Below are 72089 nucleotides of genomic sequence, written 5' to 3' on the forward strand. Positions count from 1 at the left end.
TTTCTTGGCGTTCGATTTCTCCACAGCCCGACGCTGCGTTGTTAGCATATCCACACCATTCATAATCGTACGGTGCTAGGAGAGAGAACACATCCAAAACTACGAAGCCACGCAGCAGCGCCTCCATACACATCATTCGCTATCTTCACCTTCACGGGCACGCTCGGTGATAGCGCGTCGAAGCTTTGTTTCTTCTCGTTGGCGTGAACTGTCAATCTGACGATCCTTCCGATTTTGCCTTCAACAAGCATCGAACGCGGTGTCGGCCGAATGGGGAAAGCCAGACACCCGGCAGTTTTATGTTCGAGCTTGTAGACGCTTTTCGGATGGACGATTAGAACGATATTTAGGCAAATGTCGAGCGCTTACGGTGATCGTGTGATCGTATTACCGCAAACGGGCACAGCGGGATGAGACCTCCATATTTGTTTGTGTGTTGCAAAATTTAATGAATTATCGCATTTCTGCTAATATAATGTGTGTTTACAAAACAAAGGTAAAAAATGGATTATCAAAGTTTAGCGAAAGGAATGAACGATAAGCATATAATGACAATAAACAACTGGTTAGTTTTTTTTTTATTCTGATTTAAAAGAACTTATCATCCAGCATCAGCTATAACTTAACCTTAATTTAACTAGCAAACAGTTTTGTATTTTATTTTATTTTATTAGGTAAGATTACGATTTAATTGGCTTTTAATATTAATATAATAGCAGATTTCGAAACTCTTTTTAAATTTGGAAAGAACTACGCTGGCACTAAACGTGTGATATGAAATTATTGTTTTCCTTTTTTTTTAATTTCGATAGTTCGAAACGAGGATTTTAAAACAGATAAGGACATCACATTATAACTCATACAAGAATAGTCTAGTCCGGCCGATAGGAGAATTTTGATTTTTTTTTATTTTGAAATTTTTAATTTTCAGGATCCTGTTTTGAATTGATGTTCAGTTTAGCTCATGAGCAGTTTTCTTGAAATAAATTTTAAAAGATGAGTGATTTTTTATTGAAAACATTAAACATTTTCCCATAGTTCTTCCATAGGATTTTACACACCTCGTTCCATTTTATGGCAGTAAGGAAAAAAACTCCTAGACAGCGAAAGGAATGGTGTGCCGGACGGTTCTTTTGGACCCCCGATCGTGCAGCTCGTTCAGCAAGCAGTTCCCAAACGTGTCTTCGCCCCAGCCGGACGGTGTCCATTCACCCGCTAAACGATTGCCAATAAAGCTCACGGCTTTTATGATTATTTTATTTAAATTATCCAAATATTTAATAACAAAAGAGCGTTGCGCGCATCAAATCACGGCTCGGTCCGATCGAGAAGTTCTGAGCCGCGGGTCTGCGCTCCACAATCGACCGAAACAGTGGATGGAGAAATTGTCGTGGCTGGTGGCTGCTGGGAAGAAAGTGTCTCATCGATAAACCTTACCACTACAGGGACCGGGGAATGTGTGAATGCGTTAGCATAACAAAATTCCAGGGCGCTTTTCGTTGGCCGCACGATCGAGGCGTCGATGAGGCAGAGAGGCGAACCGAACCACAAACGAGCTGACGAGGGCGACAAGGACGATGACAAGGCGGCACCGGTGTTTACAAATATTTACGGCACATTGCTGCCCCCGATCTTTCCCGTACTCCACGACCCGTGGGACGCTCAAGAGGGCCTGTGATGACTGTCGGTAACTGGCGGGCCAGCTTGCACGCAGTGGTTGTTCCAGGTGTCGCCCGGTGGGCTTTTCGTACACCTGGCCTGGAGATTAGCCGGCCTTGTGACGAACCGTAAGTTGGCAGCGCCCAGTCGAAGGAAACGTCAATTCGATAGGGTGACGAGATAACAATACGATCAAAATTAGAGCTGCAATGCATCCTGCCGTTGCATACCGCAGTGTACATCGGCATTCACCATTTTACGTCCCTTTATGTGCCTTATCTATCCTTCTGGTCTCGCTGTGGTCGCCGATTTGGTCACATGAAAGGCTCGGTAGCAATGAAGCGTACGGAACCTGCGGGACGTCTTTCCATCCCCGGTGCGAATGAATGAAATTTCATACTCCCAGAAGGGACCGGCGATCGCAGTGCTGCGGGTAACCGTTTACCAGGAATTAGGAAGTCATTGATGGGTCCCGCTTTTCCGAACTTTCACGCACATGAGATGGCGAGATGGATGCTGTGAGCTGCTGCTACCTAGCAGCGGAGTCAAGCACAACGGTAAATGGTTTAAACCACAGCCTACAATAGCAATACAACAGGCCAAAACACTCACATACGCACGGGCGATTGCCAATTGGTAGTTTCCATTTCCCGGAATCCATCACAAAGCCATCTCACGTCGCAGATGAGCTCATGTCAAGCAGCAGCAGCAGCAGCAGCTTGGCCGCACCGGAAAGCGATACAATTGCCTCCGTTCGCTGTGAGCTTGTTGTCAAACATGAGGGCCAGCTTTGGGCTGCCACATAATTTATGGGTTAAAAGCGTCATGAAAACAAGACAAAATTAATGACCTTTTTTTCCTCCGTATGTGTGTGTGTTGCGATGTTCGGCTTTTTAAAAGGGATTTTCCTTACGCCTGGATACCTGGATGTGAAGTGATCGATTAAAATGGGATTTGGATGGATTTTTTATTTACCATTCGGTCTTTTATTTATTACCTAGCTCGAGTTGGCACAAATGAAGCGCTACAAATTCGTTAGCATTACTTCAATTTGCAGGTTTAAGTAAATGTTTGTACTAATTCAACATAATCGGTTCGAAGAAGAACAGGCACACTCAGAAGGTTGAAAATTTCTTGACTTTAAAAGGATATTTATATGAAAAATTGGATTGGGATATGCAAACCTTTCCGTTTAGAGCCTAAGCTCCTTGAGTACTTAAACTGTCTCTGGATGCAATATAATCAAATGTAATGTAATAGAAGATATCGAATTTACTAATACTGATACAAAGTAAATTATGAGCCATTTGTTGGAAAAATCCTTTTATTGAACATTAAAGTTAAAAGAGGTTTCCTGTTTGATAATTTATCAATGTTTTGCCTAGATATCAAAGCTAATTGGTGAACATATTAGTTTACAGACGACCCTAAAAAAGGCAATAGGTTAAATGATTCACCCTAAGACATTTTTTGAAATAAACAAAGATGTTTGAACCTTGAAAATAATTTAGTGAAATGTTGGTACTTATGAGACCTTATGCTTCGAGAAAATGGAGAAACAGCGTTATTTTTGTGCAGGCTAACTGTTATGCTTATCATAAACAATTATGCTTTTCTTCTTCTATAACATCAAGAAATCATGCGCAGTATTTTCTGGCTCTTCTTAACTATTTTTTTATCTATCCAAGAGGCTGACTAAGCTAAGCTGGCGTCTAAAGCTTGGCTCCGTTGAAGCTAAGACCCTTGACCACTCCACGGTGATTATCTTAGATTATTTATTAAACAGCAATAACAAGCGGAATGGTATCTATTTTAAATTAAAAAAATCTTCTAAATTTAAATTTCTAAATTTAAAAATCTTTTAAATTAAACAAATAAAGAAAAATTAAAATAAATCTGGACTTCTTAAAGTATTGTTAAGTATTATCTTCAGATATTAGAAAGATTTTCAAAATAACGGTTCATGAAGCTGAATTAAAATCCCACAACACTACTCATAACCATTTTCACTCTAATACTTGCGTACTTATCTGATATGCAACGATGTAGTAATATCGTTCGTTTTACAAAATTAAAATCCCCGTTTTCTAAGCGGGTTTGTTTACAGCGCACAGCGTCAACAATCCATCATGAATCATCTGATTTGATCCCGTTTAGCTGCCAATACGCCTGGAAGTATTGTTTACAATCTGTTGCATCGCGATGACGATCGATCGCATTGATCTGCACTCGAGCAGACGGGCAGAGTAACCTCATCCGTCATCCGTGTCGAGTGGCTGATGCGACAATTGCCCATCGACTTTGGAGTAATGGGAACAATTAAAAAGCGATCCGGAATCGTGCCCATCGTCCGGTGCCCCGTTGCCGTATCGTTGACCCAAGTGCCAAGCTTTGAGAGGAAGAAGAAAACGTACTGAAAATGGTTTCAGTCATAGTAATAACAATAAAAGTAAAAAGCTCATACGCACAGCTCAGCCCTTCAGCATGGGACCCCGTGTGTCAATAAGCTTCGGGGCAATCGCGCAGTGAAGATAAGATGTTGTCATCGGGTGTCGAGTGGACAACAAAGAAACGCACCCTATTCCTACGCCGAGGCCAAGTGACAGTTTTGCCGCCCCGTACACACGCATACACGCACCCCCGACCGATGCCTGTCGCACTCCGGCGGGCCTGGCGGGCCACGGGGTGGGATAAGCGCGATAGGTAGCCATTCCGAATCGTCATTACCGCCATTACCGATGCCCACCGATCGGGCAGGTTTTGTTTAATGCGCTGTTTTATTTTCAAATTTTCTACCCCATAAAACCGAACGATCGCGCCCCGCACGTTGCGGACAGTTGCGCGGGTGTGAGCGTTCTTCTCGCGCGCTTTGGGGTAGCCGCGCTATCTTCCGGCACACCACAAACCGGGTGAGATGGTTGACCAAACGACCAAAAAAAAGGCACACATCCGAAATACACACAAACACACAAAATCCATACATCGACCGAGAGGCAGGACAGAAAGGCTAAAGGGAAAACAAAAACAACAAAAAAAAATACCTCACACATAGTTTTATAACGCCGCTCAGCCGTGGCTCTAGGAGCCGTCGAGGAGTCGTGTTTGTTTATCTTGGTTTACTTTTTAATGCCCCTCTTGGGTCGAGTATCACTTGCCTGCGGCTCCGGGGCCAAACTCTCAACGCCGCAGCATCGTCGCTGGTTTCGCTTCCTGCCCGGATCGATCGACCCATCCGTACGGTATCGGGCTTCATTCATCAGCTGAGTGTGATGCTGGGCATGGGACCAGCCCCGGGACCGAGCGCTCACTAAACGTTCGCCGCTACTTGCACAGCTCAGGGCAGGGCAGGCGTATTTGCTTCGATAGATGTTTTATTATTGCTGTTATTGACCGTATTTGCGGCTGTAAGTGTGTGTGTATGTGATTTTATTGTCCTTTTTCTGCCGATTCGGATGCTGGATGTCGTTTTCGTTTCGGCCCGCTTGGTGGCATTTGTTTGCAATGCGTTCGAGAGCAGAAACTACGAACGGTGGTTGATGGTGGTTGAGCTTACCTGGCCTGATGGTTCTAGCTTCTCATACCGGCAGACCCTTCGGATCCGGATCCTGATTGATGTTTTGCGGCATGTCCTGCTAGGCCCTTTTCACTAACCGGGACCCTCCCAACCGAAGGATGGTTAGTTTGTTGACTTTGCACCGACCGAACAAAGCGGTCGCAGGATTGTTGCTGGCTCTTTGATTGGATTACTTAAGGTAGGTAGCTTCTTCACTTGCAACTACATGTACAGCATTTTATCAGTAACATGCAACTGATATCTTGCTATCTTGTGACGGGTGAGACTAACAACTAGACATTAGTCCAGCCTTTTTGTTAGAACTTCAACTATCTTTATATTTCCCCAAATTATATTGAATTTCCATAACAATTCACTGTTGCCTTCAAATAGCTACAGTATTGTAGACTGGCAGCTGAGCAATCCATCCATTGATCGAGCCCCTTTGTGCAGTGCCCAGCATGCTTCGCCACGAAATGGAAAGTAAACGTGAAGAAATCTGCTCTGAAAACGAGCATCGTATGAACGAACGAAGTGGAACGAACGGTCCCAAAACAGCACATGAAAGGAACCATACCCGGCTCGGTGATCATGCTCGAAGTACCTTCAGCGGTGTTACAATATTCCACCAGCATCTGTGTCCACCTTACCGCATACCGATCATACCCGTACCCAGCACGGAACCAAACAAGATTCGTATCAATTTGTTGTTCTCTCTGTCCGGGTGAGCCGCTCCGTTTCGATGTCCGTACCCGTGGTGGAAACCACAATAGGATTACCACCGGAGAAGTTAACCCTCTTACGTGATCCTCCGTCAGGACCATAGCGATCTTCGCCTGTTGCGATTGCACAGTGACTTTGCGGCACCGTTTGTGAAGATACGAACACACGGGACGATTCCTGGACTTAGACGAACAAATGCCACTGTTGGTTCACACTTGGAGGATACCGCAAACAACTTATTAGGACGCACGATCAAAGCTTGGTGGCGGTTGTCCAATCCTCTGGAAGATGCGTAAACAAATGTAGTAGCCAGTGTGTTTGTAGGACGCATCCTTGTCCTAACTAGCAAATATGGGCAACGTAGTGAATGAAGGGTTTGGTTTCTATCTTCGGGAAAAACCCCGGACAGGCTTGATGATTATGGTCCTTAAAGAGCGCCTGGTTTCGATTGTACACACAAGCTTTCGGGTCAACGGAGGTGTTAACTGGAGGCTGCTTGTACTTTAGAGATGATAACTACCTATTTGGGTTTTATTTTTTTTAGATTTTACAGGACACTAGCTGAAAAAGGGATATAAAGGTCTTTTTCTTAATAGAAAAGACCTATGTAAAGTGTAATTTATATTAACTTTAACATTTCATTATAAACTTTTGTAAAAACAAACAAGACAGGACCTTCAAGGCGCAATACATCTCGCTGTATTTGCGTACAAGAAATAATTCACACAATATTGGTTCCATTGAACGTTCCGCCGTGGAAGAAAGATCTCCCGTTTTTCTACACTCTTTCGCTTAATTCGTTGCTCCAGTGGCGGTGTTGGAGCGTTTCGTTTTAGTGGTACGTTCTGCTAAGCCGGACTGTTCCGCCGCTCTTACGCCGAAGATCGTTACGCTAGACGATGCGATGGCGACCATGCGCATCGATTACCGGACAAATATTGACCGTGCGGCCTTCCTGGCCGGTTAGCGTTTGCGCGCGGTCTCCCTTTCTGGTTACGGTTGGTCAAGTGGAGACGCAATCGGTTTGGACATGCGTTATGGCGCATTTGTCTTCACGCCACCGTTGTTGGTTTTTTTTCTTCACTCGTGTGTGTGTGAGTGTGTGTGTGTGTGGCAAGGTGGTTGTACCTTGGCCACCATACTATGAGGAGCAAACAACAGTAGGCTGGCGGGACGAATTTGGAAATGGGTTTGAAAGTGTGATTCAAGAGAATAAATAATTTCGTTTCTTGGTTTTATGTCACATCGGAAAAAATGTAATGAAACAATGGGAAAACAAAATTTAAGCCGTGTATTATTGGACCTAGAATTGGAAAGTACTTAATTTAGGCTGTAATTGAAGGTAGGAAATAGTGTATCAAAAAGAAAACTCGAATAATTAAAATTTTTCCAAAAAAAAAATCATAATTAAAAAAATCTAACCGTTAAGTAATTATCTTGCATTATCTTAAACAATGTTAATAATGTTACATTTGTGATAGAAATAGTTGTATAAGAATGCATTGAGATCGATTATGATAAACTGTTAAAAAAAATCAGTATGTAAAAAAATGAATTTTTATATTAGAATGTTGAAGGAAAGCAGAAAAAAGGATTTTAATAAATTTTCAACATTCTGAAAATATAATAAATTTTAATGAGGCATATTGCTGGGAATTGAAAAGTAAAGCAAGTGTTTAAAAATTGTCAAAATAATAGACTTTTCTGGCACTGAATGTTTAATTTTTTAAATTTATTGAAACAAACAGCAAGAAACCCCATTCTGACTGTAATTGCTACGCATGGCGTCGTGCGTCAAGCTCGTAGTGTAAACAGTATAGATGCTTCACCACACTCACCACCATGGAGGACACACTCATCATTGTCGATGTGCGTTTGCGGGGCTGCAAATGGCCCGAATCATCACCAACCACCGGAATGTCCCCACTGGAAATGCCAGACATGCGCATCGATGTTCATGAGCGATGCGCACTCTTAAACGTGCAGTCGATCATAAAATTCCGCCAAGGCGTCGAAGCCCATCCACTCATCTCGTGCCGCTAAGGTTATCGACATGCGATTGGGTAGGAAATTATCACGTCATTGCCGACCGTTCCTAAGCGGTCCACGGTTTGCCATTCTCGGGGAAAGGCTGCGCAAGTTAGTATCGGTCCGGAATCGGACCGGCTAAGGCTAAAGCACCCATCCCAATAGGGGTAGGGTAATAAATATTTGTCGTAATGTGATGATGACTAATTTGTGTAAGCACCAGCGTCGTATAAGAAAAAAAAAGAAGCAAATCCTAAAAACCCCATGCTGCTAGAGTCACCTCGTGCAAGTTCGAGCTCGATGCCCACTTGTGCCGGATCGTTTCGTGCAACTCTTTTGGCAAACCGGGCGGATGGGTTGAACATCGCAACGTACAGCGGGCCGGTTAGGAAACGCTGTGGTACGGCCCACGTTTGCATCGCACTGACCGCGCTTCGGGGCCAAAACAGAACTCAAAATAAAAAAAAATAAATAAAACACCACACAACAACATTTGCGTAGGCATTACGTCCGAATGGTGAGGGCAAACGCCACAAACGGCGAGGCGACGCTTGCACACGCTATTCTTTATGTCTGGTTGCGCTTTTGTTCGAATCTGACAGTTGGCTGACTACCGAAAATTAAAAGCTGCTCTGGCTGCTGCTGCTGCTGCTGCTGCCAGCGGATTACCTGTCCCTGAGCCGAACTGAGCCAAACTGGACACTGGGCATGGTGTGGTTGCTGTTTGGAATAGACTTGACGTTGTATCGGAATGGCTCAAGTGGTTGTCTTCGAACACCGTGCTTGAACGAGGTTTTGGGTACGGCGATACGGCAACCGTACGACGATCGTAACGAAGATGCCTGCAGTGCGAGATGCGAGAAGATCAAGTCAAACAGACGAACGCTGGGAATTAATAATAAATCACCACCGTACGGAGGATTCCAACCGTCCGGCACCGATCGATGGCACCGATCCGGGACGGATGTGTAGATGAGTGATGGGTGAAAGCATAAGTGGGCAAATCCCTCTCTAGCATTCGTTCTCTAAACCCCCTGAAGGAGACTCCGAATTCCCGGAAAGCACTCGCACTCGCTAGCATAAAGCTCAAAGGGTAAAATGGAATTTTTATCGTGGAATAAAACAATAATCATTTATAAATCTTGAGAATGCTGCAGTGTGGCAGAAGTATCCAGCGTATATCGGACGAGCCTGATAATTGGCTCGCTATATTGTGCCAAAACGTGCCGGACACCTCGTGCTGCGTCTACATGTTACATCACACACATTGCGAAGTTGATGGTCGCAAGTAATCCTACGGGAGCCGTTTCAGGAGAACGTATCACCTTCGAAATGCACCCAAAGGTGGCCAGAGAAAAGAAGCAAATCTGAACATTCCTTGGTAAATGAATAAAAAAACACACACCTCCGTAGCTTCTCCCGAACGAGATGGAAGCCGTGGGTAGCATGGGCTGCAAGGGTGCTATAAAGCTCTCGACCTTTAGCAACGTTCGGATCATTGCATGGAAAGCGCCCCCCCGCTAATGCAGTTCCCCAGAACATCCCATCCAGCCAGCACGCCAACGCTGGTGAGAAGTGGAAAAAAGGCTATATAGCGAACACATTAAGATAAGATTGATTAACAAATCGTGTTTGTGTGTTTTGTACTGGGTTTTGACTGGTTTTGGGAGCTCTTTTTTCCTCGTCTCCTTTCCTTACCTTTTCCGCGCTCCTTTCCTTACCATTTCCTTGCCGTGGTAGCGCAACCGAACCCCGGAGGGAGCCCGTTTGAAAGATTGTCCAGCGATGTCGAGCTTTACACCGTTTCGGAACGGAGGTTGCGGTGCCGTTTGTACCGTCGCGTAGCGAGAGGCAAAGATAAAGTAATGCCTCCACGGCAAATGCCGACGTGTGAAGCCGGGATGCGAACCGGCGTTGCCGTGGGCGAGATGTGGGATCACCGCCACCGAAGGGGAAATAAAAATTGGTAGGCACTTGCGATCAGAAACAGTTGATATAATTCCAATTAATTTAATAGTGTAATAAATTAGATAGCTGCTTACATATTTCATCTCTCCGCAGTCGTACGCCGGTGTGGAAGGCGTGCGGGCGGTTCCCCGTTCCTGCAAGCGTCCTGTGTGGGATTTACGGGCGGGAACTTTCGAGGAGTTCGCCGTAAATGTAAAACAACTTGTCCACGGTTCGGTTGGTAGGCAAATAGAGGCGCCACTGCATAGATGAAGCGACCGTGTTCCTTTCTTACCCCCGCGGATGCGGATGCGACACACCAAAGGGAACCACTTGTCCGTGGTTCGGCATGCGGATGCGGCAGATGTTGTACAGGTGTACCAGGACGCCTGAGCCGCTCTTGGAACGAGGCCTCTACCAGGAGGTCTTCCCATGCAGCGCTACCATTTCGGGAACCGTACCGTGCTGGAAACAATGTAACCGTGCGGGGTTGATGTGCTTGCCGGAGCGAAACACTCCACCCATGAAGCCACTCGTAAAACGTTTCATTAATAAACAATACCCAGGGCTCGGAAGATCGCACAACTTCAGCCGGTGTACGATTCATCCGTTCGTTCCCTTCATTCGATTTCGTCCGATTGTTTTTCGGGGCAAGAGCGGGTCCGGTGTGGGCAGGACGAACGGTTACGAACGTGAGTGGAACATTAAAAACAACAATTACCACCGTGTAATGGTGGTACTATCAAAACGCAAACTTCTTCTGACACTCGCTAAGTGGCGCTTGTTTATTTATGGAAATTTTAAATAACACTGATCGTGTGCACATGGAAATGGGACGGAGATCGGGGCGAAACAAAACGCTCAAGAAGCTACCAGCGAACGGTCGATCGCACGCGGTCGGGAATGCACCGGGAAGGTGGCGGTGACTGCCAATACGAAAGCGTTCCGGTATTTCGTTCCGGTTGGGTGGAAGCGGCCAGAGTGTGTGTGTGATGCGGTGACACTATTCCCGCTGCGTGCATCGACCGGTAACCGATGCTGGATCTAGGCATGGTAGCGTGTATGGGCAAACATGCCAATATGCAAATCGCCGGCAATAAATTAATAGCCGATCGGATGGACCGGCGACGAAGATTAATGCGGCAATGTGGTTGAACATTTTATGTTTTATCATTTCATCTTGTCATGGGGTTTCCGTTCGGTTTCGGCTCTGGACATGGCAAGTAGGGGAGGTTTTGCTGTGGTGGTGGTCTGACCTCTTGGGCACTTTCGCTAGACGTGCCAACTGTACCGGCTGGTTCATGTTTTGCTTTGGAATGCGGTAATACCTCTAGGAACATCGGAACAATCGGAAAATATGGAAGCTGAGGTGGACAAAATGAAACTGCGTTAGTTAATATGTTGTTGCAGGTATTTTGGAAAATCATTTTTTTTGGCGAAAATCAAACTACAAGCGATCACCAGATATTCAATAACAATCTATTTTAGGACACTTTATTTCTTCGCGACTCAAGAGAATGTAAATAAAACATAATTTTGCCTCTTCTGCAAGTCGTTCTTCGAAGCACTCTAAACCCCCGAGCTGGTGGTAGAGATGGATCGTACGATCGTACGAGAGTAGCGGGATTGAGCTAAAAAGTAGGTTCTATAAGTTCCATAAAGCGACTCCAACCCATATGTCCAAGGTAGTTCAGAATCCAACCTTTCGAGCCTACTAGGATTCGATTCCGATTCGAGCTCGCTGCGCCCGCTGGGTTAGAATTGATTTCCAACGCCTACTGGAATTGTTGAACCTGCTTGATCTGCACCTTATTACTATGCGATAATAATGAACATTTTGTAATAAAATGAAAATATATTAAAATAAACTTAAAAACAAACGCTGACATCAACAAACTGTCTAAACAACATCTGATAATATTTAAAAAAAAATAAATAAAAATGAAAAGATTTTTGATAAATTCCTCATGTACTCATTTCCAACAGTACTCTAAAAAAAAACTTATTTAAACATTGAACATAGATATTGGAATATTGGAAATATGAATATACATTCAGTCCAATCTCTCTTTCACGCGGATTCGGAGATATGCGGAATTTTGAAATAACAAAGCTGAGTCAGTTTACAGCCCCCAAGTTTTAATTTAGACATAAAGTCATACAATTGCATGAAAAAGGTTTATATTTGATAAAAATATAGTCTTTAATTTTTTGTTCTTTCAAAAAGTGACCTTAAGTCTTGTATATATTAATCTCTCACCATCCGCTATCTGCCTTTATATCGTTATTCGGTAGCATTTTATTTTAAAATTTTGTACATTGCATTAGAGATTTAAAATCTTTTAAAAATGTTCCAGGGTAAGCTCCGAAGCCTCTAGTAGACCCAACTCATTGGCAGACGACGGTGCTCGACCGAAGGCGGCAGCAGGCCTCCGGCAGCAGGCAAGGACTCCGGCAGCAGGCAAAGTCAAGTCAATGCTGACTGTAAATGACCCAATAAATAATTATTCGTATAAACCCTGGTCATATAGTTATGTTGCGGACTGTAGTTGGTACTTTGAGAACAATAAATAAGGCAATAAAATGACAATGTTTAGATTTGCATACCTTTTCCCACAGCATATTCAATGAAGCATAAACACATCCTTCTGTCCGGTAAGGTTGCATCGTTTGCAACGTGCTAGGATATTGCCCAGTAGGTTCCGTCACTCGATTGTCACTCGCTGTGTTTAACTACCTGTTAAGCTACTAGTCAACTCATGCTCCGTTTGTACCACTCGCGGTGTCACATCGCAGCAGCATCCGCTCAGCCGGATGCACTTGTCAACGATTAACGCGCCCGACATCAAGAACCGAGACCAGCGCTAGGCTTTACATCACCGCCCCACGGCGTTGTTGTGAAGAGTTACGAGCAGCCAACGAGCAGCAGTCAGACAACCGGTGCTGACCTTTCGATGTTCTTGGGAACCACGGCGCAGAAAACAAACCATCAAACGAGCAAGGAAAACGAAGCGACAGGTTGAGAACAACGCTCCAAACATTGTCCGGCCGATGTTCATGCTGCCGGTGTGATTTTAAGCAGCTTTCGGTAGAATTAGCTCCCGGGTTTTCGGTCGCACTGTCCCGGGGTTAAGTGTAGCGTTCGGTGTCCAATCGCAGGATTGCGCTTCGCTCTCATCGCAGCCTTCGCACCAACCGGCTCGCCATTATCGGCATGGCAAACGGTTGGCCTGTTTAGGGGTTGGATTAGTGCGCGAACGAGTCCACCAGCCGACGACGACGACGACGACGCAGAAAGGAAACAATCGTTGACTGTTTAACGATGACAATGACCTTGCCCGGGCAGTTCGGGACAAACGTCGACGGGCCATAAACGGAAGGTCCCGCTCCCGTGGGCTGTTGCTCGACCACATGCGGGATGCGGCATCCTTGAGAGGTGCAATCGTGCCCGTAAAGCCATTATGCCATCCGCCTCGCAACGGTAGCCGGCTGTGTTAGCAAACGTTGGTCTGTTTCTGTAATGTGTTGCTGCCTCCGTTGAGTTGCTTGCGAGTTGTCTGTGCGTCATTGTTCGTGCTAATGGTACTGAAGGATAATGGGTTCCCAGAAGCGGTCGTAAGGATATCTTGGGAGTAGCTTTAGCATCTCGCCCTTTGCCATTGAAGCGACAAAAAAAAAAGAGCCAAATCACATTATGGAGAAGGTTGGACAAGATTTACAGGAGGTCATTGGAAGCAGTTCTCAGGGAGGCGTAGAGCTTCAGCAGAGATTACGGAATGGTGTGAAAAGTGAAATTATACATCTGTGCATGTATTATCATTATTAAAAATTATGCCTTACTCCTGGTTAAATGCCAAACCAAGCTCTTTTTATTCGCAATTCCCTAAAATACCACATTGATAATGCATTTTTTCATGCACAAGGCATTTATGTGTATGTTGCAATTTTTTACTCTAATCTCTTTACTCTATACTATGCTTTTACCTACTTATCTTTCGTTTTACTCCCTTCACTACCTTTCTGATGTAGGAAATGCAATCTCTTCAAGGACATGCTAAGCCTTAAGTAGTAATCAACACCAAAACTCTAGGGAGCTGGTAGCAGTGCGAAAGATGAACTCAGATCGATTAACGCCGTGATGCTCGTGAGTGCTAAATTATCTACCGGTTGCAAATCTGCACCGAACAAACCGAACACTCACTCACACACAACAAAATAACACCGTAAAACATTATTCCCTAAAGAGCCTAAAGAGAAGGTGAATTTTTATGGCTCCTCCGCAGGTTCTGGCATCGGCCGTCTTCGTCATCAACTACACTGCAAGTTGATGATCTCGCGAGATCGTCAGGATTTTGTGCCTGCAAATACGCACATCCTACAGCCCCAAACCCCTGCAGTTTGAGTCATTTCGAGCGATTTGTTTTGTGTTTTTCTTTAAGCTCTTCCTCGCACATGCACACCGTGTCGCAAGTCGAAAGGGAGACAGCGACAGTTGGGTGCTTGTTGTGCGTTTGAATCTTTCTATAATAATGTGCAAATTGGTCGATCATTCTACGTTTTGTGTGCTTCCAACCGCGTAAATGTTCGCTAGTCAGCGGAATAGATCTTCTCCCCCGTAAGGCGTAGAAAAAATTAATAAAATTTAAAATAAAAAAAACACTCCCAAAACGGCCCCAGTCAAGCGAACGTAGCGTGCCAAACGTGTCATAACGAGGCAGGAGAAGCGAAATCGCATTGGGTGTTTATTTTCGTGCCCGTACGCCAGCAAGCGCACGGAATGCACACCGTGTCTGGATCCCGATGCGACCAAGTCACGATGATAATGCCGTGCGAGATTAACCGTGCGCCGATTGCTGCATGCGGCCTGCTCCTGCCTTCTGCGGGCCACCTTTATCTTGATTTGATTAATTTTTATGATTTCGCTAATTTGAATATAATTCGTATCGGGTGACACACATAGGGGGAGTGAAAGGGGTGGGCCATTAGTTTCGGGCGAGCGTTTTAAATGTGCCACTCATGGCTCGCCGTTCGTTGCGCTTGCGAACGCCTCGGAAAGTCGTGGCTAAGAAGAGCAACCCCGAAGGAAAGGGACAATAATTTATTAGGATCATTTAACGGCGAGCAAATTAGTTGCTCCGTGAATGGGCAGCGAAATGTGATACCGCAAGCAAACCATTCGCGTTTTCCGTGCACCAACGGGAGGCGTTCGACGAGTTGGGGCCACGTGGTTGGCGCGAGGGACGGAAATGCAACCTGCACCGAACCACGCGCAGTATTTGCACAGTTGCGCAGTCGTAGTTTTCGTAGTATCGAATTAGCATCATCTAATCGCGAACTGGTACACAAACCATGGGGCTTGTTCAATTAAGCTCGAATTGTGTTTAGAGGCGTGAAATGTAGCACATTCAATCGTCGACCGGTAGGGGTTGATATACGTGGGGGTTGCACGCGGTAGGGGTAACAAACATACCGGAACAAGCAACACCTGCCTGTGCTGTTATCGTGTGACGCTCGATGACGGAACACAATGAACCGCAACCTCTAGAAACAGAGAGTGGAATCGAAAGAGAGAGAGAGTGAGGGAGTTTTGAGAGAGATGCCCCCACGTGACGGATTCGTTCACCTTCAGGTTCGACCGCGGACGTGCAACCATCCCGAGCTTCATACTTCTGCATCCATTGAACTCTACTGAATGGAGCTTATCTGCGCTCCATTCCCGGAAATATGAATGCACAATGAATGAACACCGCGGTGGAGATATTGGCAATGCTGTGGTGCATGCCCGGGCAATATTGCCCGCTTCGTATTGTAAAACCTCCTTCGATTCGATGGATGGATGGCCCTCACTGTGTGTGAGAGCGGGCGCGCGCGAGCGCACGTTTGTGTCAATAAGGCGATGAAATTCTGCTGCACTGACATAATTCCGGCACGTCTCGTAACAGGGTGCGGTGTTTGAAGGAGTCGGACGACATGTGGATGAAGCGTACTCAGCCCGGAGGAAGCGAAAGATTGTATAATCTGACGCACCCCGGACGTGCGACATGATGGACAATTATTGCATTTTATCAATGGCGTCGTCTAACGGGCTGAAGGTAATTCCTGAGCCTCACCGAAGCATGATTTATTTGGACATCCAGTACATTCGTGGACATGCGTCTCTACCCTTCTCGGACCAACCGGGGATAAGCAGTGGATCATCGCACAATTGAAAACGTGATTGCGATGAGGTTGACGATTGGTGGTGGTATTTGAACATTAATGACAACTACTCATGGAACGTACTCAGAGTAACTTCCTAGAACTGGTACTTGATGGTGCGTATGATGTAAAGTCTAACTGTTTGTGACACAGACCTAGCGTGTCCTCGATTTATTGTTTTCTCGAGTCATTCTGCATTTAACTGGAAACTATTGAACACGAGAGGCTTTATTGCTATCGTTGAATGAAATAATATTTGCTCCGGAATTAACAGATGATTTCATATCAGCTGTACAATAGAATAGTTTAATCAACAAAGGATCAAAAACAGATTACCCCCGGGGTATTGCTGCTCGTGCAGTAGTTAGTAGCATGATTCTTCATGAGGATGAGTTACTCCTCAAGGACTCTCAATATGGTTAGAGCTATTAGATCGAAAGATGAAGGTTTAAACAGTAAGTCTCTTCTGGATTTAAACCTCGTCTAGACCGTGCTCCCCAATACTAATGACTCACTATTTAGTAAAGGGAGAAGATGTCAGGCTTTAATAACGGAATGAAGATGACTGATACTTCTTAAAGATAAACGCTCCTGATGCATTCCTACTACATGACAGTAACGTTATGTAGAAGGGCAGCATCTGCCTCCGTATATCTAAGCTTAAGTAGTCCTGCTTACTCCAACCCCTTTCCTTGCTTTGGATTGGCAGAGGAGAGAATCTTCATGGAGAACCTACTTCCTGCTTACCCAAGCCCCTTGGGAGAAGGGAAATGCAGATCCAAACATGATAGGGAAGGTTAGCTCAGGTATTGGACGGTAAACCTAATTGTCATGAGGTCCGAGGTATTTGGGAGTTTAAACACAGATTAAGTCACCCTGTTTCGAGTGACCGAGAGCTATTGCAGAAATCATTTGACCGTGTTTGCTCTAGAGGACTTCTTCAGTAGGCTGAATTAGTAAATTAGAAGGATTCAAAGATAACTTAAACAACTAAAAGTAATTATTTAAGCAATAAATCAGTTTCTGTTTACTATGAAAACAGAACTTTTCAGCGTTTCAATGTGTTTTGCATCGTATATTAAGTTCCCAATAGTTGTAAGAAATAGAGATCTGTTCGGGAATAATTTTTATTTTTTTTTTATTTACGATTATTGAACTTCAATAATAATACTCTTTAAAAAAGAATAAATTTAGGACGTTTTCCATTAACAGCACAATATGGCAAAGGCAGATTTCTCTTCATACGTATAAAAATGCTTCACCATTATCAGGTATGGTAAATCCACAGCAACGCACCTCAATCACCTTCTCTGTGACATTCGATTATTCAAGCGTTCAAGTAAACAGTACGCTGCTGCGTATGTTAGTGTTTATTTGTTTGGCATAATTTATATTTCACCGAGCGATCGGTCGCCCCTGCGGCGTGTGAGTGGCTTACGGTCTATTGTTTTATTCCTATAAATTGTTTACTTCTCTCTTTTACGCCGTATCTAAACTGCTGACCTAATCAACTATGCCGCTAGTTATTAGACGTCAAGTGCATTGGAGCTGTGCGAGAAATGGTGTCTTAATTTATCGTCTATTTCTAGTACTTTCTGCATCCATCATGAAATATTAAAGAAAAAAAGTTGTATGGAAGATTTTTATGGTATCTCTTTTTCATTTCATCTTTGTCAAGTCAACATAATGAAAATCGCATTTGATTTCTAAACCAACAGTCTCTGTTTACTAAACTGTAGCTACCAGCAGTTCTCGTTGTTCTAAGCCTCTACATCTTCGCCATTATGCTTCAACAGCTCAACAATTCCTACCAGCTCAATAAAGCGTCATGACTTCTTTTGAACGCACAACCATAACACTATCGAAGCTGTTCCACATTTTATACACATTCCATTATGAATGGTCATCGATTGGCTGTATTGCTCATTTCGTTTCTATCCAATTTATAGTTTAAACCTCCCTTCGACCTTCTGCTTTCGTTTGCTCCGCCACCTTCAACATCTTCAACCGAACACCTTCACTTTTTCACGGAACCTTTTAAATCGGTTTCTGTCCGATTTCTCGTTGGTACATCCACCGAAAGCATGGAGGAAGCCATTGATATGCTTCACTACCAACGGGCCAGCATTCGCGCGTTTCCGGAGCGGTTCGCGATCATCATGGCCGTGCTGTTGCTCTTTTTCCTTTCACCATTATCATCACGGGGCCCATCATAATCGTTTGGCTGTGCTTCGTTTTTCCTATCTTCCTAGCGCCAATTTTTGGCAAACGACCAGAACAGAAAAAAAAGGAACCCTGCAGGCCGTTTTGCTGGACAAAATCACCCCTAAACACAAACCGAAAACAAAAGAAGGAACCGAAAATTCACAGAACCGAAATTCGTGCGATCGCGAGCGAGATGACAAGCTGTGTTGCGGGCAAGCTTTTCGTGAGTGTATAAAATGATCGCTTTCGGAAAGGGCGGGATTTGAGGTGTTTTTCGTGTCTTCTTCATTGTCTGGCCGTTCTTGGTTGCTGTGCGTCGACGATCGGTGTTCGCCTTGGGCCCGTTTTCTTCGCGCCCGGGTTCGTCGCTCGTGTCTACTCTTTCGAACATCTTGAGGCCGCCGACTGTGTGGGCCCCTCTACAGCTGCCCGGCAGTGGTTGGAGGACAGCATGTGTGCTGGTTGTGCTGTAGCGATTGTGCTTGATCAACTTCCAACGAGTCGCGCATAAACGGCGCTCTTGGGGATTACGAATGATGGTCGGTGTTCTTTCAACTTTACATGACTTTACATAGAGATAGAAGTTTCTTTCAACAGCAAGCAAAAGGCTTTCGTAACAAGCAAAAGCATCGTGATTTATGTTTATGCTTCATCGGTTTGGATTAACAATGCCCTAGGTTTATAGAGAAATTACTTATGCTTGTATTGTTAAATAGAAATCTGGTAACTTAATATGAAGGTCATTAATTTGCTTTTTGCAAAAAGGATCTTTTGGTGGATGAAATTTTCCTCATCAAAAATGTGTTTGATATCAAATCTTATTTATTTATAAACGAATGTCGATTGAGAGTGTTTTTCCAATTCAAATGATCTAAACCTGGAGTGTGTAATATATATAGAAAGCATTTTAAGCGAACCGAAACAACTTACCCCCAAATGGAAGCAACAAAGTCACAACCAACTGAAGCGAAATGCTGATAAATTTACGAACCTTAATTCAATTGCGTTCAACACCATATTACTCCGGTCACCTGGCTGCAACCGAAGCGGGATGTTCAATCCGCAACTGTTCATCAACCAGGAAAAATCCATTCGGTATCGTCATTTCGCTCATTCCATTCCACCCTGCCGTAGCCTCTGGCCCGCCTGGTTATGATTATGCTGGTGAGCATAATTCTTTGTACCGTTCCGATCGCTCCACGTCCGGCCGATGTTCATTCACACAGAAACTGCTGATACACATTTGAATCGTTTACGTTTCACCCTAGACTAGGGCTCCGTAATGCAACCCCGAACAAGCGGTACGGTCGTTCTCCATTGCGTAGCATCAATTGCAATGGAGGAATTTGCTCGCCACAGGCAACATTACGGCACATTCGCAAGGCCTTCGAAGCATTGGAAAGCTTCGAAAGCTTCCCACTGTACACATACACACAAGTACACACGCACTGTGAAACTGTGTGCAAGTGTGCGAAAGAAGGGAAAATTGAAAAGTAATTGCGTTTCATCCCCTCGGTTGCACGGATATGCTTAAGGGTGAGTTTGCAACCTCTGCAACAGCTTGCTATCTCACTCTACTCGTCCTTTCGAATGGAAAGAAAGAAATAAAAGAGAGGGGTAGATAGCGAGAGAGAGAGAGAAAGAGAGAGAGAGAGAGAGAGGGAGTGAGAAAGAGAAAGAGGGCAATTAAAGCTTTCCCTTCGTTGCTCCGTTTCGTTGAGGTTCGTTTGACGTTTTGTACTTTCGCTCACCGCACTTATCGAGCAGTTTCCATTGGTTTACCCGGCGCTCATGCTATCTCACTCCCCCGCCAAACAAGCTTTCCTGCCGGTGCGTGTGTACGCGTGTAGAGGATAACGATGTCGGTACGGAAGGGATGAGACTTTTCTTTGCCACCCTCCACTAGTCTCACCAAGGGTGGATGGTGAGATGGTGCGCTGCGAAGATCATCTCGCTCTCGTTGAGGGTGCTGCTCTCTCGCTCGGTTATCTCGCACCGCTCCTGCTCTCCCGTGCCGAGCGATGGTGGCGATTCCGTCCCGGATCGAAGGTGAGGCCAAGCTTCGAAAATTTTCAACCGCCAGTCTACTACCGCCAGTTCTAATTTAGTGCTAGTCGAATTACCATCGTTTTTCTACCGGCGTACCGTGTGCGCGGTATCGCTGCTGCTCGACAGGGAGGTTTGAAAACGTGGCAAGCTCGAACGTGGAACGAACCAAGCGGCTGCTTACAATTGCAGAGATCGTCAATTCGTTTTCTTAGTGGATTTGCAACAAGCAACAAGCGAGCAAATATATATTTTTTTAAGAAAATAAAAACGTTCGTGTATTTTAAGCGGTGAATTTTCCGATTCCGTGAAAACTGTTCTCTGTTCGCGGGTGTGATCGTGCTGCGGAATAAATCGTGTTTGGTTTTGGCCGTATGCGCGGGCCATCCGAAGTCACTTACGACCGGGCCTATCGTGAAGTTACAATTGTTGTCCCATTTCCCGGGGCTTGTGCATCCGCCGGTGATAGAATCTCAGTAAACGCGGGCCAACGAAGCAGCTTCCAATGCCACACCGGTAAGCCAGGAAGATCCGCTGATGCACGGGCATCGAGTGTTATAAAAGCAGCAATTTGCATCACCCCGACGCAGTGTGAAGGAGTGCGCGATAAGAGGGAAATCATTCTTACCACAACCCAATGCCCGGTACAGGGTGTGTCACCGGAGTCACTAGTGCCGTTGGTTAAAGGTGTGTATCAGTCACCCTGAATAGGTGTCTCACGCAGCCAATCTCCGCGTGTGAGCGCAGTGCGAGTGCGTGCGAAGAAATACAAGGTGCAGTGTGTACTGTGTGCGAGATTGGCGTGGTTGCGCAAAAAAAAAGAAAGGTTAAGTGGCGTGGCTTTAACGTTCCGTGTGCCGGCTGCCCGTCGGCCAACGCGAATAGGCGAATGCACCGTAAGAGTGCGGCAAGGTCTTCGTCCGCCCGGGCGTGCAATCTGTGCAGTGACAACCGTATGGGCAGCTGGAGACAAGTGCCGGTCGTCGTCAGCGTGCCGGCGACGCCCGATCCAGTGCCGGAAATGCAATCAACAGGCCCGCTCTGTCCGCTGCCCGGACATCCGTACGATGTGGAGACGGCCGGCAGTGTGCCGGGGGTGGTGTCTGCCGGTTACGCAGGGTATGTGCGACCGTGCCGTGGCGCAGTGAGCGAGTGTGGTGCGATCGGTGCGGTACGGTGTAGCACAAGCGTCACACCGCCGCGAAACAGGACAATGGTGTGGATAATGGTGGTACTGTTGACGCTCGTCCAGCTGACGGCCGGCTGTGGGCCGGGCCGCGGGATCGGGGGTCCACGCCGGACCCGCAAGTTGACACCGTTGGTGTTTAAGCAGCACGTGCCGAACCTGAGCGAAAATACGCTCACCGCGTCCGGCATGCAGGAGGGCCCGATCTCGCGCAACGACAGCAAATTCCGGAGTCTCGAGACAAACTACAACAAGGACATCATCTTCAAGGACGAGGAAGGTACCGGGGCGGACCGTGTTATGACGCAGGTGAGTGGACGGGGAATTCCAGCAGGACACGGGAAGGTCGCACGCGTACCTCCAGCTCATTACCCGATCCTTCAGGCGTTCAGGGACGAGCAGATATCATAAAAATATACCATCTCGCCATAAACTTCCGTATTTATCGTTTTACGGCGAGAGGTTCCCGCGGGGTCAAAAATGGACAGTGTCGACGGGTGGTGAATGATGGATGACACCCAAGGCCGAATGTCCTTCTCGATATTCCTTCCACACTAACGCTGCACCGTACAAAGGCGGGCAAAGCAAAACACACGAGGGGAATAAAAAAATATGCAACACGACGATTGCAACGTGCGTTATCGGTTAAATCGAATGTAAACGCAACGGTGGTTTGATAAAAGGTACATGGTACATGGTCGACCTCAATACTTTACATTCACCACACAGCCTTGACGCCCTCCTGATCCTCGGTACAACCCCTATCCGCATTCCAGCATTTGTGCCTGCACCAACGAAAATAAAAGTCACAGCTAAAAACCGGGCGACAGCACCGACTAATCGGTATGCAATGTCGGGGAATTACCTTTATCGGTGTGAGTTCCCTTGTTTCTTTTTTTTAAACTGTACCAGGCCCTAATCTTATCGGGCAACGGGGGAGCAGCTGGTAGCGCTTCATATCGGCCGGATTAAGTGAACCTTCCCCCCCCCCCCCCCCCCCCCCCCCCCCCCCCCCCGATCAATCGTCAAACCAAACGTCGATTACGTCGATTTGCGATATGTGTCACCTGTATCCCGTCCTGAGCGAGTCTCTAAATTTATGACCTCCGGGGAGGAGGCCCGTGCGATAACAGTGCGCGCGTCAAACTAATCATCACCACTGGATGGGTTTGTAGTGATTTGAAGAATGGGATGGACCCGGATGTATTAGCGATTTGTTCTATTTTGGGGGGTTCGATACTGCAGTCGTCTGATGATGTTTATTTTTTCCATCTGCATTACAAAGCAGTTTTGCATTATCGGATATTTATTTATTAAAAATTTCGAAGAGTTGGATGATGTTTTAACAATTGTTGAAATTCGTCGTCTAGACGCAACGAATGTATCATTCATCAACTACGATATAATTGTAATAGAATTCCAAAAAGGAAACAAACTAGCAGAAATAACTGATCGCGTAGTTTTAGCTTGCAACAAATCCGAGAGCAACATTTGATCGTGCATCTGGTTTATTTCATTTATTGATTGTGCTGTTTAGCACATTTTCTAAGCGCTTTGTCTATTTCCAGACGCGTAGTAGGCTCTGATTTAAAAAAAAAATCGCATCCGTCGTACGATGGGCACCCTCATTTTTTGCTGTCTCAATGTAGACTTCTGATGTCTCATCGATTCCAGGCGCAAATTCCATCCGCCGGTCCCACGATCGCTCGGGAATCTGGATCTTCTCAACGGCGACAATCGCGCACGATTGTTTATACTTCCCCTTGCCCGGCCACACTTTGCCCGTGGGGTGCGGCCGTTGTGTTGCGAATCGGGCCCAGCATCCGCTCCCACCAACCGCTGTCATAATGCGCATCGTTCGCAAGTAATGTAAATAAATTATTAAAATTCAATTAAAGTGGTCCACAAGGGTCGTCGCCGTTTGCCGTGCGGTACATTAGGCTAAAGCGTCATTGTGCTGCTTTTTTTTTGTTTTTGTTTTGCTTTTCGGTACACTGTTTTCGCTTCCCCATATACCGATTCGATCGGTACGGTTCGCATGCGGCACAAACATTGGAACAGTACCCGGCCAAGCGATATCGAAAATCACACCTTGCATTTGCGGCACGAAGATCGTCATCTATCCCCGTCGCAGCCGTTTTCACACACCACAGAATGTCGGGCGCGTTTGTGCTTCGGCTCGTGCTCTTAAGCTGGTTAAACAAACGCGTTCCACCTTCCATTTCCTGCGAAAGGAAATTCCAGCCATAATCGATCGATTGCCGCGGGTTTTGAATACACCCGGGAGGGAGGGGGAGGAGATATTGTGCTTTTTTTTTCTTTTTGGGGTCGCCTTTGTTTTCACACCCGCAAAAACAAAATAGATTTCACGCACCGAGCGTAAACACATACGCGAGGCGAAAGCACAACTGTTGGAAACTGTTTAATCATACTGAACCAAAATTAAATAGCTGCTTCTTCAGTATTTTGGTGTTTACCGTTTTTTAGTTGAATCTCCAGTACGCCACGGGTCCCATTCTTTGCTCAGGGTGGCCCCCGTAAGAGGGCGAGGGAAAGAGAGAAGGAGGTAAAGAAAAGCTTTTAAGGCACACGCATGCGATATGCGCTGGAAGTTGTAGTGTGTGCCGAAGGAAAACAAAAACCTTCCGTACCACGGCCGACTTACGCTCAGACTGGCACACGTAGAAGCAAAGGATTGCGGTCGTAGCGAGCAACTGCGAGTTCAGCGGCAGAAACGGAAAACCCCATAGAATGGGACAGTGAAATTACCATAAACGTACGATCGGATCGGCACTTCGGAAGGACCGGGGCTAGACGCTTACCCTTTCCCTTGGTTGGTCTTCACCGTGGCGCATTCTAATGGAGAAAGGGAGCACGCCGTCACAATGGCCGGCGTTACGTTTTCAAGTCACCCGCCCAAAAGGGGTAATGTACCCTTGGGTGGGGGAAGGGAAAAACACTTGTAGCGAATGTTGTTAACAAGCGATTGTCAAACATGAACGGGGTTGGACACTGTTGATGAGCGGTTCCAAGGGGTGGCATGTGTGTGTGTGTGTGTGTGTGAAAGGGTAAGTGTATCTCGTTACCAATTTGTTGATCCACTGAACGGACACAGTATTTGACATGAGTAATTACAAAACAAAAGTCCACCCCACGGTCGCCCCACCGAAAAGGGTGAAACAAAGCAAGAAACGGAATGCCCGCAATTGTAAGCAAACGATCAACAGATTGTGTGCGATACTGCAGGGGCTCTCGGGTGGACAAAAAACCGAGGACTTTGTAGGACCCGCGGGGGGGGAGATAGGGGGAGGTAAGGGAGAGACCCGGTGGTATTGGGAGATAAATCTGGTTCAGAACGTAAATATTTAACTGTCGCTTTTGACAGCTGTACGATGATGGCCAATATTTGTACACCGTGTACTAATAAACTTACCCCCATTCACTCCCCCTCCCCTCTCACCCACCCCTTCCCTTAATCTCACCCTCTTTCTTTCTCTTCTTGCTTGTTGGTATAATTGAATTAAAAAAGGGTTCTTAAAGCGAAGAAGCGAAATAACGATCGATCACACCACTATCGCTTAAGGATGAACGCGGCCCCGCGGTGTTACTTTGTTTCAGCCAGGGCCAGTGTGTGTGTTATTTATTTCACAGATTCATTTTTGTTTGATATTTTCCCGAACCGGGTGTGGATAGGAGGAACGGGGTTTTTCTTCACTTCATACTGCCTTTGTCGCACGCGAGTAGTCGATAGTTTTGACACTTGTTCGTTAGAGCGGCCTGGGCCGGGACGATTCGTTACGGCAGTGCCGACAGAAGACGATCGGGTGCCGTGTAGTCGTGACCCGGTTTTGCGGTGTCTTTGCGATTTATTAGCGCTATTAGAATCGGAACGCCGCGATGAATCCCAGATCTGTTTTCGGGGGACGGCGACGGCTTGCAGGACGTATCGGTCCGATCCCGAGGCAGGCGGGTGTGATTCTGCGTCGTACCAGCTTGATGTATTGACGTTAGCACACAGCGACAAAGGAAAGATTTATGCGCGGTCCCATCTTTCTATGCGCATCGCGCGGTGTGCTGTAAATCATCGCTCGATACCGCTTTCAGGATCTCGGATTAGACATCAATCGTATTCCGCCTGATTTTCTCCCCGTCCCCCCCTCCTCTCACATCCTAATCACGATGGCCACCCATGGGGACTTTTGGCAATTGTTTGACCTGGTTTTAATGTGCCATCATCATTAGCATCCGAACGGCTCGGGTAAGCACCGATAGCGAAGAGCGAGCAAAATTGCACCGTACGACGTGGGCCAGGTGGAAAAATAGAGCAGCCCGGTAAATGCCGCAAGGTTTATGATCGATTTACGACCGGCTCGGGGTTTTCAAACAGCTACGAGTTACGGTGAGGAAATAACAATAAGGTGGGGTAGCGGGGGAGATTGGGTGGTGCCACCCCACTGTTCCAAGATGCTTTTCCGCTCGATTGTTTGTACCGGACAGCGGCCTATCGGTATTTCGACCCATGGCCCAAACGTCCAACTTCCAATCAATTATGGAATTTATATGACACACACACACACACACACACTCCCCCAATACTCCCGGTTGGCCACAATTTCGCCACCGGTGTGTAGCACCAACAAGCCACGGAACGACGGATGGAAGCGATTTTGGTCGATGGAGTTTGAATGTTTATGGCGGCGAATTGCGCACCACCACCGCATGTGTGTTTGCATTTGGCGATCGGGCCTGCTGTAAAGCAATCAGCGCAGGGAATTAGTTAAAACGGTTGTAAAGTCGGAGCTTTTTTTTGTGTGTGTGCGGTGTATATGCTGGCAAGAGAAGGTAAGTAAATCAGGTACCCGGGTTGCCTTCCGAAGCAGTATAACAGATTGCCCCCGGAATGGCTCCCTATTCTCGGCATCATATCAAACGCATACACACACGCACGCACAGAGACACATTGGGGCCGCATTTACAAGGCGCTAATTAGCGATCGAGTGCGATCCGAGAGCTAAACATCAGCAACAGAAACAGGCGGCGGTTTTCGATTGCGAGCAGCGCCAAACAAAGAAACTTTGTTCGAACTTGATTTTCGGCCACACCACGCCACCCTTGTGATACCCTCTTCCACTTCTCTCCCTCCTTCTCCTTTTGCCATACAAGATCAGTTGCATCTCATCTCAAGCCAAAGATAGTTTGCTTCAGCATTTGACGGCGTTTTTTTTGGTGGGCCCGCTAAAGACTACAAACACCGCTAAACGATAATGAGGGCACAATAAAATACACACAGCAGTGCAGCAGAGAAAAGCTCGGGCAAACCACAACACGGTAAAGGAGAAAACAAACGTTCCATAAAACGATAAACGCAACCGTGGCGGAGGTTTTGTTCGCTGCCCGGCCAGTAAAAGGTTTTCCCGGTTTATGGTGGCGTTGAATATTATAGTCGGGCCGGTCGGTTAAAGCAACACGATTAAAAGTCAATCAATTGTTTATAATTGTGGAGCGGTGTGTGTAAGAATTAGTTCTTTTGTTTCCCTTCCTTCGTGTTCCCACAGGTGGCATTCGATCGCGCGCCGGGTTTCGGCAAATGGTTTAAGCGCACTGCCAAAGCAAGTGCCCTTTTTCAGACGCTTCCAGTTTTTACTTTTCCCCAAGGCCAATACACTGTGCAATGTGACGATGAAAAAAACTACTCCACAAAGCGTAGAATGTACACAAATGTGCGGTAAATAGTGTAACTGGCATTTGGACAATGGGGTGGGCGATGGGTTTATTTTTAGCAACTAAAACAATGGGCCCGGCAACAATTTGCAAAGCACGGGAAAGCAATTTGCTTGAGCATGTTGAGCGTGTCTCGTACCTCTCCAGCTTCGTACGGGGAGGCGATCGTTTACCCACCCGTACTGCCAACTCATCGTAGACGCTCCACGCAACACAAAACGTTCGGCAATCTCATCCTCACCGTGCGCCAAAAGCGCAAAGCAACGCGAAAGAGACGGAAAATGGACGAAAATGGCGCACATAGAACAACGTCGATGGTAGACCAACCGGCTGATGCGTATCAGTTGTGAGCAATCGCCACGGTTTAGCACGATGGAACATCGAAAATGCCATGTTCGCGCGCGCGCGCCTTGGAAAACCCTGCCCCAAAAAGGGTAACTCGATCGTGCCAATTGTGGGGGGTGAGGGGTACAGGAAAGAAGCAGGTAAAGGGACGTCGGTGTGCGTGCCGGACATGGTGTGGGAATGGACCACAGTCGAACCGATCGTGAACCCCGGTGAAGAAGATGAACGATCGACTCGGAACGATTAACGTCGCTGGAGTATGCAGGGTTCGTCGCCTATTGTCGGGATCGTGCAGGAAGATGATCGTTTAGCGAAGGGAGACGAGCGTCCGGGGTTCCGTGCGAAATGGTGCGAAACAAAGCCACCACGCTGGTTACACCAAACTGGTTGCAAAGCACACAGCCGGCAACAAACCGATCGTTCGTATCGATATCGACCAGCATAAGTTATGATCCACGTTGTGGAACCAGCGTGGAATTACCACGATTTGGGATGTTCGTACTGTTACACTGTTTTGTTCCTGTGAAGAAGTATTGGAGCTCTTTCATTCCTGCACAAAATTGCCCATTTCGTCATGGATGAGTTTGGAATGGCAAAGTAACAAAAAAATAAACGAAAAACACATCATTTTGTTTGATGTATGTTGTATTTTTGTTTTGTTTTGTTTTACCCTGCAAATCCGTTAGAGACGATGAGAGGAAAAAAACGAACGAACACCAAAATCGTCCGTTATCCACCACCATGGTTAAATCACCACTCAATTAGCATAAGCAGCATAGCGAATCGTGTCGGTTTCCTCCGATCCTCCGGTACGATCGGCGCAAGTTTTGCGCGTTCATGCTTCCTTTTGCGCGCGAGAAGCAAAAATCCCCCCGCGCAAAACATTTATTGAAGTGACATTAAGCGCACGTAATGTCGTGTGCAGCGCATGTGACACATGTTAGTACAGGGTGGTGGAACATCACGCCACGCCACGCCACATCCCGGGTTCGTCGTTTGCCGCTCGGTGAAGTTTATTACCTGCGGTTGCGAATTAAAAGCAACGGGAATTTACAAGCAGCTCGTTCCCGCCCGGTCTACTGCGGTAGTGCACATTAACGGGATCTGGTGCTCCTCCCCTCCCCACCTCCCTCCTTCTGGTCGGTGGACATAATCGGCAGCCTGAAAAACGGATAATCGTTCGCGCCGTTTTGGCCAGTAGCGTCCACAAACCGAGCCCAATGTGCGCCACACAGTCATTTGCTTCGTTGTCTCATAAATAAGGCTTAAATTGGCCCCAGGGTTGCCCCTGGGAGGGTTGTGGCACAACAACCTGTGCCGTGCCACTTGTGCCAAACACCTCTGACCGATACGAACGAACGGACGGGGTGGAGTGTTGATGGAGTGTGCCGCTTGTCTGGGACGTGTTTCATCTTCGCACCGACCGTTTGGCCACCGTTTCGGGAGGACACCGTGGAGGTTAAATGCAGCAGCTTTAAGCCGCGCAAAGGCAAAAATTGTACACTACATTGTGGGCATATTGTTGATGGTAAATGAAATATTTATACTGCTGTTGTGACAGAAAGCTTGACACATCGGCGGCAAACGGACGCAACAACCAAAAACCTCCACAAAAACCCGGCTCACCCGAAATCCCGACCCAAATCTCGTCCCTGTCCGTTCGTTAACCTTGCCTGGCTTGTTGTTTGCCTTCACGAAAGGATTTATTACAATCAAAGTTCATTTCGCCGGAAAAGGTTTACCGGTTCCGTGCAGGCGTACACCACATGCACGGCAAAGCCAAAAAAACCGCAGGAATTTGTCGCATTCCGCGCCGACCTGTCGAACCGGGCTCACAATTTGGTTGTTGTTTTTCCTCCCCTTCTGCTTCTGAGGAAGATAGCCAGCCACTAAGCCAAAAAATTTGGTTTCGGTGTGGTGTGTCCGCTGAGGTCGCGAGAAGGCGGAAAATCGGCATCGATCCGGTATCGATATCGATCCTCGCTCGGTGAGGTCAAATATCCTATTACATCCTCCGGATACTGATCCACTCGAACACACACTCTCCTTCGGTCTTTCTCTCTCCTTCTCTTCCTGTTGGTTCGATTCTATTCGCTGCCACAAACTTCGCATACTCTCATCTTCATACACGCCACTTGTAAGGATGCCGAGGAAGCTACTAACCTGCCTCAAAGGAGAGTGAATAAAACAAAAAAGGAACAACCGAGTTCAGATCGCCCACAATACGGGAGGTCCTGACGGGAACGGGTACCACCGATCAATCCACCGATCATCAGTCTCATCAGCAGCATCATCCGGTTGCCGTGCTGTAATTGAAATTCGATCCCACCGGCAACCCCACACGACTATTTCCTCCCTCCCGGTGGTTCGGTTCTTCCTGCGCGATTGTAATCTTTCGATACACCCGTTAGCAGAAGGTCAGATGATTAACTCCGATTCGGGGTACCGTACACCGTAAGGAGGGGAAAAAACAACCTCCCCGTACGGTTCACAAATTGCGTATACCGCGCATTATATAAGATTACATTTTAATCATGCATTTTCCATCTTGCCACTTGTCTGGTCTGCCTCGTGGTGTTTTTTTTTTCACCAATCGGTGGCCAAGATAATGTCAACCGGGCAAAAGGGAAAAAAAGCGAAAACACACCATTCGCACCATTAATCAACATGCGTACAAATGGTACCGGAGGACTCAAGTACGGGGTACGACGGTCGGGTCTGTTTGCTCCTTTCCCTGCCGTGTTCGTGTGACATCGTTTAACCTTCTTGCGATCGGTATCGCACATGGTGCAATAATATATGCCGCACCGCTCACCCGAAGCAGGTTGCACCAGAGACCAACAGAAGTAAAAGGCTCGTGGCGGTTTTGAATAACCCTAACGAGGGACCTCTGAGGTTCCCTAAAGCCCAACGACACGATGTACCATTTAATGCACACACCGAAGACACACGCGTACTTGCGTGCGGAAGATACAACCAGCAGAACCATATACACCCTTTTCCACCGCCACTCCGTTCAACCCGTTCTGGCTGAACTTGAAATGACAAACTAAGTGAGCAATATTAATGCGATGTAATTTAATACTTATCTCTTTTTAATTCTTCGCCTTTTCGTCCCCTCTTTTTTGCTCCCTTTCCCGCCTGGCCCGACGTGCTCGCGGCATTTATGTCCACTGCCTAAAGGATGCCTTTAATGAAAAGAATGGGACACACAAAACCCACCCCGAGGGCCACGCATCTCGATGCGGATGAGGCAAGCTTCGTGTGGTTCCGCCGGTACCAACGGAGGGAGGGCTGACAAATGGGGCCGGCCTTTGGGAAGCAACCGGAGCGCGTCCATTTATCATCGTGCCGAGTTGGATCGCAACCAACCACGCATCCAGCCGTAGCGCGCCGTGTCATTTAAGTCGTCGGAATTTGTCGCACGTCGCTTTTGCGCTGACGCTTAAACGGTTTTGATTGCGTCGGGGTGGACGGGGGCAGCTACCTCAGCAGCAGCAGGATACAATACATACCGGCCAGACGGCATGGACGGGGTACGCTCGACCATTTACGGTGGCCGGTTAGATCGTGCCGGTGCGATTAAACGCAAACGCGGGCGAAGAGAGAATTCGGAGCTGACGAAATATTTTGACATGAAGTGTGACACACTCTGGCGTCGGAGTCGGAGTGGAGTATAAATCGGAGCATTAGACAGGTCGGTCGAGCGGGTTCAAACTCGAGCAGGCTTATCGTGGCCGTAGCGCACCAAATAAGCTGCCGATTAGTCGGATTGGTTTGTAGTTTGTTGATGCTGCTGTTGAGTGGGTTTAAAGTGCGGAAAGGGAGTTTTGAAAAGGAGTGGGTTCGTTTTCCCACCCGTCCGGCTGGAATGCTTTCAGAGCGCGCTCGTAGCGCGAAGTAAATCATGTGCTCACGTCGTTTGCCTACGCAGCGAAGTGGGAAGCTACCGTTTGTGAGGCCGGCCTTGTTGACAAACAAACCAACACGGTAACAAAAGCCTCTTTCACGCACACCGCCCAGAGCGCCACCCGTTCCAGGACACGATGGGCGAACGGTTAGAATGGGAGCTTTCCTTTCGGGGCGGGAAACTACGCGAGCATCTCGCTGGCGCTAATTGACATCGCAAATGGGTTGCGCATTGGGCCCGGGCCACACGGTGGTCGGTGGTGGATGGGGGGGGGGGGGGGGGTTTTGTGGGAAAGACTCCACAAACATAATTAGGCGAGTGAAGAACATTATCGCCACTTCAGGTAGCTTGTTTGGCCGCACCCTGGGAGAGGCTTTTCCAAGCACGCCGCAAACAAACGCGGCGCGCTACGCGGCGAAGGGAAAAATTAACAAACGAGTGTAAATTTCCTTTTTCCCATTAGCGCACGGTTTCGGTGCTGTCCTGTGAAAGGAAACGGGTTACAAAGCGTACTTTAGCAAATGTTTACACTCGCCTCCTGGGAACCATATTGACCGTGTGGCTGTGGGAAATACAGCTGGAATGGGCTTCCGTGTTTGTGTTTGTGTGTTTTGTTGTAATCTTTTGATAATTTTAAAATCTCCAATCTCAAGGGAAATGGTGTGCCACACTCAATGGCGATCATTTTTCAAAAGTTGTTGCAAATTTCCCTTCACCCACTGGGCAGGGCGTAGTAAATTTGCCGAAAATGAATTGCAAACATGAAAACTAACCAGGAACAGAAACGATCAGCAACCACAGAATCAACAATAAAAATAAACGTAAAACCCATTTCCCGGAACTCCCGCAGCTCGGTGGTCAAGGTTAGGGTAAAACCGTTTCGCAACAGACATGCCAGCGGACGGCAAAAGCTGTCAAAGTCAGTCAACTGCAGTTAATCGATATTGCCGGTCAGAATTTGTCCACATCGGATCCAACAAACAAACACACGTACAAGCACACCAAAGCAACGATCCGTCACGGGCCTACCCGGTGTGATGTTGAAGGCCCTTCGGGAGCAAAACAGCAAGACCGAAAAAGGGCAAACGGTGTCCCTTCGGTGTCCTTCGGTGCTTGCGCGTTGTAGGGAATGGGACGAAACACATCCAAATATTTAGACGCCGTGGCAAATTGGTCACCCAGCCAAAAAGCTGGTCAGGGACGGATCAGTCGATTTGGGAATCGATTCGTCTCCGGTAGCGCTTAAAACAAACATCCAGCCCACAGCGAGCCGAACGAACCAGGCCAGGAGGAAATGGGTGGGAAAAGAATATTGGGAAAATTGTAAAAGAAACAAAAAAAGTACGGAAAACCAAAACCCATTCTCCTTGGCCAGGCCGTGGCCAATGCGCTCCTCGGGATATTCCGAGAAACCGAGGCCGATCCCGGGAACCGGCCAAACGAAGCGAAACGAAGCCAAGCCGGTAAAGGAAACCGTGTGCATGCGGGTTCAGGGGGCAAGATGAAGCAAGCGTTTGGATCCGCAGTATGCAGCCGAAAAACGGCATCCAATTACGGTGTGCGTTTGGTCTTTTTTTTCCCTTTGGTTTCGCGGTTGGAATGCGCAAGATCTCGGCACTGGCCGGGAGGAGGTCCGTCGTCTGACAGGCATGACACCATTTAGCCAGCCTAATATGACATCTGTGACGAAAAGTTTTAGATACGATTAAGGGCGGCAATGGCAAACAAACCCCATGCGCAGACGATCGGTAAGAGCGCTTGTGATGATGATCAGCCAAAGAATGGATAAGGAAGGAAAATAAGGAAAATAAAGCAGCAGCAGCACCAATGCAAGGTGAGGGCCCGGAACGGTTTGTCTGCCTGATCGGCGTAAATACACACAAACATAAATTTTAATTTAGCGTTCCAAAACAACCTTTTCTTGCCTCTTTTTTATTCGTTCGCAATGGAAAGATGGAGCTGGATTCCGATTGGATGGCACGATCGTTCTAGGTTGTAGCCGACCAGCGGACGTTTTGGCTAATCTTTTCCACAGTGAAAGCAAAACGGCTTACCTTTTGAAGGAAGAAATTCCACTTTCGTTCACGCAAAATGGCGGCACTGGAATTGCGTACGTTAATGCGATTAATCAAGAAGGTTAGCGTTTCGACGGGGGAGTTTAATCGTCTTTTAGAATGAATCAGGCCGTGCGGAGTAACAGAGTTCCCAATCGGTTCTGGGAAGCAAATGATTCACCGATGAGTATGCGGCTCAAACCAGGGAAAATACCTTCACTCCGGTAGAAGGAAACACACAAGCGACGAACCCCGAAAAAGCACCATACGGAGCAATTCTACATTTTTTTCTCTCTAAAATGGAACTCCGGGACGAGTCATCGGTGCTTCAGCGGGGTTTTTTTTGTACTCCGATCCGTCTAGCATCTGTTGCCAAGCCAAGGTGGCCGAAACACGCGTTTGAGCTTTGCCCTAGCGGGTGACTAACGGTGGATTCACCTGTCCCTATTCCACGTTCGGTTCGCACGGCAGGCAAACCGGCAGGCACCATTCTTTCGAGCACCGAAATGCGTTCAGACCAGGCGCGTCTCGAGCGAAACTTCCACCGTGAGTACGATCGGTTTTGTTGGTTTATATATCTATATATATATATATATATATATATGTATATATATTTTTAACGAACAGCTTTAAGCCACGCCTTTCAGCGCCCCGGGTACGCCGGTGGAGCCATCTTGAATACGCAGCTGAAAAAAAATTCCGCGTTGAAAAAAGCGCTCCGTAGAGATGCTTCTTTTTCGCTGCTCGTAAAAGGAAGTGGCCCACAGTGGTTTCGATGTTATCTGTGCTTAAAATTTGCTAAAATGCTCCTACAACCGCACTCATAGATAAATCGAAATCAAACCTTGAAGTTGTTGCTGTGCATAAAACACTTTTCAATTTCCTATTTCACCAAACCGAACAGCCCTGCCGCCATTTTTCTTCTGCGTTGCTAACTTTGTCTCAAGATCACTGGTGCGTTTTACTTTCCAACACCGTTGCAAAAGAAGCTCCCATTTCGCGGACGGCCTTTAAACGGTTTCATTTACCATTATCGTTGCCTGATGGAAGTTGAAACAATTTCATTTCGCCTTTCACCACAACGGGCCCCTCATTTTACCCGTCCAGGTCCGCGGTGGACCGCTAACCTTTACTATGTAACGAAAACACACCGCCAGCTGCCTGCAACTGCAACTGGTTTTGCGGAGGTGAAATCGATCTTCACCCGTGATGGAAGTCCAAAGTAATCATCATCATCCGCATCACCTTCATCATCACCACCACCACGATCATGCGCGTGTGGCTGTGTTGTGTGCGTTGTAAGCCCGCCGTGGTAAAGGTGAAGAAAATTACATACCACCAGCATACCACGGCTGACGATCAGTTTCGATGCTGGAAGATTAATTTTTATTTTTATCACTACACGCACCTCATTAATCAGCTTCGGGTGCGTCGCAGTCTCGGGCGCTCGAAAGGTAAATGCAAATGAGAGACATTTGTTGGTGGTGTTGTTTTTTTTTTCGATGGCCACTGCACATTCGCTCCTCCTTTCGCCTCTCCGCTGTGGATCACTTTCCACACGCGTTACGCACGTACAGGAAAAGCGCACGGTAAACGGGTTCGATGGCTATGATGGGTTGCGATAAAAAAGCAGTGAGATAACTAGCTTTCTGTGTGTATTGGTATGGTCCTCCTCTTCTGGGGGGGGGGGGGGGGGGGGGGGGGATCGAAATCTCCACCCCAACTGACCAAAAGGGGCAGATGAGGTTGGTGTGCCTAGCGGGGGTCTGATATCAATTTGTGTCGAAGCTAGTCATTAGTCTTCTGCTTCTAGTCGCACCCCGTTATCATGGCGGTGTATTGTCCGTATTCCACCCTCCAGCCCAAGCCGCGCTAGAGCAACTTTCGCCACGCTCCTTTTGTTGTTTTGCTTGTTAGCTATTAGCAGGATGTGTGCAGTTGCACATGCGGTATACCCGGGTGAAGCCGCAGTTGTTTATGGGTATTGGCTTGTTGACAAATAATTAGCATCATTACGGGGATAATTTAATTAACGTATCACCACCATACTAACGTGTTACTTTACTCTCTTTCTTTCCCTTCCTCCCTTTTTCTCTCTCTCTCTTTCCCTACCTCCGTTCTTCATCGCTAGCGCTGCAAGGAAAAGCTCAACATACTGGCCGTCTCGGTGATGAACCAGTGGCCCGGTCTACGGCTGATGGTGACCGAGGGCTGGGACGAGGATCACATGCACGCGCCCGAATCCCTGCACTACGAAGGTCGCGCCGTCGACATCATGACGTCGGACAAGGATCGGTCGAAGATCGGCATGCTGGCACGGCTTGCCGTCGAGGCTGGGTTTGACTGGGTGTTCTACGAGAGCCGCAGTCACATCCACTGTTCTGTTAAATCAGGTGAGTTTCACGATTCTTATCCCAGCGCTCTTCGCCGGATCCGTCCTTCACGGGCGCAGAGGATCAACCTTCAACCACGGTTCGGTACGATCAGTTTCATCCACCAGAAGGCGAAGAGGGAAAAAATAAAACCAAGCTAGATCAGAAATTAAATCGGATGTTTTGTATCTTTGAAACCCGATCGGAAGCCTCTCTCGCTCTACCTGACGGTGCCCCTCATTCAAGTGGTATCATCTTTCGGGGTTTTTTTTTTCTTCGGAGGGGGTATAAAGCCTTGTCCTTTCGGGGCCGATTCGAACGCTAACCGTTGCGGGATTACATTCCCGAATTTCCCGCGCGCAAGCTGTCAGAGTCGAAAGTTTTTACACGCGCTTCACGCAAAAAAAAAAATCCCCCGCCTCATCCAATGGCACTGGCAGCAATGGGAATGAGAAGAAGAAACACACCACACACACACACACACACGCGCGCATACAGGCGAACATCATCCGGACTGCTGCTCATTTGCTCGCGGCCATACAATCACCATTGGCGAAGCAGAAAGGAGAAATTCCGAGGCCCGGTAATTGAGTTTACGCCGAAAGCGTCAGCTTTCGCAGCAACTTCGACAGCTCGCCGTGTAACCTGTAGTTTGCGCACGCACTCCTTTGCGCTAGCGCCCGAATTTCCTTGCCAAACTCCCGAACGGCACGGCAAGAGATGGTGCCTTTTTATGCATGGCCGTCCCTGGTTTGCTTCTGGGCCGCATCACACTCGGATGTCTTTTTTTTTTTTTTGATGAATGCAAATCGGTGTCCCGTTTACGCCCCGTGTTCGAACGACGGGATCCCGAACCAAAAAAAAATGCCCCTCCCCGGAGCCGGAGGTACAGGAAAGGGGAAGAAGGGATGGCGAAAAATGGAAATATGTGTGCACATCCAGAAGAAGACGGTAACGGTGGGAAGATGGCTAACGAGCAGCTTGTTAATTCTCGTTCATCTTTCGGCCTCGATTCGCGGCCATTTCCTTTCGGTGATCATATCAGCATCTTGTTACAGCCGTGCTTCTAGCGAGGTGTTCTCCTTCGCTTTGGCTCACCCCCTGTCTCCCGGGGGTGGAGCGGGCTGGTTGAGCCGATCGTAAGTATCGATCGTTACATTCGTGACCTTCTAGCCGTGTGGTGTTGCTGCCTAAAAACTGCAGCCCGTAAGCTAAAGAACGCCTTTTTCTTTAGGCTTTTGTTGTGTAATTTATCTTTAACACTCTGGGCGGGTTTTAATTAACGAGCCCTTTTACACACAAAATAACCCAAAATGCGTACACTGGCTGTAAAATCGATAACAAGTGAAAGCAAACCATGCGAAAGGTTTTTGTGCGTTTTTTTTCTTTCTAGTTTTACTTGCCCATCTTTAGAAAACGGTTAAGCGCATGTAAATGTTTGTTTCCCCCTTTTTTTTTGTGCTGGCATGCTTTTGCAGCGATCCGGAAAAGCCACCCGAACCGTTTCGTTTCGAGTGCTGCAAAGTGAACAGAGAACGAAGCAAGCTTTACCTGTCAAAGCCAACTTGCTCGAGTGGCCCAAAGTCAGTGCCTCCTCGGATCAGCAAACCCTCGGTTAACCCTACGCAGGATAATCGCCAACCCTAGCGGCTAATCAAGCGGCATGCCGGTTCCTGCATTGATTCCTGTTTGTTACCCGTCCGTGGTTCGTCGAGCCAGGGGATGGAAAAATTAATTTTCTAATGATATTATCCTGGCTTTGCCGGCAAAAAGCCGACCGGCAGCCGAAGGTTTGGAAGGTTCGGAACAATGCTTTACAGCAGGATTATTTGCTTAGCACTCACGCGCAAGTTTCCTGAGCCATTGCATGTGCTTTCGTTGCTTCGTTGTGTGTTTGCTTTCCATCCTGTTGCGGACTGCTGTTGTTGGTTCGGGATTTGTTCAGGTGTTTCCGATCGCAAAGCCTTCCGAGGACGTTGGTACTTGTCGGATTGGGAAGAAATGGCAAATATTATTGTTGCACTTACGGGTTATATGTTCGTAGCCGTATTTGACTGTATTAATGTTTCTTGGAAACAGTTGAAACCTGCACACTCATGATGAAAGGTTTTGCATGCAGTTAATGACATCGATATTTTGTGGCTTTTTATCTAACTTTATTTGAAAGTCTTTCCCCTTTTGAGCTACTCTTACTATTCGCTTTTGCGAAACTATTTATATTAAGTGTTTTAAATACAATACAAAAATTCTAAATGCAATTGTATAAAAATATTACACACAAATTGGCCACAAAATTGTTGCAGACAAATGATTTCTGTTAAACCACATTCGATAATGCTTCTTCATTCAAACGTAAACGCACTCACCACAATACCTGCTGCACGGCGAACGAAAGACTTCAATGCGTCGTAATCGAACAAGCGGGAAACCTCTTAAATACCTGTGGCTACCGCTAGAGTTTCCCTTATCGGGTGCCCTTTGTGCGTGCTCGTGTATCCGTTTCTACCGCCGGCTACGTGTGTTGTATCACATTCATATCGAGCAGCGAGTCCACGTTCCGGCAAAGCGCAGGAAAAACGAAACGTTGCGGGTACGGGTCGGCATCGGTATCGTGTGACAGCCGTCACCAATCGTCCAACCGGTACGCGTCCCGCCACGTTTGTTTATGGTTAAGCGCTGTCGGAGTTTACAATTTCCATGCGATCCGAGCCGTCTGTCAGTTTGGTTCTTTATGCCATCATTTATCTGTTTTTAATAACGAGATAATGGTTGCGACACACAGCAACAGCAACAACAAGAATCAAAGTAAAAAAAAAGAACACAAACAAACATACAAGCTACATACGATTAGCCTGGCGATCGTCAGCGATCCTTCACCGTTTATCACCGCGTAAGACGATCGTCCCATTTGGGAAGGAGCCTTTCGGGAACGCTCCGGCACCATGAGAACCCTCTCGATCAAATGTCGGCCTATCGCTTTCCCCTCAAACAAATCCTCTTCCCCTCCTTTCACCTCCTCCATCCTGCCAACAGAAGAAAAACATTAAACGGTGGAGCAACAAATCCGAACGAGCACTGCACCGGCCCAATGTAAATAAACACTCGAACCGTGACAGTTCACACGCGACGGCTTTCGCTGGTGCCGTCCAGTGGTTTTCCTTTTACACAGAACTGTGGATCGGAACTGTAACTGGACCGAAACAGTGTATGGTGCTGGGCAGTGTCGCGAATTGCGCTCTCACGGTATCGAAATCAAATTAATTTCGACCAACCGCACGGCGGAGGGACGCGTGCAAGCGGAAAGATTTATTTCTACCAGCCCAAAACCGATCGATCCGTTTGGCCGGGGCAGTGCGATGAAATTGATGAGGCCTGCCAGCGTGACAAGCGAAGGAACTCGGTGGATCTCATCAATCAAGGTCCCGCATACACCGCCCGATCTGGCGGTTTGACAAATGAGACTTTTTCAAGCGCAAAATTGATGTGATCTCGAGGCGCGTTCCGGAGGCTATCATCCATCCATCGCGATCGGTTGGTGATATTTCGCTGTCGTTGTTGGTGTTTAGTGGATGTGCCATCAATGCAATTACGGATGATTAAAACCCCAACGCGCATTTACGAAACAATTGGGCGCTAAGTGTCTGCCTTTAATCGTGCACCTGATGGAAGAGGTTGAAGAGCTTTTCGATGTTTTGGGCAATGCAAGATGAGAATGTCTCTTATAAACATCTTTTCACTTGAACTATTCTGCCCCAAATGCAAACCCCGCTGACAGCCTTGGGTTCTACAATGTTACGTCTTTCGCTGCCAACAACCGAGCAAATATAATGGACAAACGGTTTCGCCAAAAATCCCATGCGAATATAAACATTCAGTCCACCAATTTCCCGCACGCTCGAAGGATTTTTGATGTTGCTCGACACAGAAAAAGGAACATAACGAGAACGGGAAGATCCAAACGCAAGAGAACCGAACCGCGCGGGCCACAAAACTAACTGGGCTGTATACGCTTCCTAAGCACGATCATATTTTTTTCTTTTTTAAGTTTCGGAAGATGTACAGCGGCTGGATGCGATTCTTCGCCGCCATTGATCGGCGTGTTCCGTTTACGGCTTCGGTTGATTCGGTCTTAAAACCCACCACAACAATGGCCGCAAAAAGGGTCCCCGGGTTTTGGGATCGGTTCGGTCGTGGCGTGACAGGCGGGTAACGTACCGGGAGCGGTGTGCGCGGTCTGGGAACCGTTTTAATTTCCCGACCCGTTCCATCCTCTTTCACCTTCCACACTTACCGCTCGACCGAATGGATGCGGCAAAGGGCCGCGTTTCAATGTGCGAAAGCAAGATGAAAGGCAATTCCATGGTCGAATGGTCGAGCGGTTTTTAGTTGGTCCAGAATGAGCGATTCTCTTTTGCTTTTTGGTATTTTTTTTTCTGGGTGTAATAAATCAATAGATAGTAAATATGTTAACCACAGCATGGCGCCGCCGTGGTACGGCAAATGTGCGTGCGTTTGTGTGTATGTGCACGCGAGGATGTTTAAGATTTTTTGTTGTTCGGCTTCTCGTGTTTCTCCTACTCGAAATGCACCAACAAGATCCATTTTCGGAACGTTTGTGTTCTTTCCCACCCGTCACGAGCTTCGTATTCTTTCGATGCCTCCTTTCTCAACAACAAAAAAAGCATTAATTTGTATCCGTTTTACTAACCAGATACCATTTTGTGTTCGCTTTCAGATTCCTCCCAGTCGAGCCATACGAGCGGTTGCTTTACGGGCGATAGCACCGTCCTGACGGAGACCGGCAGCCATCGGAAGCTGAGCGAGCTGCGCATCGGTGAGCGTGTGCAGGCGGTCGACGCAACCGGCCAACCCGTCTTCAGCGAGGTGCTCATGTTCATGGACCGGGACACGCACCAGCGGCGCGAGTTTGTCACGATCGAGGCGGACGGTGGCGCGCTGCTGAAGGTAACGCCTGCCCATCTGGTGATGGTGTGGCGCCGGGCACGGTCCGAGACGCGGTACGTCTTTGCCGATCGGGTGCGCGAGGGCGACCACATACTGGTGCACGTGGACGGTGCGCTCGAGCCGCGGCTGGTGCGCCGAATATCGGCCACCCTCGCGGAGGGCGTGTATGCGCCCCTCACGAGCGAGGGCACGATCGTGGTCGATTCGATAGCGGCGTCCTGCTATGCGCTCATCGAGAGCCAAACGATCGCGCACCTTAGCTTTCTGCCGTACCGGTTCGCGGAGAAAGTGTGGGCCCTGTTCGAGCGGAGTAGCACCAGCGATCGGCTTAGCTTGCCGCGCCACGAGGGCATCCACTGGTACGCCAAATCGCTGTACACCGTCAAAGACTATCTGATCCCGTCGAACTGGCTGTACCACTGAGCCCGCACCCGTGCGGGTTCCAAACCGGGAAAATCTCTGTAAAAAGTGTACATTAGCATCCGACCAGCACCAGCAGCTCCCTAGCCGTCGGGACGGGACAAACAATCTAAATTATTTATGCTTCAAACAACTCGACCCAAAACGACCCCAATATGGCTCTATTCAACTGTACAGCACACACACACACACATATACGCAGGAAGATTCCAACCCGCCAGTAACCGGGGGGGATTCGGAACCGATCCTTCGAGAGTAGGCTATAAGCGCCACCTGCCAAGCAAATCTTGTGCGAATGTTTGTGAAACGCTCCACACGGATTCCATGTTTTGTTCTGCTCTGTTTTGCCTCGTTGATCGGGTATGGCGAGGAAAAACGAAAAAAAAAACAAGGTTCAGGCAAGCGTCCTTAAGCGCCCGCCCGATAAGGACGAGCTGTTTGTAGTTAGTAAGTAGTAGAAAAAAAAAGACAAAGAAAAGCGATCCGAGACGGTTTGCAAAGGATGCGTTTGCAAAAACCGTGTAGAGTGTAATGTAGCGCGGTTAGTTGTATGCGGATAGTTTAAGAAACGGCAAAGCAGAAGAAGAAAAGAAGAAGAAGGGAGAAAAACCAACAGCCAAGTACAGTGCGCAGAGTATTAGGGGCGTAATTTATTACCTTTATCTTATAACTATGTGTAAAGTATGTATATCATCCATGCGACACCATTTGCCGATAGAAGTGTATAAAATGGTCAACAGGTGAATGAAACACAGCACAAGAAAAGGGAGGGGGAGAAACCCCCCAGTTAAACGGTGGCCTATTGTTAACTTATTGTCAGCTTACTTATTCGTTTCGGTTGCCAATTTCACGAGTGAGCTAGTGTGTGTGCGTCTCACTTGTTCTCATGCGTGAAAGTGAGGTGAGTGCGAGTGTTTTTTTTTTGTATCTTGTTGTGAACTATTTTCTTGTCTTAAATGTTTCATTTAAGCCATGGAAGGATAAAATAAGCACAAACGTAGAAAACAAAACGTTGGGACGAAGATTACTTAAGGAAATATTTGTATAAAAAAAAACCCGGCGAAAAGCAACAAAATCGAATGCGAACGAATTATTTATTAACTAAGTGCGAACGGCGACTAAACAGGTGGCAAATGAAACGGATCGAAATTGACGTTGACGTGTTTGCAATTACAGCAAGATCCTCGTACACGCTTTGAGTAATGAGCGGAAAAACCGTAAGCAAACCAGAACCCGTGATATCTAATATTAGAAACTCTCTAAATACTACTCTTTATCGTCTGATATGTTTGTTTGTTTGTTTGTTTTTATTTGGAGCTGCTGGATAATAGAGCTTTGCGAAAAATGAGAAAGTGATCTTTACCGCTTCCAGTCTGTCAATAGGAAAAGGCTCCTAATGCTGTGTGTTGAAAACTGAATGCAAACAAGTCTAACAGCGGTAGGAAGCATGCTAAACAAAAGCAGAACGCGCGTTGCGAGGAGAAAAAGAAACAAATACACTTAGACAGGTAGTAAATGTTTGTGGTAGTCACGTTTGCGCTAGCAGACCGCGTAGCTAAAAGGGGGTTTGCTTGGGCACATTTTAACAGTGAAAGGAATTTAATGAATGAAATAAAAACGAAAAGCTTCTGTAAATAGTAACAACATAGTAACATTGTATGCCTTTGTGTTTTTTTTTTGTTTAACATCCGAATGTATTAGCATAGGACAAACATCGTTTAACGTATTACTGCAGTTACAGTGTATTTTTCTTTGATTTGTGAAACATTTCATTACGGTTGGTGTCTTTGCTTGAAATATTTCATCGTGCATTCGCTTGAGTTGAATCAAACGTTTCAATACGTCCCACAATTGCCCGCATGCTGCAGAAGACAGAGATTGTGCTGGGTTTTCAACAATAACACTAAAACATTCAGCTCAGCTATTAGTACTGATATTTGATTAATTGTTTGGGTTAATCAAATATAGTACGAGCTTCAAAAAGTTTTCAAATATAATTCAGCTTTTCGTCCGGAACTTGACAAGCACAAGGCAACACTCTCATCATTTTTGAGCGGCTGGTGATGTGTACTATAAGTTAGCTGAACTGTTTGGCGGAGCAGACATTATAATGGAGGCGTACGGCGGAAAGATACCATGCGCTGAAAATGGCGGACTACCAGGAAGGTGCTCGCTAGTGACCCTTTTTCGGCATGAAATGTTGAGGAGTACAACGAGTTTGCAGGCTGAATTAAGCAAAGCGAACTTCCCGCAGAGTGGATGCACCTGGCGATGAAGGAGAGCAGTTGTAGTCCGAGTTTCCTGGAGATCTGGATTGGTGACCTGGTCACGTCAGCATTTTGAAAGGGCTAACAATAAATCGAACTCGACTGTATGGAATTTTTAATAAACAATAAACAAACCATTCATAGTGTTCTAGCTATTCCTGATGACAAAAACCATCAACAAAGAAACGCATGAAATATTTATTTATTTATTACTCCAGTATGACGACTATCGTCGTATTAAAAACGAATGGAACACTTGGTAGAATTACATTTACTATGTAGTAAAATTAAATACGAGCGTCTAAGAAAATTTATCAAACAAAACTCTTAGAGATAAAGCAAAGCCTTAAAAAGGTTAAAGTTTAGCAATTCTTTCACACGTTAAGCTATACCAGAATGGGATTTATCCAAAGGAAGCAAAATTTGGGTTTAAATTTGGTTCGCTCATAAGTGGAACTATTTAGGGTCACTTTTGGGAGGATCAAAATCGGTTGCAAATAGTACCCTAAACCCAAATTATGCTCCCTTAGGCATGCGACATGATCCGCCGTTGCTCTGAGGATTCATGAATCTTTTAAGATTGCTGATTTTATTACTCTTATCAAAAGATTGCTTAAACACAACACTAATGTCGTATGTAACAATATGAATTAAATAGAAGATTATGTAATTATTTACTACATTGTTTATATTCATACCTCTTTTATTATATTTATATTATTTATACAAAATGTAAAATCAATAGATCATTCCATCATCATAAAAAAATCCATCATCTTAACGAAACCCATCCTGTAACTCGTGCACGATATTGTATCTGAAACCCTTGTAAAACGCTTAATATTGTATTTATTGCATATCCAACGAGATCTAATGGCAAATTAAGGAATTTCGCAATGTGCTACCACTGCGTAAATGATTAATTACCGTGAAAAAGGATACTGAAACTGTCGATAAACATGACACTTAAGATATTCTTCCCAAAACTATTAAATCCGTTCCTACGTCGCTTACGAAGGTCGTACGGGATGCCATCACCATGAAACTGATAGCCACATGAAGTTATACTCATTTTACTTATTGCCTACCATATTTATTCCCCTTTCATTTCCGCTGCTGAGTATTTACTCTGGGTGATTTTTTTCCCTTAATTTTATGTGTTTTTGGTGCATAAATGATGAATGCCTTCACGAATGATATTATTTCACTGGAGGAGGGGAATGGAAAACCCAAATAGACCCGATATCCATCATATGTTGTAACGGAGTTTTTTCGGGACCATGTTTCTACTCTTCATCATCGTTACTTCACGCGTTAACAATTAAAAAGAAGCATCAATTTAATACTGCTTAAAACCATCTCAGCACACCAATGAAGTACATTGAATCCTACTTCGGCCTAATGTTTCCACCTACAGCGAAGCATTTGCCACATTAAATCCCTTTAATTCTCCTTCCAAAAAACGAAGCCCCAAACAACTTGTTGGTCGGCGCTAAACCAATTGTTTACATTTGCCGGCATTAAAGACCATTGTCGACGATTAAACTGTTTTTATGGACGTTTGTTGGACGATGTTCGCTTTGCTTTCCCCGCTCGCAGCTCGGACACTCTGGCGACTCTTGGGACATGATGGCGAGTAAGTTATGGCGCGAAACTGAAGCAACAGCCAATCCACACATTGATGGCAATATTTTCGGAGTGTATATGTATTACGGATAAAAGCAAAAAATAGTAATAGTCCGCTGAGAGTAAACTGAGCAAGGCGAGTAGAGCGAGCACCGATGCGCTGTTGGATGTAGTGATGGGCAAAATGTGTCTTTTCATGGCTAGCGTGATCTATTTCTTACTCGACGAAATGAAAGGTTTTTTTTCTACTTTCGATTATTTGGATGTTATTAGAAAGGGTATTGACAAGCTTGTTTATTTTATTATTGTATTAACTTAAACATGTTTTGAATTTATCTTATTTAATTATTTTTTTTTCTTCAATTATCTGTTTACTTTTGTTTTATTTATATGTGTAACTTTTGATTGATTTATTTAAATATTTATTTATTTATTTATTTAGTTATTATTCGATATTGGCAACTCTTATACAGTTTGTACCGTTTAAATAGCAACACTTTGGACATCGAAATTGGGGAATATTGCTATCTCAATCCATTTAAAACGACCGTTGCTTATTTGTGGTTCTAATATTATTTACTTCACGGCGAGTTAATCGCACTTGTGGCATTTCCCACCTGCCATCTCTACGACCGTACGTAATACTGTGAGTAAACAGATACAGAAACAGCGGAGAGTCTCTCTTCGGTACGATGTTGTTGATGGTTCTCGCCGCTACCAGATGAAGTCAGTACGCGTTTGGCAGTCTTCCGAATCAGTTCGTTACGCACAAACCCATCGTCGTGTCGTATGGAAGCGCGATAGTTCGTAGTGGTCGTCGTCTGATAAAAAAGTGTCCCAAGCAACAAGCAACAAGTAGCATGCGCTAACCTCGTGCGATAGTTATACCGATGGAAGTGGAAAACACATTTAATGCCTGCACCTTTCCGCGAATGGATTAAACGCAACGTGTTCCGCGAAGGGGATTGGCATTGACCGGGAAAATGGTCCCGTTTGCGAATACCAGTGATATCATCAAGTGAATTAGACCGGTTGAAAACCGCCGGGAGGGAAATCACTCCCACGTGCATTCCACCAAAAACGTTGCAAAGTGCAGGTTCGATGTGTTTGCACGCCGTTTAGTGAATCTCGCGTTCGTGGAAGCAAAGTGGAAAAAAGCACAGTCTTTTCGACAAAGTACAAAGTGGTTTTCGGGTCGGAAAATTCCTTTGCCAGCTTGATAGATTTTGATTAATGGACCACCATTCAATAGCAGCCGGCAAAACTCATCACCGCGGTGACGTACTCGTAATGGGGGGCTGGCACTAGAAGACAACGGCAACAACGTGCCGGGACATTGGGCGCTGTGGAAGGCGAAATAATTTGGTAAGTAACGAGGCCTGTCGGATGGGCATCACGACGGGAAGGAAGACACGCCGGCGGCGTCAGCCGCAGAGTGGTGCCGTAATTGAAGTCAACTTCATTTTAAGTCATTTCTCCCGTGCCACCCATTTGCACCTTCCCCCGCGAACTACGGTTTAGCGCGGTGATGATGAACATTCGTTACGATCGAACATGCGTTTCTAAAATTAACATTTTAAAACGTTGCAAGCCGGGTCCATATTCGACACCACTTGGAGCACCGGTGGATGGAAAGACAAAGGTTAATAAACGCATTATCATACCAAGGATGGCATCGGGCGCTGGTTCGCGAGTCCTGGAAATGTTTTTATCTTCGAGCTCGAGCAACCGTACGTAAAAGACTGGGCGCCTCCATCGAATCGCTGACAAGACAAGACGCAGCGCGTAATATTCCCCACGCGCATCAAATGTATTAATGTTGTTTGATGGCAGGTGATTGACGGTGCAGTTTTTTGTTCCCTCACCCACCCCTCCACTCCCCCCCCCCCCCCCTCAGTTACAGCGAATTATCAAAGCTGTGTTCCATGTCGTTGTCAATAAGTGTTAATTCTCTTTTGATGAATATGAGATTGAAAAGGATTTTATCTTTTTGCCTACTTGCGTTCGATTTCCACCAGTTAGCAATCAAACATCTTGCGCACCTTTATTTCACACTCGAAAACTAATTTTATGCGTGGCATTGAATTGAAATTTTTGCCCCTACTTGCGTATGTGCGATACATGGTGGAATTTGATTAAATTCTCCCCTTCCTACCATTTCCGTGACCCCTGCCTGTGAAGGGCAATTTTGCCATTTTTCTTCATCACATCGTCCAACCATTGCGTGCGTGCGTGCGTGTGTGTTTCCGGCCGATGTTCGATGGGCTCTCCCTACCGACATGCGTAAGATCGTGCCAGACGAACCAGTCACGGTACGACAAAACGTTTCATTGCTATACGCTGCTGCTATATAAACGTCCCACCTGTGGGGTGATTTGATAAATTGCTCCGGCAAGCCTTCGCAGGAGGGCGTTCAAGACGAGCGTTAGCGTTAGCGTTCGCCGGGTAATCCAATCACGTTCCAAAGCTCTAAATTCCACCTGGAGATCGTCGGACGGCGCGGGGGGAAAGGTGGAGTCGCTTGCTAACAAAACGGTGCCGCACCATTGTTTGGTGCGAATGAATAAGCGAGGCTTCATTCAACTGGTTTACATGGCACTGACCAGCAAACGACCTGCCGTACATCGGCGTGTACCAAGTGCCAATTCACAATCACCTCGATTCGATAACGTATGCCACAATCCACTTAATGGATTCCTGCTGTGTGAGAATACATGAGTTTGATGTTCCAGGTTGGTGAAACGGAAGCGAAACAAGTTTTTTTTTAGTTTAAGTAAATTTAACGGAGTCGTCCCAATTATTTATTGCAGGATTGATTTAAGGAAAACAGCACTCTAACACTGTGGCCCGTTGAGAGTGTTGATGTTTAGATTTTTTTAGATTATTTTTCTTTTAACCTGTGGCATAAGCTTTTATGCAATATATTGTTATATTTGAGCTATGACATTAACAATCATGTTTTAACTTCCTTTACTACTAAAATTGTATCTTTTCCACGGCCGATGATCGATTTTTTAGAAACCATGTTATTCCATATTTATTCCTCTTCTAAAGGATCCATTTTTCAAGTACATTTCTGGTTCATGCAATAAATCCCACCATACTTCATATGCCTAAGATATGAAGAGTGTTGACTTAGCGTTATCTTATGGGTTGAGGTGTGTTGGTAGCAGCTTCACGACAGGACCGATCCAAAATCCCATCCGGATCAATCCTCCGTACAGCTTAAATAAAGCGAAAGAATGCCAGAAATGGCAGGTCTAAGCCTTTTGAGGTTATTGTACCGATGATGATAAAGAAGAAGACCAAGGGTTGTCAAGTGAGACATATATAAACAAATGCAATAACAATTACTTAACATATTTAACGATATCCCTGCAGAAACCCGCACAAGAATTGGACCACAACAAGCAAAAGGAATAAAATAAGTAAACTTATTCGACAACGATCTCTTTTGCTGCCTGTTTCGGTACGTGCATGGTGCATGAAATTGATGTTCTTAATTCTATTGCCTCTGTTAGAATCCGAGAACGGATCGTGTGACGGTTGTGTCGTGCTGTTCTTCCGTTTTGCGCTCGACACGTGATTTCCGGCGGAACACCGATGAATACAATGTATGAAACAATGCACCTTAAGCAGCACGCTGGTGGAGATAAAATCGCATCCAACCGGTCGAATCGTCAAGCTCGTTATAGAAGAACTACTGGTAGCGATCTTTCCAATCATTGTTACCGTCCTACTAAAGGGCAATTGGACGTGTATCGTAAATTGAGTTGTGCGGCGAAGCAATAGCAACCGCAACAACAATACACAGAACGTTATCATCCAACGGTACGGTTTTATGGCAGACTTTCCCCTTGGTGGAAACTTCTTGGCACAACACAATTGAATTCCAGCACCATACTGACGTACCGCGTTTTTTTTTTCGTGTTATCTCATGCTCACGGGCATTTTATCACTCGCCGGCCAATCGTTTGCGTGGGCTAGGGATTGGGTTGGGTTTTTTTTTTTGGGTGTGCTTCCGTTACGATTGTTTCCTCTATTTTCGGACCCACCCTCGCGTTGATGGTGCGAGAGGTGGAAAATGCGTTGATGAGAAAAACGTTCACTTTTGGGGATCATTAACGGGCTTGCGGAGCACAGTGGTGTACAGCCACAAGGGGGAAGCAAACCTTGCCTGCCCGTGTTTGCTTTTCAAATGAACGTTCATTTTGCACCTTTTGCAAATTATGGTACGGTAAGGCGTATCTTATCATGTAGCCATACTTATCACTCGAATAGGTTTAGCTTGGTATTGTTATTTCTTCCCTTCAATATCCTCCATCATGCTCAATTATGACCATCGTGCAACACACTGTGCGTCGAAAACGGTGGTGTGGATACGGACAGAACAGAAAGATACTCATCGATGGGAAGACGCTAACGATCATCGTGGGAACGAATGTGGGGCTTTTTGTGCTGCATTACTTATGCCAGCACGCGAACGGTCAATCGGGAATGGTATTTCGGACGCGGCCACATTTGGTGGAAATTTCGCTCTCAAACATTCCGTCGCGTGCGCATCCCGCCGGGCGGCCGGGGACGGACGGACAATCGTTTGCAAAGGAATTTTCAAACCTTACCTCCAAATTCTCTGCATAATTTGTGCCGCCAGTTTGCGAAGATTGTTTACTACAGTGGGCTTGAATGGAGGTGGCCGAATTGATTGCACGCAATGAGGCTGGAGGTTTTGTTTGCTTCCAGTGGAATGTTTTACTCTGGAAAATATTTTAAACACCAGCTACGGCACTCCATCCATTTTGCCGACGAACGTACCCACCCACCCACCCACCGAGTGGTACAGCGGAAAAGAAGAAAAGCGAATGTCGATCAACCGTAGAAAAGGAACCGCGCTGAGCAGGAAAATTGATGCCTCTCTGCCCATCTGGGCATTGCGCGTTTCGGCCGCGTTTATTTCATCTTCACCTTTGGGCCACTCGTGCCCAAAGCCTAAAGCGCATTCGTCTGAATGTAATTCCACCGTTGATGATCTTTGACCGCTAGCCGGCACATTCCACGCTATAAAACAACAATTCCGGCCATTTGATACATCGAACTAAACCGCGCGGGTGTGCGAACGTTTCCAATTAAAAAGCGCTAAATGTTGAGCTCAAATCATGAATAATGTAACCAGGAAACCTGCTTCTGCTCAACCTCTACCTGGCCGCACGAAAAGTTTGTGCGCCACCGTTTCGGAAGAGGTCGAACATCCGAGGTTTGTTCGCCGGTTGCGGCACTTTCAGTTTATGATTGTAAAAGTTTTTGCCCACTTTTCGCCCAACGAAACCGGACGCTCAGCTTACTTCCAAGCGGTACGAATGTTTTACAGCAACTTACGGCCCACTCGACAAAAAGCGAACGGGATACGGGAAGTGCTGCCCCCGGGTGTTCCGGTTACTTGCCAATTTGTGCGGAATGCATCGATTTGAGTGATTGCTATCGTGTCCCGGTTGCTAGCAGTTACCTTCCAAGAAAAATGAATCTTAAAGCATTCGCAAAACACTGCCGAGAATGAAGCGGGTGCGCCAAAAACAAAAAATGAGTTTGTTTGTTCATCTTCCTAATAATGCTATTTTACGAAGCGGCACCAGCGTTGGTTCCTAGCGCCGTGTCACACTTAATGACGCTTGGTTAAAGTTTACAGACCCGTCCCGGGCATGATCGATGGCATGAGCTATTGCTCCCCGGGCATCCAGGCTATGCTCCACGAACGCGAATCGATGTCATTATTTTCCGGACCATACCCCCACGTTTCGTTTCGTGAGAATGATGGGCTGACTGGTTTTTTCCTTTCCCTTTTTTGCTTCAAAACTTGCGACGACGTGATGGTTCGGCAAAGAAGCTACCGAACCGATAGGGACGAGTATCCTACAACAGACAAAATCACATTACAAACGCTCGATTGAGTAATGCTGCTTTCCAGTGAAACGTACAGCAATCGCTCAAGAGGGAAACAAGTAGGCTTTGTGAAGCGTTATTGTATTGAACATCCGCGTACCCGCGTTTTGGGGGAAATCAAACATAAATCGCATTTCCCAGCGATTCGAAACATGAAACAAATCGGTCGAAAGCATAAAAGACTCCTTCGCCATTGTTGATCTCAAGCCTCTTGCCACGCATGAGAAATTGCTTCAATTTTCCATCGGAACTTCACGCACAATACTCCTCGCGTAAGGGATGTTTTTATGCGCCGATATCTTACCCATTCAGTAGAAGATAATTTTGCGAAGTAATAAACATAATTAACTCACATTTCGTTTCGCAAATCAAACGTTACGGTACGGTTGGGGCTGTTGCAATGGAAAATAGCTAGCAGCAGTTCCGGGAAATGCTAGACACCGCCCGACGCCGTTCGACGGAAGTGGTGACAAATCAAACAGCAAGCAAATCTGGTCGGTAAAAATGGTACCAGCCAATCATCGGTTCACCTACCGGGACATCTGCCTCGAGAGCTTAGCAGAGCGACACATGGCGAAAACGAGCATCGTATTTGCCGGTGATGAAAATTGTTACGACGTTTCCATGGTAACAGAAAATGTTTTGTTTTGTTTGATGCAGGTGTATCTACAGCAAAACCTAACATCTTTTCTCTTGTTTAAGCTTTTATAAAATTCGTCGGGACAATTCTTCGTACCTAGAATTTTAGCATAATGGAAATCTTCCATTTAGCATAATGGATAGCCTTTTGAATTCAATACCTTTGCGCTGGCTGCTTAGCAGATTAGTTCAACTTTCTTAGATTACTTTGGCCTTGCCTTCTCCATCGCTTTGATACGCTCCAGGTAGAGGATGATTAAGGAAAATATATTCCGCAGACGCCAAAGAAGCTCAAACGGTGAAACTGTTTCCCAACATTAATTAATCATTCATTACCGAAGAGTTCCTTGGCGTCGAATGCCGCCCGTCGGCTACATAGAATAGGAAACATACCGTGCACGTATCTGCAATGTTCATCGGTAAAAGACTGACAACATTAAATTTCCGATTGGGTCTCTGCGTGCTTTGCGTTTGAACAGAGCCTAATTTGCGAACAACGAAAAAATCTTTTAACATGGAATAGCTATAGGAACCATGCCCAAATGTTTGTGCGAGTGAAGTTCAAAATACACGTGGGATAAAATATTCGTTAGCACGAAACAAGGAAAACTCTGCACAGCTAATATTAGATTTAACAGCAAAAAAGTTATCTGTTCTGATTCGACTTGTTCGGAATGAACACGAGAGAAAGTAATTTATCCTGCTACGCCGGTGCTTCTCGGTTTAATTTACATCTTTTACATGCAACCACCACGTGGCGCTTGACGATAGCATTTAAGGATAAGAAAACGCTACGTGGCTGAACGAAAGCCAGGCGCTTACACCCGGTATGTCTTAATCAGCCTAATCCTTCCTGATTAGCCCCGATACCGGCGAACGGACGGGAAAGCTGATGCGTTTTGCGATGTTTCCTTTGGGACATGGAACCATTCGTCGGGGAACTCCCTCCTAAACTGCGATCGGGTGGATTGGCTCGATAGGATTATTAAATTTGTGTCTGCTTTCGCGCAACGGAACATCAATGAGTCGGACAGGGCATGAGTCAATAAGGGGCAGTGGCAAGGTAGATATGGTTTCTGGGTGATTGATTGTGCTATTTAGCCTTGTTAGATATCCGCGGGAAGATATCACAAACCAAGGTCGTCAGGTATTGCGACACTGCCGATAAGTGGATGGTGGGCAAGCGTTGAACGATGTAGAAATACTAACAAAGGTGGGAAGAACATCAGCGAGTGATTTATGTTTTAATTAATGTTTCTTAGCAGTTTAAATGTTTAGGTTTTGATGACATTCTGATGGAAATTTAATTTGAAATGTGTATTTTTGTACATAATTCTTAGTTTCATTACATGCAATCATCACAAAGTCATTTTTGCACAAATAATATCTTGTTTATAACTTTGCTAAAAATAAAATAATTATAAAAATAAAAAATAAGTAATTTTATAATAAAAATAATTATAAAAAATAAATAAGTAGATAACATGTATGAAAAAAGATGAAATAGTAGAAAAAAAACTTTGGTAGAAATAATTTAGACTAGTTTCATTTTTTAGCTATTATTTATCCAAATGCCCTTTTTGACTTGATCAACCTGCAGTACATTGACGTGCTAGATTACCCACGTGTCATGGACATTAAACCAAACGTTTCACTCCGTGTTTATCAATTTACCACCAATTAAAAGGAATGTTGCATTCGAATCGAAGTAAGCGGACGACGCAACTGCAACGCACGCTGCTCTGTTAGCACCATTAAAACAGTCGCAATTGCATCAATCCGTAGCAATCGGTTTCAATTTAAAACTCATCACATTTCCGCCTCGACAGCATTGCACTAGTTGCGGTGTGTGCTTTTTGCTGCTGCCTGTTGTGCAGCTTGCTTCGAATCGTTACTTCGAAATGTTGCGTCTGCAATTCAGAGCCCATGATTCCTTGGTTTATTGACCAGCTCAATAGGTCATGCTCATTCCAGTTGTAACTGGTGTCCGGCAGAGGGCATCTCCTAAAAGGCGTTCATAACTTATGCACGGTTCATATTCTGGTACTGATTGTGTGCAAAAGTCACTATTTCAATCAGTGTTCGATCTTGATTACCTAGTGTTCATTAATAATTGTCACGTTTCTTTGAACATTTTTGGGTATTGAAATACATTGCGCTTGTTTCACTGCCTCTAGGAGGAAGGACGTAATTTGATAAACGTTTTACAATATTGTTCGAGCATATAAAAACGTAAAAGATGCTTGAAAGTTTTATTATTGTACCAACATTGGGGGTTTATTATTGTTTTTCTTGGTTTGCAAAATAATAACAGCAAACAGAAGAATAATAAATTTCTCCACAAGTATATCAAAAGCTCGTGTACCTTCGATCGCATTAATTCAAACAGCAGCCTATTTGCCCATTCAAAAAACTGTCCAAAGAAGACGAAAATCCTCCCACAGATATAATTTATCATTCATTCCTTCCCGGGAACAACAAATCTCGCCTACGGAAAAGACACGCAGAGCGATCCAGAGTTTGAAACGATGGTTACGATGAATGGTCGTCCCAGGCTCGATGGACTCCACCTTTAGTTCATGGAATTGCATGAATATTGAACATGACATCTCGAAACTGACCATTAGTTCAGCTACATATACTACTGCTCTTTAAATATGTACTATTGCGTTTCTCAAAATGATAAACCATATATTTCATCGCTCATCGGTTCAAGATAATGCCCAATTTTATTAAACCTCACGGCATTCATCAAAAAAGCTCGTTTTCAAAAACACAAACATTACATGATGTCTACTATGCACAAGACACCATGACGACAATCCTGCTCTGAGAACTCCGCAGGCCAAGCAATCACACACAGAAAAGTACTCCACCGTTAGAGGGGTCGGTCTGTGTTGGTTGTAAATGTTTTTCCATGCCCGCGAGCATTTGTTTGAAGCTTTTGCCGGTTTTCACTGTTGTTTTGCTGTTGTTGGCCGGGTAAAACGCAAAGAGCAAAACAAGGTACGGCAGCACCGGCCTATTTATCCTCACCCGGGTTCTCTACCGTTCTCTGCGACCGGTTACGGGTGAACCGCCACATCACAGCCGGTCCGTTTGAGCAGCGGAAAGGATTTAGTCTACCTTTTAATTAATATCCTTTCGGCTGGGACCACTGCAGATGCGATCGTGTATAAGCCGGTGTGAATTATTTCCACACAAATTGAATGTTACGCAATAAGTAATTAAAAAACTTCCTTCTACCGGTGATCCTTGTTCGGGTTGGTGGACCTGAAAGGTCTGGGCTCCTCGGTATCCCATCATTTCATGTAAATCCACAAAGGCGTGTCGGTGCTGGATCGTTGTTCTTGCGTAATGATACCCAAGCCCCATACCCTGCACACAGGGTATTCCCGAGCATTAGGAATTATTTCGCTTATAACATACCGGAATGATTTCGGTGACCCACTTTTGGGGGATGAGTTTAGCCCAACTTTATTCCACACTCAATGCATGCTAATATATGCAGGAAACCTGCCTTTTTCTCTCTCTCTCTCTGGCTTCAACAAACAATAAAGTAGAAACAAAACCAATGCAAACTTGTTTGCTTTATCGCTATTTCAATTATTTTGCGATCCCACTCAAACTCCAAACAGTCTTTAAATAAACAATTTCCCTATCCCCCAAAAACGGTCGCTTCCCCAAACAGGCACACACGTACATTAGCGGTAAGCCGACAGTGCTCAGTGCAAACATCCGACTCCATTACCGGTTCGGTTCTGTGGTGTGTGTGTCGGTGGGTGGGTTTTTTATTCGTTCGCTTCGTCTGAATGATCTTAACCACAGGTGTGCGAGCTAACGGCGAAGTATAAGCAAGGAGATCATGTATCTCGTTCAACCGGTCCAATATCCTACCACGCATCATCTGCTGGAGCAATGATTTATTTTGCACTGCTCGTGGCACTTCATTATCCACCAATTCGTAACGAAACCGCACAACAATATCAGCACAACGCTCATTAGTGTGCTTTCACTTTCCTTCGGGGAGCGTACAACATTCTTTATGCGTAAAATTGATGTGAAGCAAAACCCGGCGGAATGCGTTCAGACACGTACCCAACGAAATGAATCGTATTGTTCGCGCACAACATTGTGTGCGGTTGATGTGTAGGTGGCGATTTGTCAATTGTTGTATCATTTGTTAGGCAACATGATGAGCAACAGCTAATGCACTAAATCAATGGTTGGTCACAACTGTCAAGGACACGTTTTCCCCCGGGGGAAATGATGGCTTTATTGTTAGCAAGCTTGTAACAATGTATCTTTTACAAACACTCACAATACTCAACTTGGTACTTTTTTTTTTAAATAACAACATTGTGATACAGTTTTTGTTCAAGGAGTTGTTTAATGAAATTCATATTGCACAAGACTTTCTCGCCACAACACAATTTCTCTACATTTAAACCCAGCAACGAATCGAGCCAATTTTAGATTACCTCGTCTAAAACGAATTTAAATACGGTTCGTTGATAGTAGTCGTAAATAATGTAAAATCTGGACTATAAGAACAGCATTCCTCTTTAACTATTGACCTAACTAACTATAACTATGTGACCAAGTCTTGTCTCGTTGGAAAATTACGGACTGCGTATGTCTCATATCCTGGCAGTCTATCTTTCAATCATACTGTCAAACAAATTACCTGAGTTCGAACAAAAATCGACGACCAATCGGTTCGACTGCTTGGAAGCAATTAATAATATATGAGTTAGATTACACGTCTTTTACTTTATTTACCCGTAGATGGATAGTCAGTCCTGCCAGTCGTCTAACCAATGAATATTTGAAAGTTCTGACATTCTTGTCCGTAATTTACAGACGATGTCAACGGTGGAAGTTTGCTGGAGAGCTGCTTGCTTATTTACTTATTTAGGTCATGGCCTACTACAGGAGTCCTCTAAACAGATCAAGGTCGAGTGTCGTCGCATGACAGTTCATTATCTCGCTATTTTTGCCACGCCTCCTCTGTCCCTGTAGACGACCTAAAAGGACGTTACGGGCTGGGTGTTATTCTCATGACGTGACCAACCCACCGGAACGTGATGAGTCTAATTCAGCCTTCCAAAGACCTTCTACGTTTGAAATATGTTTGAAAATATAAAATAGGTTATAGGTTAAAATAGGAACATATGATATAAAATAGGTTATTTGTATCATGGTTTTGTTTTGATTTGTTTTCCCAACAGATGTTTAACTATCGCACCGGTATGATCCATTGCTGCATTCTATACTCAAGCCACGCGTGAATTTCACCCAATCTACGAGATTCCGTAACGTCCATTCACACTGGTTAACGCGCCAGCCGGCTGTGCTTTGCCGGTGTCTGGTTAATCTCAAACCGTTGTTCACCCGCCGGAGGTGTGCAGTTTGATCGGCTTGACCGATACGCGGCACGGTACAACCAACAACACGAGCTAAAAGTGGCGCCAAAAACGCATCTAGCAACACCGCGCGAAATGGAGGGCGAGGTCAGCGTGCTGCTGGTCATTACCGTGATCATCGGTACGATCCTGATGACCTCGCTGCTGGCCTGCTACATCTGCGTGTTCCGGCAGCTGTGCTGCTCCCGGGACATGGACCTCGACCGGAGCTACAGTACGCGGGGCTCCAAGCGAACGCTGCGCGACAGCACCAACCTGGCGGAGATCACCAACATCACCAGCCAACAGACGGAAATCGAGAAGGTTTAGCTAAGGGCGGGCGAAGAGGCCATCACTTCGCTCTAGGAGACAAACGAAAAACCCAGTGCCAAAGCGGACGCAACTGTCGATGCCAGGTTAGGATCACGTGTCCATCAGCTGTAAATATTGCTACTATTCACGTTGGCCTTCCACCCGATATCCCGTCCGATTTGTCGTTGTTCGGAAACCTTCTCGTGCGTGTCACCATATCACTCCCTACCCGAACGATGGTGGGAGGACACCTTCAAGCCGTACATATATTCTAGTCACCCTTGTTAAACCTTCCTCAAAACGACTTTTAGAACAATGTTTTACAGAACATCAATGTCAATGGCATTAGGCATTGTGTAAAGAAACCTTCACGATCACGATCAATGTTTGTATGGATGTATTGTGCAAGTGTATTTTTGTATAGCTGTAGTACAGCAAAGTAAATGTTGGAAAACGGAAAAGTAATTCGCGTTCGAGCAAATAAAACATGTTAAAGGCTATCTGTTTTCACAAAACAAAACACCAAAATGCTTTGCTCATTGTTTTAATCGAAAGAATGTCTTTTTTGTGAAGGAAATAATGGATGATAAGGTGTAGGATATACAAGAACTGCAAACATAAAATTTCAGACCATGGAAGTCTTTAACGACTTTATTGATAACATTCAGAATAATTCCTAATCGTACAGTGTGTAACATGTTTCGTATATTGCATTTTTTTTGTAACAAAACGTAGACGAGATAAGTAAATAAAATGGTTTAAAATTAAACACATTTTAAAACGTTTATCGAATACATTAAAAACGTTTAAGAAATGTCTTTACATTTGTTTATGCGTGGTGATCCTTTCCATGCAACGACATTTAACGTCCAGAAGTAAAAATTTGGACAATCAAATTTCTGATTACTTAATCATTTTTAATTTATTTAAGCTGGAGAATATAAAGCAAAAGGAAAAAAAGGGGCATAAAAAAACTAATGCTTGTATTATTATGCTATGAACTGTACTACCATATTTTAAAATGGCAAAGCCAATACCAGCTTTCTCTACATGAAATCTTCTAAATGCACTCAATGGAGGTCCTAATACAATGATGAACTCTACCATATGTACGATGAACTCACTCACGTACCACAAATGAGACTCGCGTGTTCCGATATGTTGGTCATGTCATTAGAATGATACAGGACGATCAATATCGTAAAGTCATAAGTAGGCCGTAAGCTGACGGTTCTACTAATAAATTCTAGCTACGTGGACAGTGGAAGGATGGAAGACTCCAATTGAGCTAAAGTGATGGCGTTTATGCGTCCGACAGAAAGGTCGGCATAAGGGCTCAATGTTTTTTTTACGAAGCTCGAAAGTGTGCGGTTTATATTCCTTCTGCAACAGGTTGTAGCGTCGAATAAGGAAGAACAGTTTTAAAATACAATTACTTCGAACGATTTTTTAGCTTAGCTTTAATTTGTTTTAAGGTTTGAGAGTGTTTTGAACACTGTTTGGCATACGGGTTGATCTGTTCATCGTTATCGGAATTTACCCAGCATCGCGCCCATGAAAAACCTCAGTATGGAGATTAAAAAGAGTAATAAACGTACAATACATACTATTTAATGATCGGTACCTTACAGTACGAAGGTGGTCTATTTGCGGTAGGCATTAACTACATGGCTGAACCACAATGAACCTTGGTTACGGTTAACCATCGTCACCGTCGTAACCACCTTCCGAACGCTTCGGCGCATTATTTCGTCTAATGTTTGCCCAAGGTGGCTTGGTGGCACGCACAAAATGGTGCTTCGGAGCAGATAAAACAATGCACCATTCAACATACGCCTACCACCACCGGTTCGGTGCGATAAAATTGGACTTGATTAAAACACATAAAGCGCTCCCTAATCACCGACCGCCCTGTACGAACCGAAAATTGATAACAAAAAAAAAAGCAAAAAAAGGTAAGATATGCTTGTTTACCCTTGTGCGACCACATTCAAATCCAGATTTCACCGCCCGAAAGTTGATTAACCTCTCGCCCGTCAGAGGGGAAAACCGCCTAACCGCACGGAAGGGATGGCGTTGTTTTCATGCCATCCAATGCCATGCCGGGAAAATGGGAACCCCCATTTACATCTTCAATGCCGTAATCGATACGTTGCCGTGTGCACAAACGGGACCGGGAGGCACAAACCGTTTCCACCTCCGGTCGATCATGAGCTGTCCAAACCGGTCGTTCCGGGGCGGCACACCTATGATGGTTCGGTTGAGCTACCGCACTGCTCCTGACATGATGGGCCATCCAACATTACTGTCTGCCCAATAAATACAGCACACCCATACAGGTGCCGATTCCTGGAAGAGGCGAGAGACGAGAAGAAAGCACTCGGATTGTTGCACAGATAAAAGCATATACACTGGCGTTTGACAGCTTCATGTGGTTTCCTCGACAGTCCTCCTAAAGCGAAGCCTCAACTCACCTTCATTGCCTTGGCACTGCCTGGAACAAATAGAACCCGAACATCGCAAAGAAAGCATTACACCGAGTGTCTTATCACATCGCATGGGCCTCCCCCATGCAACATCGTTTGGGCGTTTGTTGTAACACTCCAACAACTGATGCTGATTTTGACCGTTGAAGCGTTACTCTGGGCAACAAGATTTCTCTCCACCTCTGTGTGTGTGTGTGTGTGTGTGTGTGTGTGTGTGTGTGTGTTTTTATTTTCTTCTGCTTTGCAATAATAATGGCCACATTATCACGCATTTCCCGGAATTTCGCCAAGATACCCTTGAAAAACCCCTTAGATGAACGAAAAGAATTTCGCAGGGGTGGAAAAAAAAGTATCAAATCCCCCAGACAAAGCAACGCAAATGCTTTAAGCGCATTGGTTACTGGTGAAAGCTTAGCAGGAGAGAGCATTACCGGGAAGAAGGATACGAGGTAAAACGAATTGGACGGTGTATGGTAAGTAAAATGAACCTCGCCCCGAACAGTAGCGGCCACCAGCGTCGTGCGATTTTCATCTGCAATGTAATATTGTTTCAGCGGGAACAAGGTTATCGGGTTGCTTGGATCCAAAGGATCTGGTATCATCCCCAAAACCAATTGGATTCGGTATTGGATTTAAAAACAATTCAATTTCATTACCAAAACCATGCTTCCCGTGCTGTGTTCTTCCGAACCGACGGTTGATGAACGGAAATTGATGTTTAGTCTTTTAAACTTTCGTCTAGTCGTATCCTCACACAACCTTCCCCCCGAATGAAGCAGGGCTTCCATCATCCCCATCAACCTGAACCAGAATGTTTGCATCGTGCAATAAACACTCTGTCATTGCGACCGAATAGGCGAAGTCCCGCCGCAACTAGGAAGGAAATTATCTCACACCGAACATACTTCAACGCGCTTCGACGACTAACTGTAGGTGCGCACGTGTGTGGCAAAAACGATCAATTTTAAGCCAAAAACATCAACCCTCCCCCCATTCGTTCGTGTATCATCTCCCCTGCAAACACTTCCCAAAACGGTAGGTGAAGCGAAATTGATTCTATTTAATTAACCTTCTCCGGTGTTCCGGTGCGTGGTGGGGGATTTTAGCGGCTTTGCCAACAAATCGGGCACATACTCGACCATGCGGAACTTTCGGTACCGATAGGCGGGATGAGACCACGTGAAGAATCCCATCAGCTGGAATCAAATTGTTGGGGAAATTTGGTTTCAAATCATTGGCGCCAGCAATTTTGACGTGTGTTAGTCGGGCCGGGAAGAACTGCCAGCAATTCTACGGATCTAACCATGATGACAGATTGTAACCTATTTTTACAGCCATGTATTTTTGGTTTTTTTGCTTCTTCACTAATATTACTGCGCTTCCGTACTGTCTGGATGTTGCTGTTTGGGTGGCCTTCCACTCGTGGTTTGCTGATACGTTGCGGCTGGATTAACCAACAGACCGATTCGTGGCGGAAAGCGGATCGATTTCACGCACCATTGCTCCTAATGCCACGCTCAATCGCTTCAGCTTTTCCAGCTAATTCAATGTACCGAACATAAATAAACATCCCGCGCATTTAATTGACTTGCTGCTGCAGGGAAGGGAGCTGTGGGGGAATTCGGACTGCGAGTGTAAACTGTATCGACAATTCAATCATACCGACATTAATATTTCATCTGCGTTTTCATCTTTCACAGCATCCCCCAATATGGAAGTGTCTCCGCCGTCGCTCGTTCTCGACCATGTGCGGGATACACATTACGAGGGTGGATGCATTAAAGTTCCATTTTATAAAAACGGCCCAGAACAAAAACAGTGCGGCTTGTGCAGCATTCAACCCAGCTCGGATGCATTCCGATGCGTGGATGATTGAATGGCACCACATTTCAAATTCCGAACATCAAAAACATTTCAACAACCTATCGGCATTGTTTCGAGCTGCGATTCTCCGGACCCACTGCGCATACATCCATGAAGCGGTTTATTTTAGCCACCCATGTAAACAACCGTCTACGCTTCGGTTTTGTTTACAGCAACGTGCCGGCCAATGGAGTAGTAACCTTTGCGAAGAAACCGACCACCGCGTGGGAAGGGTTGTTACTTTACCGGCACTGGGCAGGGGAGGAAGGGGTGGACGAATGATGGACAGGGGGTAAAAAATAAAAAAAAAACCTTATCAGATGTCAGTATTTGTCGTAAAGATGTTGCTTTTCTTTGGTAACTTGACGAAAAAGATGTAAAGGGATCACTTTCCTAAAACAACCATAAGGCACTGAAACAAGATCTTGAGTTGAAACAGAAGACATTGCTTGCATGCTTTAAAACATCTTTGGAGAATGCAAGGAGTACAACATAAACAGTATTGGTATTGGAATTTGTAAAGGACATAAAGGAATGTCGTTGAGTGTTATGAACTGGAAGCAGATGTGCTTCAGTTGTTGGTGTTGCTGTAGTATTTTGTCTAAAGAATCGAAACATAATGGGATATATTCCAATTTTCCACACGTAAAGCGGCCTGTGACTGTTATCTTGCATAAATTTAAATTTGTAAATTTCTATTAAGTCTTCAAATTTAAATTTGTAAATTTCTATTAAATCTTCAACAAAATTTATATATCACAAGTTTCTAAGATAGCCCATTTCTTTTTTACTATGTAATATAAGTATAGTCTAATATACAAAATAAATATATTTTTAGTACATTTCTTTAACATTTCTAGTACATAAGTACAGTATTGTATTGGTATGGTATATTTTTTATGTATATTTTATGTTTATGTTTAAGTTCATGTTGCAAAAACTGTGTTTTAAAAATTGAAATATATCATTGGTGAAATTTGTGCAACAGTTGCAGCATACAATAATTCCTTTTTTTAAAGAAGTATTCATTAAATGTATCTGTTGTTCTGGTGCACACGACAGTGCGACGAATACCGTACAAATCAAAACGACAAAAACTTTTTTGTGGTTGAACGTGTTTCACTTGCATGTCCCCTCAGAGGGGACAGTCGAGTTGTTTGTTGCTTACTTGATTTCCCCCCGGGGAGATAGCAGAGCACCGAGGGTTGGATTTAAATTTAAAAATAAATACAAACTCACAGTTTCTATAAGCCAACCTAAGAAGAAGAGAAATATTAAAACAACAAATGATTAATAATGATTAAATTGATGAGATAATGTTTAAATTTATGTAATAAATAATGTGGTTTCCTATCACATGTTCTAAGCTAAACGATTGAGCCTAACAACAGGATCCTGAAGGATTGTTTTGGTTATCAGTCCAGAGGATCCTGGATTAGGAATTGAATCCTGGAATGATCCCGTGAACGATCGAAGCCCAAAAACCCGATCCGATCCGCCCTACACTACAGTCGATTAATAATAACCCCAGAAATTCTGATTACAATAAATGTTCTCCTCTCACGTGTATTTATCCTGATCCTAAAATAACACTTTGAATTAATTAAATTAATTCGCTTTGAAAATGAACATTTGTCATGAACAATGCGAAACTAAACTTATAAATAAAAATATTGAGTACATAAAATAAAACTTTTGCAACATTTATCTTAAATTTGCAATAAAAATATTAGTATTAAAACACACTTCGAATTGAATATTTTCTTAAAAACATTTCCAGCAAAGGCTTACGCCAGAGATGGGACAAAAGCGTAACCACAAATTAATTTAACCATCCCCTGCCTGCAACAGCTTGCGCCATGATTAAATCAACTCCGTAGCTGGACTTCTCCAGTATCAAGAACTCTTTGACAACGGTCCTTTCGCAGGAACGAACGGAACTGATGCAATAAAGAAAAAGCTCTTTTGTGGTTAGAAGTATAGAGTTACTTTTTTGTCTTACTAATTCCATGATGAAAATAAGTTCATTGCTAACCATCTCACAGCAACAGGGTAATTGGATGAAAATGATGTTCAGCAAACTACTAAAATAGGCTCCACCAGTTTTCCTAGCGAAGGATGCCAATTCGGTAATTGTTTTTTACGTTATATGAAATGTAATATATTTTTACCGACCACAACAATCAAAACTATTTGACCAGACGAAAAGAACTGGTCCCGGTGGCCGGTAATGCGCCGGCAAGGTTTGCCGCTAACTAAATTATTGTACATACAGCCAGGAATGAAGCGGTGAAGCAGAAAGTAAACATCATTAGCAGGCCTTTGTTCGCCCTCACGCAAACGGCTAGAATGGTCCGGGTTGATGGTCTACCGCCGCATAGTTGTGCGCCCCGTTACAATGATTTAATATGCATGCCGTCTGATAAACGGAACCATTGTGATACGAAGTAAGAGCGTACAGCGTCGTCGTTGGGTAAACATTCACTCATAAAACGAAATGTTTTCTTTCGTTTGAATCACTGGCTCATCCTTATGTCACACTCGTCATTTATTATAATTATTGTATGCACTTACTCGTTTAGCCAATGTGTTGGGAAAACTTCCCCCTGCCAATATCCTTAAGGTTTCCACATTTTCAGTAAACCATCGCACCCGTACGATGCTAGTAGATTCTGGTGAGGATGATGTGTTAGCCCGATGACATCCTTTTCGTGCACGTTCAGCGTACGTTCCAGCTTGCCCGACGTAACGGAGAAACAGTACAGCACCAAATCCTCACCACAGCAGTAGATGAATTCGCCGCGCGGTGATATTGTGGCACAGATGAATGCACCACCCTCACGCTTACCGGACGAAAACGAACGCACGATCTGGCCCTGCATGTTCATGATGACGACCGTGTTCGACCGGTTGCACACCACAAAGTGTTCCGGATTCTTTGGCAGTATGAGTACCGAATTTACGGCCAAATGGGTACCCAATGCTTTGAACGTGGAAATGCATTCGGTTGTCTTCAGCGACCACACCTTGACCGTACCGTCGGAGGACGCGCTCAGCACATGATGGCCGTCAGGCGAAAAGACAGCCTCGTTCACGAACGACGTGTGGCTACGGAACTCTTTCAACATTTTGCCCGACTTTAACCCGTACAACCGTATCAAATGGTCGAACGAAGCGGTCAGTATTTGACTATTGTCGCGGGAAAAATGCAAACAAGTCACCCCCTTCGAGTGGGCCTTCTCGAACCGCCGCAAACACTGACCGGTGATTAGCTTCCACACCTTCACCTGACCATCCTGCGAACCGGTTGCTAACATTTCCGAATCGCGCGAAAAAGCCATCGATAGGATGGCTTGTTCCATCATCATGAAGTTATCCTGCGCCTGGTACTTTAAATCTTTACGTATCTTGCCGGTCGTAAAGTTCCACACCTCGATGAAACCGTCCACACTGCCGGTTACCAGATATTGACCGTCGGGGGAAAACATTGCACACTCGACGTGAGATTTCTGTCCGAACTTGATCTGCCGGGCGAGCTGTGTCGGGTACGATTCATCCTCCTGGTCCCTGATGGCGGCCTTACCGCGGAACAAATCGATCGTCGTACCGGGTGGCAAAAGTCCTTGATGCTGTTGCCACTTCAGCGCTTGGCCCAGTAGTGCCAGTAATCGTGACGATGGCACTACGGACACTTCACCGGCAAGGGCGGTGGCAATGGCGGCACGACGCTTCTCTTTGCTCGACCCTTCCGGGTACGCTTCTCGCGGATCGAAATAGGCACGCTGTAGCATGTTTTCCAGATGGATGTAACGTTCCGCTTCCTGCTGCTTTAGCATTATCATTGGATCGGTTTGGCGCAGCAAAGACCGGGCAGCACCCAGCTCCCGCAGTTCGATCAGTTCCAGCACGATTTGCTCGTACAGATCGATCAGCTTTTTGTCCGGCAATTTGAGCGACTGGATCGCTTTAAGCACTGTGTCCCAATGGCCGTTGTGAATGTCCGAAACGAAACCCTCCACGCTGTCGACGGTGTTTAGCGATACGCCCGTCTCTTCCTGCAATGTTTGCAACGCTTTGTGAAGATTTGACTCTTTCAAATACTGCTGAATAAGACGGATCACACTGAAATGGAGGTGAACATTAGCACAAGCCCGTCGGTATATTTCACAGTAGGCACGAAACTCACTCAGCGGATTCAATTTCAATAGACATTTTTATAGAAAACTGGTCAAACTTGCGGCTATCGGAAAAATGTTGTTATTGCTGCTGAGCGTTGTTTTGGTTCACCAAGTTCGGTTGACAGACCTGAGAACTGTCTATAGCAAGGAGTGTGATTCTGCGTTCTTTGTAATATTTAATTTTAAATTATAAGGAATCATTAAATCGTTTAATCATTGAGAATTGATAGAATATTACATACTACTATTAAATAAAATATCAGAAGGTGAAGATTCTTTTCTAAATCCCTTTACTAATGTAGAAGTATCTAGTGAATTGTGTGTTATAAACATGATTGTTCCGTGTAATTGTGTATTTTGCAGTCACTCGAAAAGGCCTTTGAAATATTTCACGCTTCGGCATGAATTATTTCATTTCAAAAGTTCACACGTGACTGATGGTAAGCAAATCTTACGATGGTGATTCTCTTAGTAAAACTTTGTGCTTGTAAGTGGTTGTAAGTAAACTTAGAAAACATTCATCACTAAGAAAAGTTGAAACTCATCTCATAATACATGTAATCTGTACATTATGGCTTCGAAATGAAGTCAGGTTCGTCCGAAACTTCTGCATCGATCATCCGTAACGACCACCACTTTTACCGATCCGATTGTTGCACTGTTGTTTCTCGGTTGTGGCTTTGCATATTGTAGATATTTTCACGATCGTTCCTGGACGACACAATATTGACTGATTTTAAATCTTAAATTAAATATTCCCAGTGTATAACTGGTCAATGTACAACAATCAGGTGCTAGGGTATTCACTTGAAAATTCGGAAGCCTTCTTTGAATGCGCACTCTACAAGAATAACATTATTCGGATGTTTCAGCGTCGCCATTGAGGGTCTCCCCAATGTACACACCATCCCTTCCAATCCAACAAATAAAACAACCTGTTTGTCGAAAAAACACTATCTTCTTTAAATCATTATCTTATATTTTTCGTTAACTCACGTTATTGATTCTTAAAATTACAGCTTCCTTTCTGCTTCCTAGCACTGCTTGTTTTTCTTCTCCTGTTACTCCTGTTTTTCTTTTTTTTTCATTTGCTTTGCTGTGTGTTACACTCATGTGTGTGGGTGTTGGTTGTGTTTGCACTGTACTTATCTGTTTGTGTTCTTCCATCTTTGTTTGTGTCTTGTGTGTATGGAATGTGTAGATTGTTTTATTTCGTGCACGTGTTGTGGCTTGTGTGAGTGTATTTGTTGTTGTCGTTTTAATTGTTCTTCTCCATCGTTTCCGTCATCTTCTTGTTACTTTAATGTTTATTCCAGTTTTGGCTGTTTATCATATTTCACCGTCACTGTTGGCCGTACACCATTGCTACAACTATCGCATACTTCCGGCCAGACAGTGGGTTGTGTTTTTTTTACCGCGTACACCACACACCCCCCCGAAAATCGTTTCGTCCGCTTCTGTTTCCCCCTTTCACGGCTTCGTGACTCTCTCTCTTTCTATCTGTCTCCCGGTTTGGCGAGCCCTTTACGCTATTGCTCACCCCGCAGTATGTATCTGTGTGGTTGTTTTTTTTGTTGCTGCTGCTTCGTTTATTAATATCAAAATGAGTTCTATACTCTTAACATGTTTTTTTTTCCTTTTTTGTCCAGATACGTTCTTACGTTTTTTGTTATTATTTTTTTATAATTTATGTAACAGTTTATTTTTTGATTATAACAAACAACATTAGGAATTACTTTTTTTTTCTTAATTGTTTTCAATATTCCTTTCCTGCTTGCATACCTCTGCTCGCGCACATCCCGCACACACACACACACACACGCTCATATACACATTCACGCGCACGCACACACACTCTCGCTCACGATCGATCATCTTCGCTAAACGCTTTTCCCGCGCAAACCGTACTTTGGATTGCTTTTGTTTTGACCACGTGACCCGCCCCCTGTTGGGAGCAACGATCGATTTCAACGCCGCGTGGTTTTTGCCCCCGCCATTTTTATGCTTTGCCTCCTTGTTGTTAATTAGTATGCGTTTAATTTAGATAAGTGTAGCCCCATTTGCTATGCCCTGCCCGCCCGTCATCCTCCAGGGAAAGGGTGTGTGTGTGTGGTTCAGTAAGTTAGTGGCATTATAAATGTGCACGAAGCTATTTTACTGTTGACGTTTGTTTTTTTTTTTTTTGTATTCCTTTAGTTTTCATTTGCGCATCATTCGTCACGGTATGTATAAAGTGTGTCTATGTTTGTGTGTAGCCGTTTCATTTCCGGTAAGGTTAGCTGATTGAGCGATGTTTGTGGCGATCGTCGTTGCGGTCTCTGCGACCGTGACACTATGAAATGGGTTAAACTTTCTCATGACAGCCTGCAATGTTTTGCGGGTTCAGTTCTTTTAACTAGTGGCTTGCATTAGCGACACGTAACGACAACGTAAAGTTTGGAAACAATCGATTGTCATTGTTTTTAGTTTTGCAGTAACTGCTGCTACTCCAAGTTCACCAGGGGAGCAGTTTAAGGTAAAACAAAACCGAAATCAAGCATTGCATGGCTTAATGAACCGTTTCAAACACAATGGAATTTACTGGCATGTTGGCATGTTTTTTTGTAACAGTTAGGGATGACGTTAGTTAAAGGCAACGTTTAACGCACCCGAAAATGCCACTATGTCAACCGATAATCGTTATAAATTCTATGCTCCTTTGACGCACTCAGAAGAGCAGCATGATCGTCCTCATTGTGTCTACAGATGGTCGATCAAAGCACCCGGCACCGACAGGCCGGGACAGGAGCATTGTTTGGACGATCGTTCTACCGTGTTATATGTTCATGGCCCGTTCCTTGCGTCATGGTTTGATTGGTTGGATAAAATTGATTTAAATATGTGTTTATTTTTGTGTGTTTAGGCAGTGATTTTCTCCCATTTCCGTTTTTGGGTTTTTTTTTGCGATCGACCGCGACGAATGCCCAACAATCTGGCCTCACGCAAACACCGTCATTCGTTGAATGTACAAAAAAAAAAAAACCGGGAACAAACAACTGAAACTGAGGGTTAAATTTACCGAAAAAAAGGCATTCAAACCCGAGCACAATCCACTCCTGCAGCTGCATGAAACTGATGGGAAGCAGAACAGATGGGAAAACTTAATCCCGAAACCATCTTCACAGACACGTCCATTCCATTGCTGCGTGTGAGAGATATTGTAATGTGTAAGTCAGAGAATGTGTGTGTGTGTGCTGGAAAAGTGTTCCCGAGCTGGAATTTCATTCCCGAGACAGAAATATATTAATCGCGTTACTAAGCGACACCTTACACCACACGTGCCATTTATTCGTATTGGTTGATATTGGAGCACATTGCGGTGCGACTCATCATTGCTCAGTAACATGAAACCAATTTTCCTTCATCCCCTTTTTTTCTGACGTGTGCGTGTGTGTGTGTGCTTTCAACTTTCTTCGTTCAGCCCACACGCACACGCACACATAGACATACCATCCGTTCCCATCTTATCGCGGCATTGCAGTCTTCGGCAACAGATCTCCGAGAGAAAGAGAGAGAGTTTGTGTGTGTGTGAGTGTCTCTCGCTCTCCTGCAAACAATCCGAAACCTATTGAACGGGGATGAAAAATATAAATTATTTAACGTCGCACAAGCACAGCGGGATCATGCGGGAGTCGTGATGCCCGTTCATTGTGCATTGTGCATTTGCTTTGTTTCTTTGTTGGCTCCTTTTTGTCGGAAAGAAGAATCGGTTTCAAGGCAAAGCCAAATAAGAAAACTAATTGTGGAACGGAATCTTCACACTGGATGCTATTCGTTACCTGTCTCTTTGTATAGCGATACTTTCTGCTCCATTTGCCAGCTGTCCGCCATTTTGTTTTGCTCTGTCTGATCTGTGTGTTTGTTACACTTTCACATCGACCATACATTGTCCTTTCGGTATGTGGTGTGTGTGCATTTTCCCTGTGCTATTTTGTTTTGTTGTTGAAATTTTCCTCTTTGTTTCGTTTGTTTCCTCCATTTGTTTTGTCTGTTCCTATGTGTTGTTTTGTTTTTGGCGGGGTTCTCTTTCGCTCTCTCGCAGTCATTCCGTTTCTTCCCCGGTTTTGTTCGTTCCCTTTATTTAATAAGTGGACGCACACATTCTTCTGCTGACGATTACGTTTACGTGTTTTGTGAGTGTAAGTGTTCACTGTGGTAGTGTCGTTCTGCGCAAAAAGGGAATTGGTTTTTTGTTCCTGTGTTATTTCATTTTATTTCGCCTAATTTGTTTAGTTATGTTTCGTTAACCATACTGTTACTGGCATTGTTGATTTCTTGTCGTCTCTTTTTTTTGTTTGGTTTTCTCTTTTCCGTTTGCGTTTTTTTCTGTTAAAATGTTTCCTTTTTGTATTCTTCTGCTGTTTGTTATGCTTCTCCATGTTTATTTTAACGTTACTTTACACACACACACACACACACATTGAATACATGGTTAATCGTTTATGATTACAGCTGTTGTTCCGTTCTGGCTCCGCGTTGGCATATGCTTGTTTCTTGTAATCCTTTCCAGCTCCCGTGCCTACTTTCGTATAGTAATGCGCAACGTTCGATTTAGTGTTCCGTTTCATACTTGTAATTGTCAACAGGTTGTGATTGCATGGGGTTTTCTGCTGTTGCATTTCCTCTACCTTTCTCTTTAGCTTTTGCAATGTTTTCGTTTTTTGGTTTGTTTTTATTTGCTCCTCATCGGTATTGCGTTGATTTTGTATTTCGTGTACGTTACTTTAATTTAGATTAATGTTAAAGGTTAATACCACGCACGTTTACCGTTTGTGCTTGTTTGTTTTTAATTCGTTTAAATTTTGTCAACGGCATTTCCGAGGTGTGAGTTGAGTGACATTCAATATATAGTAAGCGTAAAATCAGGGTTCTGTGAAGTTCTACTACATGTTGCTCACCGTGCATTGCTTTGTATATTTTTTTTGGTTTTACTTTGATTGGTAATTTAACACAGACACACAGATACACATTTTAACAGTGGGGCGAACAGGTGAATAAATTAAATTACCGTGCACCAACCGGGTTGGGTTTTATGTTACCTCTTCGTTTCTCATCGAAAATGGTTTCCTGCTGAAACTATTCAAACACGCACACGTTGGCTAGGTGTATATCACGAAAAGGGAATGCGCTTCTACGTACGGGGGTTGTGGGACGCGGCCTTTTGTAGTGTGTGTGTGTGTGTGTGTGTGTTGAAACAAAACTTATACAAATAGCAACAATGAACCGTATCGTAACACATATTCAAAAATCCCGCCGTGCACCAGTTGCCCAAGAATGCACACAGAGCGCACCGGCATAAGACACACTTTGCAACATCGCAACAGAACATGAACGTGTGCGCTCGTGCGTTTCGGGTGATGTTTTGCACACCGTCCCCGTCCCAGTAAACACACAGCCCGATTGCCGCGACATGCCGTGTGGTTATTGTTGGTTGTTTTTTTTTTTGTTAAATTTGCTAATTATATTATTTGCCTGTTCGATAGTGTACGGTAGTAAAATCTGTTTCATGTTAGTTATTACTTTACTTTACGTGAGTGTATCTTTTTCCCCCCTATCTTCGCTTCCTTTCCCACAGCAACTCCTTGCTACTCCTCGTTAGCGTTTGTTTGGCATCATTACTTTCAGCGAGTCAGAGAGAGAGCGTGTGTTCTTCCGGAACCCTTCTGTGGTGCTGCATGTTTTTTTCTTCCTGTTTTTGCTGTTGTGTGTGTTATTTTCCTTTTCTCCACTCGGCTTTCCCACTTTTCGTCCTTTCCACGTTTCCCCCACAGACCCTGGCTGCCCCCTGTTGGTTTTGGGTGTTGTGTCGCAAGATCGAGGTTTATCGATAGCGTTGCACAAACCCCAACACACTTTCTGCGCGTTGCTACTCCGGTGCCGCACCACTGCCGCAGTTTAATTTGCGTGTTTTTTGTTAAATTTTCTTACCTTTTCCATATTAATTTTATTAATTTCTAGTAACTAGTTCGTACAAATATATAAAAAACAACATTTCCTCACTGCTT

The 72089-nt window shown here is 45.1% G+C and overlaps 4 protein-coding genes across 4 annotated transcripts in view; 2 read left to right on the forward strand and 2 right to left on the reverse strand.

Moving 5' to 3' along the window:
• The first annotated feature begins 21248 nt into the window (after nucleotides 1-21248).
• On the forward strand, nucleotides 21249-41335 carry LOC128309438 (protein hedgehog). The gene is made up of 3 exons (XM_053045827.1): nucleotides 21249-21854; nucleotides 35707-35968; nucleotides 40683-41335. The coding sequence occupies exons 1-3, from the start codon at nucleotides 21249-21251 to the stop codon at nucleotides 41333-41335; spliced, it is 1521 nt and encodes a 506-aa protein (XP_052901787.1).
• Nucleotides 41336-57302: 15967 nt separating this feature from the next.
• Nucleotides 57303-57992, forward strand: LOC128303875 (uncharacterized). The gene has a single exon (XM_053040958.1). It carries the CDS (start codon nucleotides 57303-57305, stop codon nucleotides 57534-57536), a length of 234 nt encoding a protein of 77 aa, XP_052896918.1. The 3' UTR covers nucleotides 57537-57992.
• A 6436-nt stretch (nucleotides 57993-64428) lies between these two features.
• Nucleotides 64429-66147, reverse strand: LOC128303822 (WD40 repeat-containing protein SMU1). The gene is made up of 2 exons (XM_053040902.1): nucleotides 66054-66147; nucleotides 64429-65989 (listed from the first exon to the last, which is right to left on the reverse strand). The coding sequence occupies exons 1-2, from the start codon at nucleotides 66077-66079 to the stop codon at nucleotides 64486-64488; spliced, it is 1530 nt and encodes a 509-aa protein (XP_052896862.1). The 5' UTR covers nucleotides 66080-66147; the 3' UTR covers nucleotides 64429-64485.
• Nucleotides 66148-68193: 2046 nt separating this feature from the next.
• The window catches only part of LOC128303755 (cubilin), a 29418-nt gene continuing 25522 nt past the window's right edge, over nucleotides 68194-72089 (reverse strand). The window contains exons 13-14 of the mRNA XM_053040817.1: nucleotides 69174-72089; nucleotides 68194-69140 (exon numbers count right to left, since the gene is read on the reverse strand). The exon at nucleotides 69174-72089 is cut by the window's right edge and continues 2216 nt beyond it. The gene's annotated coding sequence lies outside the window, so the exon portion shown is untranslated. The remainder of the gene's footprint in view (nucleotides 69141-69173) is intronic.

Source organism: Anopheles moucheti, chromosome 2 (assembly GCF_943734755.1).
Source record: "Anopheles moucheti chromosome 2, idAnoMoucSN_F20_07, whole genome shotgun sequence".
Lineage (NCBI taxonomy): Eukaryota > Metazoa > Arthropoda > Insecta > Diptera > Culicidae > Anopheles > Anopheles moucheti.

Bases quoted from the DNA above. Each gene is read 5' to 3' on its own strand.
- LOC128309438 (XM_053045827.1), top strand. From the start codon at position 21,249: ATGCACCGTAAGAGTGCGGCAAGGTCTTCGTCCGCCCGGGCGTGCAAT. The intron at 21,855-35,706 runs GTGAGTGGACGG...CTTCATCGCTAG, and splicing joins CGGACCGTGTTATGACGCAG to CGCTGCAAGGAAAAGCTCAA. The intron at 35,969-40,682 runs GTGAGTTTCACG...GTTCGCTTTCAG, and splicing joins CCACTGTTCTGTTAAATCAG to ATTCCTCCCAGTCGAGCCAT.
- LOC128303875 (XM_053040958.1), top strand. From the start codon at position 57,303: ATGGAGGGCGAGGTCAGCGTGCTGCTGGTCATTACCGTGATCATCGGT.
- LOC128303822 (XM_053040902.1), bottom strand. From the start codon at position 66,079: ATGTCTATTGAAATTGAATCCGCTGA. The intron at 65,990-66,053 runs GTGAGTTTCGTG...CCTCCATTTCAG, and splicing joins ATTGAAATTGAATCCGCTGA to TGTGATCCGTCTTATTCAGC.